Raw genomic sequence first — 72,089 nt, 5'->3', positions numbered from 1 at the left:
TGGAAAGGACAGTGGGACTTTCAAGACTAGGTCATAAAAGGCACTGTGGCCATGCTGTCTCTCAGCTCACTCACTGCAGGGGCAAACCACATGCCTCATCCCCAGGACACTCAAGTGGTCAGATGAAGACATGGTAAGAAATTGAGGCCTCCAGCCAAAAGCCAGCATTGAGTGGCCTGCCATGGGAGTGAGCCATCTTAAGAGTAGATCTTTCAGCTTGGTCTTCAGATAACGAAAGCCCTGCCAATTCTTAACTGTAACCTTATGAGGAACCCTAAGCTATTCCAAAATTCCTGACCCTTACAAGCAATATGAGATAATAAATATTGTATTAAGCCACAAAGTTTGGGGATGATTTATTGCACATCAATGTATAAATAAACTCATCCACGTGGCAGGCTGGAAATGTTGGCGGATTACCTCTTGGAAGCATCCCCTAACCAATGACATGCAGTAGCTTGTATAAATACCACAGCTTCCTCACTCCTCGGGTAGGATAGCTGAACTCCTAGAGTTTCCCCAGGGGGGTTAGGTTCCAGTTTCCCAGGATAGTAACTGGATTGATAACACCCCTTGCCCTCCACTTTCCCCTCCCTGTCTAATTTCTTCATATCCCGCTTGGTGCTCCCTTTACCTCCGAGAGTAATCGCTCTCAACTCCTTGTCTCAGGATCCCCTTTTTAAGGGGAATGGACAGTGAGGAAAAAATCAATTCCATGGAATCGTTTGCCAAGCCTTGTGCATTATTTATATAAAATCTTCTTTCCATGGCTTCAATAGCACCAACCTGAGCTGATGAAAAAACAACAACAAAACAACAAAAAACACACATACAAAACAAATAACACTTCCACTCCACATTTATGTAAATGCTGGTGAAAATATACCCTCCTCCCCAATTTTTAAGAGCTTCAAACTCAAAACCAAGAAAAGAAAATTCTCCAGTGCCAGAAACAAAGAGAATACTCAAAATTATGGCAATAACAGAGAGGTGAAATGAAAATGCTCACATGTGAGTCAGGGGGAGAGAAAGGCTGAAGCAGGTGAAGTTTTGAAGTTCTGTGGGCAGAACTATGTAGGCCTGAGCCCCACAAGTGCCAGGAGCAAGGACCAGGCTATCCACATAAAGCCAGGGATCTTGAAGACCTTATCTAGTATCCTCTGAATCGGGGACTACAGAAACCGCCCGCTAGCCTAGGGCAATAGCAAGAACGCTGTAATTTTCCTGAGCTATGATAGGAAAAGAAATCATCAATCAATCAATTGATTAATAAATAAACTCTGTGCCACAAATGGTATAAGGCCTGAATTCCTATTACTCGTGCTACAGGAACCCAAAACTAAGAAGTTATCCTAAAGTCTTGCCCAGAATTGGTAAATGTAAAAATACTCCCACAGGGATGCTCTAGGGAACGTGCAGTGTCTGTGGACTCCCCTTTCTCGCTCATCTCCATAAAGAAGAGTTAAAGAAAAAGAAGGGGAAGAAAAGATAAAAGGAAAAAAAAACAAAAACAAACACAGAGGGAGCTATTAGATGAAACTAATGAGAGAATTTTCATCTCAAGAACTGGAAATAATAGAACCATCTAAAAAAAGACTTTAAAATAAGTGTTCTAAAGCATTTCTGGAGATTGAGAAAGGAGCAGTAATCACAAAGTAAGAATACAGCTATTTGAAAACAGGCAAAGTTGGGGAAGATTCTGAGAATAAAAAACAGAGTAATTGAAATGAAAAACAAATAGACCAGTTGGGCTATATAGTAGATATAGCCAGTGAGACAGTAAGAGAATTGGAAGACAGATCTGAGGAAATCAACTAGAATGTAACAACAAAGAGAAAGAGATAGAAAATATGAAATTGATCAAATGATAAGGTCCTACCTATGTTTACTAAGAGTTCCAAATGGAAAAAATAGAGTAAGGGGCAAAAAGATAATAGTCAAGCATTTTTATTATCTAAGACATGAGCCTTCAAATTAAAGCAGCACACCAAGGTCCCATGTTGCATAATTACAAACAAACCCACTTTTAATCACAGTATTTCAACTTCAGAGTATCAACGTTAAAAACTGCCAGAGAGAGAGAAAAAACAAATTACCTACAAATGGATGACAATTGGACTGAGAAACATACTTCCCAAAAGCAACAAACTGGAAGACTATAGCTTTTAAGTTATAAATGTAGTTACAAATGCCCAGGAATAATGCATTTAAATTTCTGAGATAAAAACCACCACTCCAGAGTAAAAATAAAATAAAGTCAATTTCAGGTATCAAAAAGATATCAAAAGGTTATTTTGACAAGTAGTACATGAAGATTCACCTCATGTAAGAAAGGGAAAATAAATGTTTCATGTGAAGCACCCAATGCAGTACAGGGCACATAGTGAAAGCACTCAGTAAATGTCAGCTGGGGTCCTTCTTAGCTAAAATATATGAACTCAAAATCTTGCATGACATAACCCAGTTCTCTTCCATCCCCATTGCCAGCTCATGATAGAATTGCATTTGTCTGCCCTCTGGAAGATATGTAGCCATGTTATTTGTATTCACCAATAAAATGCAAGCATAATGACCCGTGTTTTTCTACAGAATTTGTAAGACCTGCTGAGCGATTCACTACTTCCCTGTCTCCTACATGGGGCTGTAGAAGCCTGAGTGGAGATGCGGCCCCTGTCAGCCTGGGTTTCTAGATGGCCATGCTGGGTAGGGCTCTCCTGCATCCCAAGTGGATACATAAAATGAACAGGAAACAAACTTTTGTTGTGTTAAGGCCCCTGAGATTTCACAGTTGTTTCTGCAGCAAAACCTATCCCATCCTGACTAATGTAATGCACTAAAAGTAAAAAAAAAAAAAAAAATTTCTTACAGAAAAAAAAAAAACTACCTAAAGCCATGCATTAGAACTCACTTGCTCATACTTAAAATACACCATTTCAACTTGCTTACGTAGATTTTCCATCTCACAGAATGTTAGAAGCAAACTACTTGAGATGCCACCAAGGGTAGTCACTGAACCCAGTGAGAAGGGAAAGGTAGGCCCTGACCCCAGTGGACTGACTGTACAAAGAAAAGTTAGGAAACCCATGAAAAGAAGTTAAGGAACTTGAAAAGCATGATGATCGATGTCTGTTGGCGAGAGGTAGGGTTAGTGATGCTCACGAACAAACCTTTGGAGACATCTCTGTCTCACAGCCGTGCTCTTCCAGTGTATTCTAGTTTTATTACATTTTAATTTTGCTTATCAGTTCTATTGTATTATACATTTAATTTTTGACTGCACTTTTTTTAAATGCTTCGTATCTCCTAAGCATCACACTGAACATTTTAAATATGTAACAAGGCCTTAACCCCTCCCAACATGTCTCAGAGGCAGCGAGTTTTATCCCATCGCTCTGGATGGGAACCTGGCATCTCAGGGATTAGTAACCACCCAGGACTTCAGGGCCAGCCCAGCCGCAGCAGGGCTTTGTGGGAGCCCAGTCTGCGTGATTCTAGTCCTTTCGCCATCCTGCCTCTCACACGTGAGCAGAACGCCGTAGGAAGACCCTCAAGAAAGGCTAAATTATGTTTCAGGAAAGTCTGTTCAGAAAGGCTGGGAAACATGTGTGACATTTTGGAAGTTTTTCTATCAAAAGAAAAAAAAAAAAAAGATTCAATTTTAACAAGTGCTGGTGCTTCAAAGGGTATAAAGTGTGGGTTATCGGGAGAAGCACATGTGGGAAGCAGCTCTCTCTCCCATCGCTAGATAAATGAGACAGTCTTGAATTTCAATGATCTTATAAATGCAACATGAGTGATAAATTATAACTCCATTAAAGCTCTTTCATTTGGAATAAGGAATCTGTATTCTTTGACCATGTAACTTTTTTTTTTTTAACTGCATCTTTCAAACAGAAATATTTGCTTGCCGTGGTTGAGTCACTTCCTCGGTTCTTTACAAGGTGCGGAGGAAGGGCCCAAGGTGGGGGGCGGCGGGAAGGTGAAGCAGCCGCGGCCGCCAAATGGTTGCCAGAGCGGCCGGCCGCCGTTTCAGCCCCTAGTTGCTTCCTTATGCGAAGGGCGGCCGCTGACACCGGGGTCTTCACGGGGAACAAAAGAGCAAGGACGGCGACGCTGGGCACTCAGGACAAGCTTCCTGCCTCGACGGGCCTGGGCAGGGCCCTTTCTTCCAGGATGACCGCATTTGGCTCCTCGCTGCCAGGGCGACACCTCTGGGGCTCGACTCCCCCGCTGTGGACCCCAACATTTCCCCCGCAAACCACAGCCACGCTTTCGCTGGAAACTCGACGTTTGTCTTTATTTCAGGGTGACCGCGCCACAGGTAAACGGAGATGTTTGTCGTGGAGCTGGAGCGCTGTTGCTGAAAAGTGGCGATGGCAATTTGGGCCGTCCGGAGGGGACTGTCGAGAAGCCAGGGTCCCGGTCCCCGAGCTGTGCTTTTGTCCCCACCACGGCGGATGCAGTGCTCTCGCGAACCCCGGAGCGTCCGGCTATGCCGGGGGGGAGACTGCAAACGCTCACTATCAGGCGACTTCTGACAATTCCTAATGTAATCCATACACTACGCATACATTCTAGTTACACAATTTATGAGGTATAACAAGGGGAGAGAAGTGGAGCTGGGATATAATTGTGACTGATGTGAAACAGACATGTAGAATGAATGGCCTTACAACATTTTCTTTGAAGTCTGTTAAAAGCAGTAAAGTGATATTCGCCGTAAGTGAAACCTGCTGTTACAGATATCCACTGGCTTGGGGAACGTTTTCTTTTTACTCTTTTTCTTGAATTTTAATGCGCCACTCGAAGTTTTGGGAAACTTTCCTTTCGCTGCGGGGTGGGAGAGAGAGAATCAAAATTGTGGAGCACCTACTATGCGCTCGTCCTGTGTCAGGCGCTTGGCATCAGGGAGCCGCAGTAGGCCTAGCACCTGGAGCCCACGGAAATGCTTTCATTTTAATTTCTTTTAAAACCAGAAGAGAACAATGAATATAATGATACTCTAACATATTAATCAAGTCATATAATAAAATTAAAAATTAATATAATAGTAATGACTGTCACAGGGAATCCAATCTGGATTATATTTGTCCTGTAATATTTTTTATGGAAAAAGGGCCCACACAGATAGAGAACCGAGGGCCCTGGCTGCTAGAAATGACCTCACTGAGTTCTCCTGAGGACTTGTAGGACAGGAAGGCTTGGGGACGTGATGCTTCAGAGGCCAGAAATTTTCCTGAGGTCCCACAACTAGGAAGTGGTAGGGCCAGGTGGCCGGGTCTTAAGGCCACTGTCTCGCTCCTTCCACTAAAGAAGAGCTTAATGTACAGGCAATTCACATCGGAGCACCTGCCTGAGGGGTGAAAAATGCAATCTGTACATTTGTCACCAAAGAAATGAACGGAAAAGCCATTCTGAGGTTGCCATGTGTTTTTCCAAACGATATAGGAAGATGTCTAGAAATACACGTAACCCAGATGTTCCCAAGTTTACCTGTTTCAAGGTCAGGATTGTCTTTAATTATTCAAATAACCCAGGCTTCATCCTGTCCCTGTTGCCTTCCCTATCTTTCTCCCAGGCTCTCCGAAGGCCATTTACGGTGTCCCCTAACCCGTCCTGGCTAATACTAATAGCGTCAGTTAATTGCCTCTCACCAGATTAGGAAAGTCACTTTTTGGGCAGGTTGCCACAGCTCTCTCCTCGCATACGGATCCATGCCCCTCCCTCTGCTCCCCAAAGCACAGCTGAGGCAGGGCTGGGACTCCCCACCAGGCTTTATTGACGTCTCGGGAGGTATCAGTAGCATTACATGAAGGGTAACATGTGACTGATACCGAGGTTGACCAAGTGTGCCAATGGGCCAAGACTAAGGGAATTCCCAGGAACTTTCGGTGTAAAAGCTGGGATAGTCTGGGGGAAACCTGGGCAGGTTGTTCACCCTACTAATACCACAGGTGTCTCCTTTTGGACCCACAACCCTGACATGACCTCACTTAGGATCCCATCTTTGTATTGGCCTATTTCAGCTTGGCTCAGCAGGTCTGTCCCCATCCCGGTCACCTGCAAGCGTGCTCTTTGCTCTGATTCCCAGCCCAACTTCCCTTGGCCTCGGAGAGAGGGAGAAACCTCTCCTCCAGTTTAAGACCAGCCTCCCTCCTTTCCTGCCTCAGCCTGATCAATACCAGGAACATCTCTCCCCTGGCTGGGAAACACCTGTGCTGCTCCATCAATGCCATCAAATCCTCGTGGCCTGGCCGAGACAAGCCTGGGGGTCCACAGGACCTTTCCCAAACTGAAAGTCATTTGTTCTTAAATGACACCATGTGTGGGACTCTGATGGGGAGTGACTGCTAACGGGTATGCAGATTTTTGGGGGGGGTGATGAAAATATTTTGGAATTAGACAGTGGTGATGAGTGCAAAACTCTGTGAATACAGTAAGTCCTCAGTTAATGTCGTCAATAGGTTCTTAGAAACTTTAAGCAAAACAACTAACTCATAGCAAAACCAATTTTACTAGGCTAATCGATATAAACAAAAGTTAAATTCCTAAGGCATATTTCTGGTCACGAAAACATCACCGAATATCTAGAGAAAGTCCCCAAAACGCTTCTAATATTAAACATTGAAATAAATGTGAGCTATCCATACATTTAAGAAAGATTAATGAAAGTGAGGTCATTTTTTCTTACCTGCTTGTTCCAGTGCAGGGCCTTGAGTGCAGAGCCCCGCAGGAGCTCAGGGCGCGGGGCGGGGCCCCCGCTGGACAGGGCGCCCTCGGGTCGCAGGGCCCCTCACACCCACGCGCACCCGGGGGGACAACATGGACACGACAGTTCCCTCACGTGCCCGTCTGTGGGAGGCGGGAGGAAACCAGTCCCCGGGGGAGACCCACAGACACGGGGAGCAGGCCAGCTGCACAGGGGCCCCGGCTGGGAGACGGCGGTTTCTCATCAATATTATAACAAAATGACATTGAATGATACGATGTTATTTGAGGACTTGCTGTATAATAAATACCATTGAACTGTACACTTTAAAAGAGCAAATTTTATCATATGTGAATTATATCTCAATAAAGAACTAATCTATAATGACAAGCTGAGAAATGGTTGCCTTAGAGTCGGGGTGTGGGTGGAGATGGATGGAAAAAATAAGGAAGAATTTTCTGGCATGATGGAAATGTTTCATATTTTGTTAGGGTTGTGACTTATATGGCTGTATGGATTTTTCAAAACTCATCAAACTATAACAAGATCTGTGTACTTCACAAATAAATATTGCCTCAACAACAACAAAATAAAAGGCAAAAAACAGCAAAATTGGGATTGATTACTTAATTTAGGCATCACAATTTTATCACGCATATAACAGTCAAACCAACAGCCAATATCTTGCTCGCTACATAACCCACCAGAATTGCATCATTACAGTTGGAAACGAGACCAACGTGCCCTGTTGTGGGTGACAAGTTTCAACAAGATTCTGCAGGTACTCACCAGTGTGATCAGTGAAAATAAGAAACGAGCTTTCTGTACTAGGAAAGAGATGGCAAAAATATTGTTATTTACAGTGATTGAAATTGTCCACCTGAACAACTGAAGAAACCCGGGAAATTGTTAGAACCAAGGGAGTTTACCATCCTAATTGTAAAACTGATAGTTTTCCCATGTAATAGTAAACAAATAAACACTATTTAGAAAACACAGTGGTCAAAGCAATCCCATTTTAAAAAATTAATAAAACACAAAATGTCCAGGACCAATATAATGAATGTTATTAAACTCTCCAGAGGGACACAGAAGTAACTCTAGTAATTTAAGGGTACATCTCATCTTTGCACAGGTACACTCAGTATTATAAAGGCTTTTGTATTGGAACTCGGGAAAAAAAAAGATTCTAAAATGAACATGGAAGTATATATATACACACATATATATGTATATATGTATATATGTGTGTGTGTATATATATATATATATATATGTGTGTGTGTGTATATGTATAAAATGTTCAGGAAAAGTCAGAGAAAGAAAGGTGAGGGTGAACTTTCCTCTCCCCATTAAAGTTGATACAGAGCTGGTCCAGGAGGAGCGACACCTCGCCGGAGCAAGACAAAAACCCAAGCATCAGTGGGGATTGGGACAAGGTAAAGGTAGCATTGAAATAATTCATAAAAGTCTGGATTGCCCACCAAATGATGTTGGAAGCTCGCTTCGGGAGGAGGCACGGTGGCTGCCTGCGGCCCAGTCCCTCCGGCCGCCTGGTCACAGCGCCCAGGACGAAGCTGCTGCTCTGATGGCACCGGGACGTTAGCCCAGCTGGGTCGCAGGCCTGTCCTTGAGCAATCCCTGTCCTGGAGGGTTCCTTTCTCTTGGGTTCCCGTTTCCCTTTCGTTCATAGATTCTAGTGGATTCTGCCCACTGGTGTTCCCGGTCAGGCGTGGATCACAGGCTGCCCTTGTGGCAGGGAAAGCGGTAGGTCCGAGCCACTCAGAATACTGGGGTGCATTTCTTCTCACACAGAATGATTCTGTTAGCAGCAGAAGGGAAGGAACAGGAACACAGGCCGAGAGTTCTCACAAACCAGCAAAAGCTGGTATTCTCAACAGAAGTGAAAAGCAGTGGAGATTCATCCTTAATGATAATTCACTTTTCCCAGGTCCTATTCTTTAATACTGATGAAAACTTTCCAAGGTTGTAGTTGGCTAATCTGACAAATTAAGCTGTAATAATTTATCACAAGACGCTAATATATTATAAAGAGCTTACTCTCTTCTTAAGCAGCGTGTAGAATACGGAGACCTTCTGACGACAAGGTGTTCTTTCAAAGTAGTGTCTCTAGTTGTGAGAATCTGGGGCGCGATGACTGAGACCAGCCCCCGGCGGAGGGAAGGCTCGAGGCTTCATTTCACTGCGGCTCAATAAGTCTTTCTTCTTTCATCTTTGAAAAGTAAGGGAGGGTCTTGTTCTCATGATTTTTCTTAAATAGCCTATAATTTTGCAGCGATTTTATGTTCATATTTCTTAAATGTATTTAGGGACCTGAACTTCACTGATTTTTGCTTTAATTTGGTTTGTCTCATTGAAAGAAAAAAGCAGATTATTGCTTTTACATATTTTACATACATTTTCATAATTATGAATTTTTACCTATTAGATTTCATGTTACTGCTTTTAAAAAGATATAAGCTGTATGGGTTAGATAGACCTGTGTGAGAGGATTCATAGAAGATAAAAGTTTAATTCTAGAGAAAAAAGAAACATTCCTATCAACTCAGAATCCGAAAACCCACGAAGCACAATTATTTTGCTTTTATAAATATTCTACATTATTTTTATGTGCGGTAAGGGGAAGAGTGGGGGCGGGGAGGGAATGAGGGGGAGAGAGAGATTGAGAGAAAGAGAGAGAAAATACCCATTGCAGGGAGTTAGCTTGAGAGCCCCCCAGGTTGTATCCCATTGAGCATATAAAAGCATGAGCTCTAGCCCGGCTGGCGTGGCTCAGCGGTTGAGCGTCGACCTAGGATCCAGGCGATCGGGGTTCGATTCCGGGTCAGGGCACATGCCTGGGTTGCAGGCTCCATCCCCAGCAGAGGGCGTGCAGGAGGCAGCCTATCAATGACTCTCATCATTGATGTTTCTCTCTCTCTCCCTCTCCCTTCCTCTCTCTGAAATCAATAAAGATATATTTTTTTAAAAATTTTAAAAAAAGTATGAGCTCTGTCATTTACAAACTCTGTGCCCGGGGAGTTATTCATCTTCTCTGTGCTTCAGGTTCGCCTTTATGAATGGGAATTACAGGAGTCCCTACCTCACGGGCGGCTTTGAGGGTGCAATGAATTAAGTGCCTTGAACAGTGCCTGGCCCAAAGGAAGGGCACAGTCACTTCGCCACGACCACAATGTTGTGTCCTTTCAGGCCACAGCCCAGCCCGTGCCCTGCTGGGGCGCTGAGGCTGTGCAGCGGGCTTTGCGGGGGGAAGGGGCCCCTGCAGGACAGGATGCGGTGAAGTAGGACTGGATAAGCTTGTTTCCTTGCCCTCGAATTTTTTTGGAAATGGGTATTTCACCATACATGGTCACTACCACTAATCGGAAGCCTGAAGGGGTCTCAGAGCTCCTTGTCAGGTCTCTGTAGCTTTTATTTATCCACTGATAGTCCCCTTTCCTCTCCTAACCTGTGAGTCCAAGGACGGCTATGGTTTATTTACTATTAATTCCCCCGGATCCACCTTTCACAAAGGGGACATTGAGTATTTGTCAAGTGAATAAATGAATGAATCAGCAGATGAAGCAACATCTCAGAGGGCATATGACTCCCCGGCGTCTTATTTAAACACGACCCTGCTGTCTGGTTTGAGCCGCGTGCAAGTCAGAACCAGAAGCCCCACAGGCTAACTACCTGGCCGGCAAGGAGACGTGTTTCATCTACTTGAAATCTATTAAAAGCTCATCCTTCAAAAATTCTTTCAAGCTTCTTAAGAAGAGGAAATTCCATCATCATACGCGTTTCAGCCAATGAATTTCAAATTTTCTCCTTTGAGAAAACATGAAATATTATACCAACGTAGATAAAATCTTTTGCTCACTTTTGTTGGCCATTCATGCATATATACCATTAAAGATGAAACAGCACTGAGAGGTGGTGACCAAAAGGGAATGCGATTTAATTTAGGGGAATTAAAAGGATGAGACAGAAGCAATAAATATAGTTAAACTGGCTGAATATTTCTCTAGCCTGGAAAAAAAAAAATCACCCGATATATATATTTGATACTTGAACAGAATATATTATCAGAAAATATTTTGAAGATTCGATGTGTTTTGATGTAGTAGGTGAGGTCTTTTTTTATTTTATTTTATTTTTAAGAAAATATCTAGGTTCGATTTGGCTTGAATGACCCCTTAGTTCTATTTCTCTTTAGTAAAACTTTGCTTACTGCAGGTTGACTACAAGGCACTGCTGGGTGCACTTGGCTCATAGTGAGCCTTACGCTGGTGGTGGTGGTGTGACTGCCGTGCACACTCTGGTTCAGTTATACCTCCAGCACTGAGCTGGGACTCAGGGTTCTCTTCTGGATCAATAAATAGAGACCCCGAATGGGATCAAATGGAGTGGACTCCGTAAGTAAAATAATGTCTGCCGAAGAAAGAGTTCTTTCCACGGGTTCCTGCAGTGGTCCAGGGGCCCCGTTTTTCAATGCAGAGCTAAGAGGAAGCGTCACCTTGTTGGACTTTCAGAAGTGGCTCCTTGAAGCCCTTTGCAGGCTCTGGGTGCTGGGTAGTTTTGGAAGCCCCCTGGAGCTAACAGGTATTCCTGGCACCTGGGCCTGAGGAGGCACCTCTGGCCGGGGTGGGAGGGGCACCTGGGGCACTAGCCTGCTGCCTGGAGCAGCTGTCCGCAGGGCAACCAAGTGGGTGTGGTGATGCCCTGTTCTTCCCCTTGCTTCCTTTTTTGGGGACGGGAGGCTCAGGCACTGTCGCTGGGACCATGCCTCAGTGATCCTGCAGGTAGGCCAAAATGCCAGGAGAGCTCCCGCCCGCCCTGTGGAGGTGGAAGGGACCTAAACCACCTCCTCCAACCTGACCCGGGAAAGTTCCTGCAGCTCCTCAAGGGCTCCTCGGCTTCCCAGGCTTCCCTAGTCTGAGTGTTTCTCTTGTTCATTGTCAGAAGCTGTCCATTCAGCGCTCAGTGGTCTCCCAGGAGGAATTGCTACCTGTATACTTGCATTTCTGATTTTGCTCATGGGAGGGGGAGGGGTCAGCGTCCTCCTGAGCCACTGCTATGTGGGACCTCTGCAGGCTGGCCCCTTTGTGAAACAGATGCTGCAGATGGGATCACTGTCTCCCATCTGAAAAACCTCATTAGTTCCGACCAGTAGCAATGGCTTCACAACCTGCCTCCAGAAAGGAGATGCCAGGCCCAAGGCAGGCGTGCTTTTCCTATGGATGCAGGAGCCAGCGGGGATGCTCTCTACAGGTAGACAGGCCTGGGCCAGGGCCAGGAATGGCCAAGCCTCTCCTCACCTAGGCCCACCCTGAGCTCCGCTACCCAGCAGGTCTTCTTCTCCTTTGGGGTCAGTGAGTGAAGGGGAGAGAGGGACCAGCAGTGTTGGGACCAGGAGTGGAAGGTGCCTTCCAGAACCACGAGGGCAAGGGCTAGCTGTCCACTGTCAACGCACTTGATCCTTGCAGTTTCTGTCTCAGGGTCCAAAACACCACTTTGCTCAGGAATTACGTGAGTCCCCCAGTGAAAGCCCCTCATTCCTGCAGAGAGGCCGCTCTCATCCCTGCTGAGCTGCTTCTGAGTCAGGAAAGCCGTATTCCACCTGTTCTAGAAGTTCCCGGCTCCATCACGCCCACTCCTTCCCAGAGGTCCTAGTCTCTCTCCTCTTTCATCCCTAAGACCAGAAAGTCTGGCCTTTTCTTTCCAGAACGGCCTCCTTAATATTGTCATACATACCCGGGTGACTGTCACCCATTTCGAGACATTTTTCTTTGTCCTCCAAGCCCCTGCCCTCTACCCAGCACACACATCTCAGACGCCCTGGTCTCAACCAAAGCCTTGGACCACTTGGATTGTTTCTTGGTCACCTACAGTAGTCACGGCCTGTGCTCGAAGCCCCTCGGGGAATGTTCACTGCCTGTGTGCACTCAGTGTTTACCGCACATACTGGACGTGAGAGCGAAAGGCTGGCGTGCTGGAGCTCCTTGCCTGTTCTCTTGACCAGGGTGCGTGCGAGCTCTTGACCCGGTAGACTCGCTAATTCACTCACTCATGTCTTCACTCATTCACTCATCTTTAGGGGGTGCGCTTGGCACTGTGCTGCCCCTGGGGTTGCAAATAAGAATAATTCTCCATTCCTACCTTTGTGAACTCAGTCCAGGGGGCGGATGGACATATAGATATTTTACAATAAGGCCAGGGAAGCGGGGTTAAAGGCGGGCAGCTTTGTCAGTGCCTGGTCTTCTCTGGCGGGAAGAAAGCAGGGGTGCGGCGGGAACTGTGAAAGGCAGGCAGGCCCAGCTGGGGAAGGCCTGTGAGACAGAGGAAGGCCTTTGGACTCTCTTCTGTAAGCAGCAGGAAGCCAGAGGAGGTTTCAAGCCGAGGGGTAACTCCATCAGTTTTTTAACATTTTTATCAGGAAGATAATTCTGCGTCGAAGGGATGGGATTCATTCTTAGAAAAGTTAATCCTTAAAGGGCATAGGCATTTGGCTGCCGAGAAGCCCGGCTTTTAGCTTAGTGTTTGGAGGGTCTCGAGTGATATTGATGTAATTGAGCTTTTAGCAAAGAAGATGAAATCCTAATAGCCAATATGTCTAAAATGAAAAGAACGTGATTTGCCTTATAATAATGCAACCCCCCCCAAATAAATCTTTAATTCAACCTATGAATCTTTAATGCCAAGCACGCAGCGTAAGACTTTGAAATTGAAACTTGAGAGGCGGGCATTGCAGAAGCAGCCCTCCGGTGGGTTTGGGGCAGACAAATTGAGCAGCATGAACTATTGACACCTCCTGGTGGCAGCAGATGTGTGCTGGTTACCTGGTCAGAACAAGAGGGAAATGAATCAAAGGCATTAAAGATAAATAACACTGGCAGCCCAGAAGGAAGGGACGGGCGTTTGAGATGGTCCCAGTCAGGGGGCCCGCCTGGTGGACACCTCTGCCCATCAGAGGGAGAGGGGCAGAGGGAGGTGCGGGGTAATCAGGGCCAGTGCCCCGCTTTCTGGTGAGGGGACCCCAGCAAGAACGCTTCTGACCAATTTAAAACCAAAAGGTATAGAGGTAGGTCTGCAGAATGTCTGCTGGCGGTTTTTAAAAGAAGTTGTTTTCACTTTTCAGTTCTGAACACCCGGCCTAGTAAATTCTTTCTCATAATAATCTCTTTTGCTCTATAGGTAGTTTTAACCCTCTGAGAAACCCTGTCACGAGCAGGGTTGGATTTAAAAGGAAAGTGGCAACTCAAGGGAAGAACCAACTCGAGCTGTCTTTCTCACTTGGGATTTTTCTATTTACAATATTTCAAAAGTCATGACAATGGTCATTTGTGAGATGTTGATGAGCTAAATGCAAAAGCTGATTAAATGATGTCTGAGGTGGACACCCTACCTACATGTGCTGCAAAACTCAAGAGGAAACAGAAAGCAGCAGCTTTGGGTTTCTGACTCGTGGGTTTGGATGTGGAAATGGCCCAAGAACTAAGGGTCCGGGTCTAGCCATTCACCTGCTGGATGACTCACCCTCTCCAGGCCTCAGTTTCCCTCTAGGTAAAGTGAGCAGATAGACTCCAAAAGATCTCTAGGATCAAGGGGGTGCAGGGCTGTTTTAGGAATGCCATGACTCTTAAGCACCCCCTTCTCCGTTAAAAAATTAAAATTATATTTTATTACTGCTCTGGTAGCACAGACATGTAATCAAGTCCGGATTATATTAGTTTTTATACCAACAGCTGCCACATGCATCCTGTTTATTGCAACGAGCAAAGTATTCACGTGCTGTGCCACTGGGCCTCGTGGGAAGTCTTCCCTGCGTGGGGGGTGAGCAGCCAGGAGAAGCAAAATATCACCGCGGTTAAGAGTGTGAGCTTAGCTTTAAAAGAACCTCGAATCACACTTGTGCTCAGCCACTTGCAAGCTGTTTGGCTCCAGGCAAGTTATTTAACCTTTCTGAGCCTGGAGTTTCTCTAGTGTAGAAGGGGGGTAATAAATCATTGCAAGTCCACGGGAGCTCTGTGGGGGTGAAACGAGACAGCGCCTCCACATCGGGCCTCCCCTACCTAACTCAGCACCCGCTTCTCTTCCTGCTAGGTCCTTGTCATCACTGTCTTCTGTAAGGGACTGTGGGCCCTCAGCTCAGAGCAGGGCAGCCCCCTGCCTGCCTACCCCGAGGGACTGTCAGGCTGGGGAGCCAGCTGGTGGCCGTCGGAGCCCCGGGCAGGCGCTAATGGCCTCGCTCAGGCTCACAGGTTGGGAGGGCAGCGGCCGTTGTCCTGCGTGTGACTGCAGAGGGCATCGTCACATTCCATAGTGCTAAAAGCTGGAATAATTACTTAGCACAATTGGTTTAGTTTTCAAGCCTTTTTTTTTTTTTTAACTATGTACACAGATTGTTATCATTTAAATAACAGTACAAGATTTGAATACCTGCACCTGTCACCTCACATGATTACTAGAGAGTAAAAATGTTCTATGGAATTTGTGTGTGCATGTGTGTGTGTGTGCTGGGGAGGGGCGTCTTTTGCTCTCCTCAAGTTTCCATAACTACATCTCTTTAGGATTCTGTGGCTATGGGAAGCTCACACCGTTGATGGAGGAGGGTTATTTTGCTTTACCAAAAGCCAATCACACAGGTCAGTGGCACCCCCTTGCTCACCCGCTATTCTTTAGGCATTCATTTTAATGTTTAAATAGCAAGTGCATTTTCCAAAGGCTGCATAAAGCACTAGATAAGTAGAAGACCATTGGCTTGGGAAGAGCGAATGCTCAGCGAAGCCTTTCGCATAGAGAATACTGAATATCTCCACCATTATTTAGCATCAGAATCAGTTATGGTTGTCTGACTGATGGACAATTTTTCCCCCGACCTGCTCTCTTTGCAAGTGACCTATACCGTCTAGACAGATGCATATTATTTATACATTCATTTCTGATTTTATGGGTGTTTTTCCCCCCACTAAAGTTGTGCAGATTTCATGCAGCCAAGTAACTGTTGGAAACGCACTTCATGCAAAGCCATAGAGGCACGCCAGGTGAATGCCGGCTTTCTTAGTTGTGTCACCATAAAAACGTGTTTTATTTTTAAAAGATGATCATAGGTGCTCCAAAAAAACAAGAAAAAGAAATGAAACTTCTAAACCTTTGTCCCAATCACACGTGCACGCACACACACACACACACACACACACACACCCCTCCTATCCTCAGAGTACCAGCGGCGGGCCACAGAGAGAATTAAAGACAGCTAATTTCAAAGGTTCATAATCAATTCAAGTTGATCCCATTTGTTGATTAGGGAGTCAAAATGCAGTATTTGCATTCTGTTTCAAATTCCGAATTTTCTTATGGAGCTTGGAGGCTGGAGAAACCTTTTTCAGAGCTATCCCCTTGGGCAGAAAGGGAGTTAATTTGAAAACTCTGGTGAGTCTGACGGGTTGTGAAAGTTCCACATGAAACATTTATAACGGCTCCTTTCAGGGTGGCGGAATGTGGGGCGTGTGTGTGTGTGTGTGCACGTGTGTGTGCATGTGTGGCCTTCAGTAGTCATGAACCCATAGCTGAAGCTTTGAGGACTTACCTGGGTAGCGAGCAGATGCCTCATTTCCATCCGGACACTTGGTGTGTGTAGACATGACAGCCAGAGGCAGGGGATCAGGGCAAAGTTTAGCGACCGAACAGAGTGGGGCCCCTTCCCCAAGTGCCTCTGAAGCTGGGGGACTAGCGCTGTGAGGTCACAGGCCCAAGCCTGACTCGTCTCACTGCTCTGGGTGCCCAGTTTGGGACGCTGACTTTTCCTGGCTTCATTGCGGGGTCACTTTCAACAGGAGACTGAAGTTTGAAATGGGGTCCTTCAAGCCTGTGGCCTGGTGGGCCCTGGGCCCCGGCCTGAGCCAGAGGGAGAGGACCCGGGGCCAGTCCTCTTGGGCGAACACGCCCCGTGCAGCCAGAAGCAGGGGGCACACACCTGGACTCCCCTCCCGTCGGGCTTCCCTGGAAACCCGGGCCCTGCTTAGGGGTGTGCCGACGTGTGGCCCACATACGGGGCTCACCTGCTTCTTTGGGGCAAGATTAGGCGGGAAGCTGTTGGCACTGCATTCACTCAGCTGGGGATGGCGGGGGGGGGGGCCCCCCCCAGGAACTGTATGAAGGAAAAAACTGCCACTGGGTCAAATCGGTTCTGCATGTTGGAACCTCACCCCCAACCCCCAAACACGAGCCTGCTTACGCTGCTTCTATGTCCCATTGGGAGTCACAGTTGACACCTTAAAACTTAACCCTGGCCACCAAATGGTCAACTGTGTCCTGTTTATCAGCCTCCAGCAACACTACATCGTAAAACTTGCTTGTCCTGTGGCTAAAGTGACCCGGGGTGTAAAAGAAGCAGCGGCCAGGAGAGTCCACAGCCCCTTGAATTTTGGGAGGGGGGAGAGTTTTACTTGTCTAAATACCAGTCCCCAAACATGCCATTTCCCTGGAAAACGGCGCCCAGCCGCCCCTTGCGGAGGCCGCTTCTTTCTGAGCCCCGATTTGCTCTCCCCAGAGGATGAGATGAAGCCCCGCACCCACACCCGCACCCGCACCCGCACATCGCTCCGAGTTCGCTGCACATGTTTACTGAGGTGTACAGCTCTCAAATAACTTTGCTGCTTTTTTCACCCACGGTTAGGAAGTATATTTAAAAGAAATTGCCTTTTATAGATTTAAATTACAAAAGTACTGATATCATGCAAAAGGCGGTTTAACTCATGCAAGCATACAAATAGGTAAATCTTAGGGCAAAGATACCAAGGCTAATATGAATGTAAATAGGATTAGCCGTCCGCATTAGCGGCGCCTGTGAAATTTCAAGCACTTTCTGTTAGGTGATTCTTTAAAATACACCTATATTTCATGTGTGCATTTGTAGGTATTTGCAAATATATTTTACTTTGTCTTGGGCTTGAATTTCGAACAAGAACAGACAATGGCGCTGACATCTGCTTATGGGCAGCCAACGTAGAAGTGGAATTCAGCCTTCCTGGTGGTAAAGTATTTATTGATATTAAATTTCAAACCTTTAGGAAAATAAGAGAAAGTTTGACCAAGAAAATATAGATTCATATTGCAAATAAATGAGAAAACTGAGTATCTAGTGTTTTTATTTTTCTCTTGAGAAAAGCCTTGTGCCCTGGCCGGTGTGGCTCAGTTGGCTGGAGTGTCATCCTGTGCACAGGAAGGTCTCGGGTTTGATCCCTGGTCCAGGCACATACCTAGGTAGTGGGTCCCATCCCTGATTGTCACCTGCAGGAGGCGACCAATCAATGCATCTCTCTCACATCGATGTTTCTCTCTCTCTATCTCTCTCTCTCTCCCCCTTCCTTCTCTTAAAAGAAAATATTTTCCAATCTTTAAAAAAAATAAATAAAAGCCTTGTTTGCCCCCAAACACTGGCTCACCTGTGAGTGAGCAGCTCAGAGCGGGGATTGGCAGACAGTGCTCGGTGGGCCTGACCCAGCCCGCTGCCTGATTTTGTTCATCCCCCAAGATAACAGTGATTTTTACATTTTTAGGATGGTTGTAAAAAAAAAAAAATCAAAAGAAAAATAAATTTTATGACATGTACGAGTTACACAAAATCCAAATTTTAGTGCCCATAAATAAAGTTTCATTGGAATAGAGAGGTATTCATTTGTTTAACTGCTGGCTCCTTTCTCACTTCCATAGCAGATTTGAGCAGTCGTGACAGTGACCTTATGGCCTCCGAGGTCTAAAATATTTACCATCTGCCTCTCACAGAAAAGTGTGCCAGTCCCAGGTTTAAAAGTATCTTCATGCACCTTACTGTTGAGAATCAAAATTAGGTTGCTGGAGTTGGAAATCTGTTCTAACAAGAATCTCATGTATCTGTTTGGACTTAGATTATTTTCTCAGCTGGGAGCATCAGAAAGAGATGACAGGTAATAAGGCATATCGCGGTGTTTTTGTTTTGTTTTTTAATTTAAATTAAGCCACAACCTAACAGAACACCCAGGGAACCACAGGTATGACACGTTGAGAGGAGGTGTGGTAGAGTGAGGGGGAAGGGCCCCCTCTGGGGTCCCCCTTCCTGGGATCACATCTCCAGTCTTCCATGTTGGACTTTTGCTTAACTTCTCTGCACCATACTTTCCTTGCTGATAAAATAGGGGCTTTCCTTATAGGGTCGTTGCCAGAATTAAATGAGATGACCTTTAACTTGACTCAGCTGGGCACATTATTTCACAGCCCTTGAGTTAGATGAGCCTTTTGTTTCTGTCCTTATGAGGGATCTGGGAATACAAGGTCACCTTGCTCCTGGAGCAAGTCTGATGCATGAAAATCCAGATTCCCAACACAGATCAGAGGGATGTGTCTCGCCACTCATTCATTTGTTGAGCCCCGTAGTAAATGATAGGTATCCCAAGCATTGTTCCTGTCCTCGTGGGGCTTATAGTCTAGAGAAATAACTGGCATTTAGCAGATCACAAACTATTACAATAGAGTTACACTTCACAAAAGACTGCACCCCAGGGCATAGGATGGGAAGATTTATTTAGCAAAATTTTGGTGAGAAAGAGCTGATGGGAAAGGGCAGATTTAATAATACATGAGTCAGAATACACTCTCCTGGGGTTCAATGGTGTGTGAAGTGCTTCCCGCAAATGGGATGCATGATCCCACTCTGACCACCAGCTCTTTGGGGGGGTTCTGTTCTCAGTGGAGAGCTTCTAAGAGCCAGGGAGACCCATCAGATCCAGAGGTACCTCGGTCCACACAGGCTGTACGCACAAAGCCAAGCTCATTTAGAGGAAGTGGGAAAGAGCCCAACTTTTGAGTATATATCAAGTCATTAAACAGCCCTGTTGGTTGACCGAGTGACTCATCAATTGGCTACTGTCACAATGTGATTATTACTATTCATCACACATGAATAAATAATTTATATTTTTATAAGCATCATAAATAACTTACACATTTGATAAGAATTTGGTGGATGCATTTGATGAGTGCTTACATTGTACAAGACATGAATCTGCATGCTGCGGAGGTGGTGGCCTTGACCTCACATCTCCCTTCAAGAAAGAGCCTGCTATTCAGCTGCCAGGAAGGCAGTTACCTGACAGTCTTCAGCTCTTGGCCCTCAGATCCCACCCCAGCTTTCCTCAGCCAAGATCATGCTCTTCCTCACGTCCCCAGGTCTTGGTCACTTTTGCCCAATGCAGAGCTCCATTCATGATGCTGAAGCATCCTGTTGAGTTGGTTAAGACTTTTATCAGATGAACATCACGTTCTGAGGCTCTTCCTTCCTAGTCCCACTTTTCCTTTGATTAGGGTCAGATCTGCACTGTGGCCCCAAGGCTCTCCCTACCCAACCCCACTTCTCAGATGGTAGTTTGCTCAGATGGGAAGACAAACCAAGGAAAGAGCAGTAGCTGAGTTTGCAGACACAGAGCCGGAGGGTTTCAGTTCCAATAAATGGCCTTGTCCCACTCGGCCAACCTGATAGAAGAAAGCCCCAGCTTAAGGTAGAGCGTGAGTCTTTGCTTCACAGATCCATCATAATGGTGAAAAATAAAAAAGTGTTTTTGAGGAAACATTGTTAATATTAGAAATGTCAGATGTATTTTTGGATCTTTCATCAGTTGTTGAAGGAATGTACCGCCCCTGCCGTTTAACATTTTTATCTGGAGGCTTTGAAATATATTATATTTGATGGGCAAGACCTACACGTGTGTACAGATTTCTTCTTTTAGAGATTTTTGTTTCCTTGTTCTGGTCCACCCTCTGTGAAGTATATTTCTTTTCATTTTTAAAATATGTTTTTATTCATTTTGTAGAAAGAGAGGAAGGGAGAGGGAGAGAGAGAGAAACATCAATGATGAGAGTCATTGATCGGCTGCCTCCTGCACGCCCCCTGCTGGGGATCGAGCCCGCAACCCGGGCATGTGCCCTGACCGGGAATCGAACCAGTGACCTCCTGGTGTATGGGATGACACTCAATCACTGAGCCACACTGGCCGCAGTGAAGTATACTTCTTTATTAGAGATGTGTAGAGTTTCCGAGTCCTCCCTCTAACCCCTGTAATTCTAAATTTCAGCCTGGCCTCACTGTGCTTGACATTTTCATAGTTTTAGGTAAACAGAACATTTAAAAGATACCATTGCAACCAGGATTAGATGCCTCTCTCTCTCTTTTTTTTTTTTTTTGCAAAAGCAAAAACAAGTACGAGCATCCTATAAATAACAATATTTTCTGATGTTAATGTCGAATTAATCCAAGAAATGAATATGTATTGATGGTATTCTTTTGGGTTTTGAAAATCCTTACAACCACGTAATTAAATGAGTGCCTTTAGAAATACTGATAAAAGCCCATTGCCATTCAAATATCCACACAAGACAATGGCCGTAAGCTGTGGGCTTGGGAGATTAGTTTGGCCACAAGCCAGTGTTTATCACAATATTTCCATCTCAGTTGATAAAATTTAATCATTCTTATTTAAATAGAAATCAGAATTAATGCAGGTTTTAAAGAGAAGGAATAATAAACGATTCGCACTATCTTTATTTCAGAGCTCCTGGCATATATTTTCTATTCAGAATGGAAATGCTAGCGGTTGTTGTGTTGTTTTCCTACTTTGGACTTTCATTCCCGAGTCCTCAAAAATAATGAGCTATTGCTTCTCAAATATTTATTTCTTCTGCTCTGTTTTAACTATCGTGGTTTCCAGCCCCCTCTCTGGTGGGGTCAGCAGGGCCTTGTGTGTGAGGGGGACGTGACTTGAACTGGAGTCTGTCTGCACTGAGCTGTTTCTCCCGGGGCCGTGGGTTTGGGCCGATCCACTCATGTCCTCACGCCTGGGTCCCTGGGGACCAGCAGCGGGACGTGGGACGGCAGCGGGTGTGGGCTGGGTGTGGCCAGCTTAGGATCAGAACCATGTGCTGCTCGTGATCAAGTCCAGAGCCAAGGGTCTCGCTGGAACCGTTGGGTCCCCCAGCTTCCTATAAGCAGTTGCGGTCTGAAGAAATCTCGTTGGCCACTTAGTTTCACCCACTCATTCTGTGGGGGAGGAAGCTGAGGCCCAGACGTCGGAAGTGCCCTGTCCACTCTGTGTCACTGTGCAACTGGGTGCAGTTAGCGGACAGCCCGACCGAGTCAGGCCGCAGGCCCCAGCCTGGCACTCTGACTTCGCAGGATCCTTTTAACCACACCTGGGGCTGGCGTGGACACAAATCAGGACCATTTTGTTAGGCTCTGTCTATACATTTTTGGTTAATGTCTCAAGTGGTTTATACCAAACCAAACCCATTCCAATTCACACACTTCCCCCTCCACAATATTAACAAACAAACTGAAGGAATCACATTCCCCCTCCCCCAAAGGATTTCCTCCTTTAAATAACATTTTAAAATTTAAATGTCTTACATTTAAATATAAAAAGGGAAAAAAACACCCAAATTTGTCTGTAGTTTCACTGACTAGATGATATAGATGATATAGCTAACATAAAAATAATAATTCTTATAAATAAAATTTATTGATTATTTACTACGTTCTAGGCGTTTTACTGTACTATCTCTTTTAATTCATTACAAGCTCCCAATGAGGTGCGTACCATTTTTATCCTCATTTTGCAGATGAGGAAACTGAGGGGCCAGGGGGGTCCAGGAACTTTCCCAAGGTCACCCAGCTAGCAAGTGGCAGAGCTAGGATTCTCACAGCAATCTGGCTTTAGGGCCAGACTCTGAACCATTTTTTTGCATAGATTTAGAAATGTGGATTCTTCATTTAGCCAAGACTAAGATCTTACCTGAATTTTAACTTTTATTTCACCTTCAGACTTTATTATGTATCCCATTGTTCCCATGGCCACACAATCTCTCCCAAGTAGGAATCAGCTCCCCCAGCCCCCAGTTAAAGTCAGCTGTTATAAATAGTCCGATTTGCTAGAAAGGGCATTTGGGAATGAACTTCACCCTACTGTGTTCGACTTTGTTATGGATTGCACTTCGGGTTAGGGGGTATCAGGCTTCAGAACATCTGGTGAGGTCACTTAAGAACCTTCCTGAGGCTTCACAGCCCCGGAAGGCTTCCTTTCACAGCCGCACGTTTCCTCTGTGCCGCGCTTGCAGGCGCTTTGAGAAGCGGTGCCTCACGCATTCGAGAGGATGTATGGAAGGCCTCCCGCCCTGCTATCAGTGGGAGAGATGTTTCATATAGTGACATTTCAAGACGAAACCTTAGAGGTTTAAGAGCTGGATTTTTCCCTAATAGTCTTTGATAGTTACATATCCCTTAATTTTGTTTTGTTTGTTTTACCCATTTCTGGATAACCCAGAGCTTTGATTATAATCACTAATAAGATATTAGGAGCACTAGTGAGAGTCCCTGGGAAAACGCTCTTTGGGATCTGGGACCTCTAACTGAATGCCCCTTTGTAATAATGATGTCCCCTAAATTACTTAACACCCTTCGATCTTAAGATGGAAGCAGGATGATACCGCTTGATGACACAGTTTGATAGTTTGATGTCACATCTGCTGTCAGAAATATGAGAACGAGTTGAGGGCTGACGAACTGTTATGGGAGGTCGGGCCGGGCCCACGTTCTCTGTAAGAGGCATGTATTTCGGTTGATATTCCCTAAAGGGATAAGAGGTGTCAGTTGGCCTACCCCATTGCCATTGTCTCTGCTGTGACCACTATCCCCACCCTGACCAGGGGAAGCTGACCTGGACCCTCTGGGGCTCCCTGGGAGCCAGGACACCGTCTCCCTACTCGGAGACATTCAAATACTCCCTGCTTTTTCACTGTTAGAATCAGGGCTGCAATGGAGCTTGTGGGGATAATGTCTCTTTGCACACGTAGGCAGGGGTTTCCCTGGGACAGGCACCTAGACCTAAACTGTTAGACGTTACCAACTTTGCTAGGTGCTGCTGAATTGCTCTCTAAGGTGGTCACACCGATTTACATTCTCATCGGCGATGCATAAGAAAGGGTTCCCATTTCCTATTATTCTCACCAGCACTCGGTCTTATCAATTCTTTCTTTAAAGTTATTACAAGACCTATGGAAACATTTACTTTTTAAAATAACATTTTATTGAAGTGTGATTGACATACAGAAAGCTGAACGTATTTAATGTATACAACTTGACGAGTTTGGAGATAAATATATGGCCACAAATCCATCCTTGCAATCTATACCATAAGCCAAAAGTTTTCTCCTGCCCTCTTTAGTGTCATTAATTGTTATTATTATAATTTATAGAAACACTTAACATAAGGTCCTCCCTCGCCAAATTTGTAGATCTCTGATACAGTAATTGCTAACTATGAGCAGTATGCTTGCAGTAGCTCTCTGGAGCTCATTCATCGTGGATAACCGAAACTATGTGCCCTTTGACTAACACTTCCCCATTTCTCCTTCCCTCCAGCCTCTGGCCACTACCATTCCATTCTCTGCTTCTCTAAGTCTGACCATTTTAAGTTCCTCATATAAGTGGCATCATATAGTATTTGTCCTTCTGTGCCTGGCTTATTTCACTTAACATAGTGTCTTTCAGATGGCAGGATTTTCTTCTTTATATATATATATATATATATATATATATATGTATATATATATTATATTATAATATTTATCTCACATTTTCTTTATTGGTCTATGGATGGATACTTAGGTTGCTTCCATATTTTGGTTATTGTGAATAATTCTACAATAAACGTGGGGATGCAGATACCTCTTCAAGATCCTGACTTCAGCTTATTAGTCCTGCTGCTTGTCGCCCTTAGCCTGTGTTTCAGTCTCCTATCAACTGGAGCTTTAAATGTAACGCCTCAGCTGGAAAACTTACGAATGACAGGTCCGTTCATCTGTTTCCATCGGGCAATTACTCATGATCATCTCTCCACTTAAAAATCCAACAGGTGGGAAGGAAAGTTACATTTAGCACGACATCGGCAGCTATTCCAACCATTCAGCTGCTTCAAAAGGAGCATTGATGTTTAGATTTCTTAAGAATCCCTTTAGAAGTCTGCTTGACCGAGACATAAGAAAGAGGAATCTTAATTGAGGTCAAGTCCCAGGGTGAAGAGAGCTGACCCCCAAAGAGGAAAAGGCAAAGGGTCTGGGCTTCCCATGCCGGGCCCGTTAGGCCTGGGCTCTGCCGAGTGTTCTCGGCATCTCTGTTTACTTCTCCTGCTCTACTTTGGTAAATACCATCGGGGCAGGTTTCCCTTGTTTCTTATCATGACTTTTGCAGCAGGATCTTAGCTGGGCCTCTTGGATCTCTCATTGGCCCCTCTCCATGGCTATTGTCTTACTTTGGTTTCAGGGCCTTTGAGAAATCTCCTCTCCCTCTCTCCTTCCCAGCTTTTTTCAAGGAAAAAAAAAAATTTTTTTTTAAATCCTCACACGAGGATATGTTGTTTTGTATTTTAGAGAGGGAGGAAGGGAGAGAGAGAGAGGGAAACACTGATGTGAGACAGAAACATCAATCGGTTGCCTCCCATACGAGTGCCAATCGGGAATGGAACCCGCAACCTGGGGATGTGCCCTGACCAGGCATCAAACCTGCGACCCTCCGGTGTGTGGGGCGATGTTCCAACCAACTGAGCCACACCAGCCAGAGCTCTCCTTTTCAGCTTTTACTACCCCTCTGCTCGACTCCCCTTTCTGCTTGGTGCCCCTTCTTTCATTTCCATCTCTCAGTCATTTACCTTTTCCCCATTCTCTCCCATTTGCTGATATGTACCCTCCACCTACCTGGCTTCTAATGCTGTGTGATCTTTGGCAGGTTGCTTCCCCTCTCTGAGCACAACGTGAGCATCTATACAATGAGGGAGTTGAATTTGATCAGCAGCCCCAAACCCAAATGTAGGGTTCAGAAACAAACAAAAAAGACTGATATTTGTTGTTTGCATATTAAATAATACTTCAAAATACTATTCACTTTCCCGTAGAAACCTGCTTGCTTTTATTTTTTGCTGAAATACATTGCCCTTGCTGCCTAGCTTTCATTTTCCCACTAAAGATGGCGATGAGGGAATGAGAAATAGGCCACATTCCTCTTTGCTCTAAGAACAACAGCACAGTGTGATGACATGCAGCAAATGACACCAGTCTCCATGTAGGGAGGCAATAGAGAGCAGTGGGGAGTGTGGTAAACTGGAAGGCAGAGCACACTCTGAGCTAAGGGAAGATACTACTGTATAGTTCTTGGCTCTCCCCACCCCAAAAGGACTTGGAAATTCAAATTTTTAATATAAAATCTCCCAATATTTTAATTTTATTTTTTTAAATTAGCATTTAATTCAACTCTAAAATTTAAAAAATCACTATATTACTGAGCACAGTGCAGGCCTAACAAAAGTGGCCTATGTGTCGTATTTGGCTATGGGACTTCAGCTTGCTTCCTGGGAATTATGGGACCTCTTATAGGAGTTCCTGTCTCCAGGTAATAATTCAGCACCTCTTAATCATGTCTTCTCCATAGATTTTAAGCACTCACACATTCGATGCACACCAACCTAGCAATCGTTTCATTCATTGAGTTGCAGTTTCTCCAACAGTTTCATTTCTGTGTTTTATCTCATCTGGATGGGAGCTCCTTAAGGCCAAACCAGACACTGGACTAGAGTCTAGGGAGCACTATTAGATCAAAAGGCCCCAGCCTCTGCCCTCACAGGGAAAAGACGGGAAGGTCAGAGGGTCCCAGGGCAGGTCCAGCCCAGTGACAAGCCACCAGCAAAAGCACCCCCACCCTGCCCCTCCCTGGTGCCAGTTATCATCTCAAATGCAGCTCCATTGTCCCTTGTCTGCATCACAGCAGAAGCCCCCGACTGACCACCTGGAGCTACTCTGGCCCCCTCCAGGCCTTTGAAATCACTGCAGCCAGAGTGGCCCGATAGTGTTCTGGCTACTCTACACCTGTTTTGGGCTCCTCCCTGCTCTTTGGATGGAGCTCCCTGTCCTAAGGGCGCCTGAGAGGCCCTGCCATCTCCAGCCCCGTCTCCATACCCCCTTGTCCTCTCCAGTTCTTGTCCTCCAGCTTCTCCAACACACTACGCTTCTGGCCACCGAAGCCTAAAGGAGAAACTGCATTTTCTTGTGAGGGCCGTTCCCTGTAGAAACAGGGTGCGAAATGCTAAAGCCTGAGTGTGGAACGTGGACAGTAGCTCATCGCTGGGCAAATGATCATCAGGATGCAGTAACACTCGTTACTGCTTACCTGGCACCAACTCTTCACTGGGCACCGTCCCAGGAAACCTACTTGTGATTCATTTTATCTTCATAACAATCCGGTGAAGAACTATCACCCTCCCATTTTACAGGCGAGGAACTGAGGCACCGAGACATGAAGTAATTTCACCCGAGGTCCCACAGCCATTGACCACGTAGCAGAGCTGGGATTCAAACCCTGCTGCCAGGCTCCCCCGAGCACATGAGGGCACGTCCTGTGCCCGCAGCCCCTTCTAAAGCCTGAAGGCTGTTACCTGGAGGGGTGCGCTCCCTCATTCTGCAGACCTGGGAGCATCTGTTGTGAACGGGGCCTCTGTGGAGGGATCCAAAGGCAAAAACAGCTGCTCTCCCCCCTCGCTCGTGATGGTCCAGTGGTCCTATTTACAGACGCAGACACCTGAAGGCCAGAGAACTAAATGCCTTTTTCAAGGTGCCAAGATTAGAAACAGAAAGAGTTGGAACCTAAACCTGGATGTTCTGACCACAGGCCCCGTGTTATTTTTACCCCAACACGCTTGTTTAAAATACCAGAGGAAACCACACGAGGTAGATGGCAATTACCTACCCGACTAAATGCCACCATCCCGACGGAGGCGCTCGCCTCCTTCAAGAGCTTGCCCGCAGAGCAGTGGAATATGTTGTTTAAAAAGAGTAAATATAAAACAGCTTGTGACGCGCGCCACCAAACCGGCCACAGTTTCCACTCAGAAGAAAGTAAGGCCTGAACCTCATAGAGGTGACCCGGGAAGCCCTGTTCGCCAGCTCACGGAAATAATTTTGGGTCCGCATTTCTCCCCCTTATGGATTGGCTTGCCCCCCACGAAGGTCCCCCTTTTGCAATGAACTCCCATTAAAATGCTCGGTTAGTGACATGGATGAGTTTATCCCTTGGAGAGGTGGGTGTGCCAGGCCCATGATGACACGGCCTTTGGTGTTCTTGCGGCATTGATTAACCCTCGCCTGCCAGAAATCATTAGCAGACGGGTTGCTGGTTTCTGATGGCTCTGAGGGGAGGCTGCGTTTCAGTAAATAATCATTGGCCTTTTCTCGGGGGGAGCCAGGTTGGCGCAGCCCTGGAAGGCCGCGTTGGTTTATGTTCTAGTGGGTGCATTTAGGAAGGAATGGAAATTGCATTCCAAGCAGCTAATTATAGGATAAGTGTGTCTACTTAACCAGGCAGCGAGCACGTCAGCCCTGCACAGCGCGATCACATTATATACATTTTCTATTCTCCCGATAATTAACAGGATCAAAATATTACTGTCAGATTTGAAGGGAAAATTAACACATTATCTTAATTGTCTTTTCCACTCAGGTACCAGGCATTACCATTTCAAAAAGGACTTGCCCGAGACACTGGAATTTTAAACTGTGATTCCTGAAGATGCCCTAATCCCTTCTCAAACTTTGATCTGCCTCTGCGATATCGTTGGATCCTGGTTCGTGTGTTTCACTTCTGCACGATTTCCTGGCCACAGGGGCTTCAATGGGGCCTTGGAACCTGCTCGTTCGCTCCCACAGAGCCACCTGTTAAATTTTCAGAAAAATTTAAAACTGGGCTAACAGTTATTATTACAAAGTAAACTTCATAAGTTTACAATGAAAGAAATGATATGAAGACAAAGGAGGCAAATCCTTTAACTCCCCACTTTCTAATTATTGCACTGTGTTTCCCATTTCCCAGATGGCTGAGGTTATCTCGACAGTGTCTCTCTGGTGGAAGTCCTATACAGTGGTGACTGGTGCTTATATTTTTCCAGCTCTGCACTCGGTGACATTATGTTGGTAGCTTGACCTGGGCCATGGTGGGGGTCTCTGCACTATAGGAATTGGCAAACACTACAGATCAGGGCCTTGTTGATTTCTAGACCAAGGTTGGCAAACTGTAGCCCGTGGGCTGGATGCCTGCTTTAGTGAAGAACATTTGTGGGAACACGGCCATGCCCGCTTGTTTACATATCATCTCTGCTTTGTGCTACAATAGCAGAGCTGAGTAGTTCCCACAGAGGCTGTATGTCCTGCAAGCCTAAAATATTTATTATCCGGCTCTTTACAGAGAAGTGGCTGACTTCTGGTCTATAGTTTAAAAGTGATAAAGAAAATATTGATGGTGCAGCCTCAGTGTATACCCTTATCAAGTTTGTAGCCGTTACATTTGTGACTGGCTTGTGTTCCTAAAGAAGCCAGGGAGATCTGTCTTCAGGCAGGGCTGTATCTAGGACGTCCCTGGATCTTTCAGCTTTGCTTTCTTCTCCATTAACTTTATTTTCAGGCAGGGTTTAGCATGATATGATAAATGACTTCTCAAAGACCCTGACTGAAATCCTAGCTATAGTTTAGTAACCCCAGCTAAGAGAGCATCGCTGTCACAGTAGTTGCATTAGCAAGAGCCCTGTGTGTTGTATTAACCTGACGGGGGTCATGTGTCCATGTATGAACCAGTCGCAGAGGTGGAGCTCCCTGATTGTTTAGGCCTAAGACACGGGCCCATTCTTGGAGCTTGGGGGTGGGATTAGCATCAGCCCCACCTGAATGTTCTAAGTGAGAGGAAGAAAGTCTGACTCTCCAGAAGAAAACCAGGTGACTTATTAGAGAACAGAGATGCCCTAATCCTAGGATGCTGGGCAGGAGGAAGCAGCCGATGTTCACTGTAAACATCATTTCATCTCTTGCTGCTCAAAGAGTGTTCCTGGGGCTAGTATCACCCAGGAGCTAGTGAGAAATGCAGAATCACAGGTCCCCACCCAGACCTCCCAACCAGAATCTGCATTTTGACAAGACCCCCAGGTGATCTGTATGCATATTATAGTATGAGAAGTGCTGCCTGAAGCCAAACTTTTCATTCTGCAGGAAACCGGGACTCAGAGCTTCAATGTCTTTTCCAGTGTCACCAGGCTAAGTGCTCACACAGCTCCAAGCAGAACTCCGCTCTGTGCACCAGCCCACTGTCCTCCCTGGCGCTCCCAGGACACCTGCTCACACCCGATCCCCTAAACATAACTGCTGTGGGCGCTCTCGCTGACTTCTTAGGCTGAAGCTGTCTTGAATTCTGTACCCTGGCAGGAAAGAGGTTTTAAGGTAAGACCAGGAAAAAAAAGAATTCCCCATGTTTCCACAAAAGAGCTTGTTTTCAGCCCTCCATCAGCAAGACATACAAAGTCAAACACCCAAACTGATACTTACACACGTGTTGCTGGGGTGACGTTAGTCTGCGAGCGCCAGCTGGTCTTGTATTTACGTAGGACTAACACTAAGTCCTGTGTATTTCCCTCCCCCTCCTCCTCATCAGAACAATAACAACAGTAATCATAAATAGAGATTTTCAAAACCAACAGTGCTCTTTTCTCTCCGTGGAGCTGGAGTGGAAAGGCCCAAATGCGAGGCCGCTCCCCTATTTCCTTACATGTTGACACCAGGACCGACACACATGGTTAACAGATTTTCCGCATGTTTTTCTCCTTGGCTGACATCTCCCCACTCAATCAGAGAGAGGTCTGTGATCAGAGAGAGTGTTGATTGACTGCTTAGAGGCCATGAGCCTTCATGAAAACACGGGAATGACAGTTTATATAAATATCCTGACACTTCTTTCTCATTCCCTCCCTCCCTTAAATTCCCGTTTTTATTTTTTCTTTGAGCTTAAAATTAATATTTTCTTTGTGGACATGTAGTATCCCGGCATGCCTCAGAGCTCACTCAGGCAGCTTGTTAGCATTGCCTACTTAATTGGATCTTTTCCCCCCTTACCCGTGTGGAATTCTCCTGCCACGGGTTTCCAATCGATCTGATGTCAAAAAATAAGAATAAAGAATCTCCCCAAATTACATAGTGAAATATAATGTTTCCTTTGGTGGGATAACCACAAAGATTCAGACTTAGGCTGATGTTATTTGGAGGGGAGCATGTCTACAAAGTTCTAATTATTTGGGTAATTTGGGCAAACAGGCCCTCTCTCATTTGTCCCAGTTAGTTGGCTAATTGTAGCCGTTTGGTTCTGACCTGGAGGGATTTTGGCTGCTTCCAAAGTACAGGGAAATAAATGATGTCGTTTCCTTTGGAACAACATTAAAGTTGGAAAGATTCTAATATGTGCAATTTTCCCACCGATAACATTTTACTTTCTGGACATCCTGGAGTGGAAAGAAGATTATACAATATTGACAGAGGTGAAATTATGTTTTTTAGTTCATGGTCTCAGAAACCTGTCATAATTACACAGTATATATTTCCAAAAATGACTTCAGCAACCAGAGGAGACTGGTGAAATACTCTCTTCCAGATAATTCCAGCTGGCAGCGGGCTGACCCCAGGCTCTGTGAGCATCTGCCTAAGAGCTCATGGAACTCAGAATGCTCCCCAGGTCGGCCTGGGGGGCCCAATGGGCCCTGACACCCCTTCTTTCCCAGCACAAGGCTTGTACCCAGGGTAGAGTTGCTTTGTCTCTGTCTTCATTCTAGCACCTGCTGCATGGCTACGCTCAGTCTGCCTCTCAGTGGTGCCATGGTCCCTGAGCCAGGGGACTCGGTTACTATAAGGCGGACCTTGGATCCCTTCTGAACCTGTTTCTTAGGCTTACTCAGTCCCTGGAGCCCAGTGAGGCTCCCCCTTTGCATTCTCCGGTTCCATGTCTCAAGAGCAGCCCTTACTAGCAAAATTCTTAAGTGCTTCCCCACCCCTAAGCCCAGTCTTGGGATACTTGACAAATATCTCTTAGTTCACTTTTGCTTAGAGGCTATAGAAACAGGTCAAGTGAAGAAGGCCGCATTCATCCTGATTCCATCTTTCTGTTTGACCTTGGGAGAGTGTGTTCATTTCCCTAGGCCTCAGTTTTCCCCATCTATAAAATGGAAGGCATTGGCCAAGGTCTAGGTTAAATCCAAACCCAAAAGATTAAGACACTTTAACAGAAGATAACCATACACCTGGATTCAGAATATGGATTTTCCTACCTCTGAAAAAATCCCAATTATCATGTATCTGTAAGATCTAGCAAAACTGTGACCCGTCTTAAAAATAACAGCAGAGTAGTCATGGCCCATAGCCTATACGAAGCTGCTGCGTCTTCCCTCGGCAATGAATGTGTTTGTCTCTGCTCCTGTGAATGTCTAAACACTTCTAAAGAGAAATTTTCAATTCCAGTTTTCCCCTTTGTGGGCCAATCTTCTGAACTGCAAATATATGAGCAGAGACTATTTATGCATTCAGCTTCTCCGGTACATGTTTGTTTGATTGGCGAGATGGAAGGTAAGGGACTATTTACAGATATCTTTGAGAATAATATAAGTACACAAGGGGGCCGGGAATAATAGGTTAGCATCACAGAAAATGTAGGTTGGGTATACACTTCCCAGCAGTTTGCATGATTCAATTATGAAGTGTGTCCCATAGGAAGGGCTTTCATCATCTGCACTGGAGACGCTTTCAATTCCGTCGGATTTTTGAAAAATCTCTCACAGTGATTTTGGCAAAAACAGGAGCGTAGGCTGCTGGATTTGGGGTCTTTTTCTACATTAATTTCTTTCTCTTTTTTCCTCCGCTTGCTAATTTCTCTGAATAATTACTGCAAGGAAGTGAGACAAAGGGGCCATTCAGAGTTTCAGAAGAGCTGAGGCATGTGTGCGTTTGGTGGGGTGCTGGGTAGGCCTGGCCCAACACTGGTGGCTCCCATGCGAAGCGAAAATGTTTAACTTACTACTCACGGCTCCCAAGTGTATGTAGCTTGCTTATCACGGACTCGAGCTTTCTTGGAGACTGGGCTACTCCGTTTTCTTTCTTCTTCCTCTAGGCTTGGTTGACTGGTTTAAAGTAAAATAAGACATAGGTAGGAAAAAAGCACACATCAAACACCTGCAGCTGAGAGAGTTATTGTAGGACAAACGGCCCTGCAGTCACCACCCAGAGCAAGAAATGCGACTGTGCCAGTCACCCCGGAAGACCCTCGACGGGGTCCATTCCATTCGCAGCATCCTTCCTGCCCACGGGCCTGACTTTGTGTCCTTTATTGCATTTCTTTATCATTTTATTAGCTAAGTGGGCATCCCTAGATGCTCTAGTTTAGTCTTGCCCATTTTAAAGGCAGTTTATGATTTTTAAAAATTTGGCTTTCTTCCCATCTTTTTCTATCCCTTAACTATTGCTGTTGAAGAGCTCAGGATGTTTGACCTTAGAGTTTCCCACAGTCTGGGCCGGGCTGACTGTAAATTCCCTGAGCCTTTCAGCAGGTCGCTCTCCGGGCCTTTTTTCCTGCAATGGGGCCCAGAGGCTGGCTTGGACTCGTGTTTGATTTGTGCGAGAAGAATATAGTTGGTGCTGTGTTCTTTCCTCGGGAAGCATGTGAGCGTGTGCGTCTCTTTTGTGGTTGTAGCAGCTGTAGGCATTCAATGCGTAGATCCTTTCATTCGTTTGAGTTGATGAAATGGTAATATTTTAACTGCCACTTTTGTATTTGGTAGAAATATGAGTATAAAGAGATGCTTGCTTGCTCTCATCTATATTTCATTGTCCAGTGGCACAGTTTACATATGAAAGGTTGGACAAAAGCATAATTCTTTCCCTCTGGTTACTCATTTTTGGCTCTCAATTGTCCCAAAGGTGACCAATCAGTGTGTTTTAAAATATCATCATTAATTGTCAGAGAGAGAGAGAAACAAATTGAGTACCAGTAAAAGGAAGGAAAGGAAGGAGGGAAGGAAAGGAAGGAGGGAAGGAAGGAGGGAAGGAAGGAAGGAGGGAAGGAAGGAAGGAAGGAAGGAAGGAAGGAAGGAAGGAAGGAAGGAAGGAAGGAAGGAAGGGAGGGAGGGAGGGAGGGAGGGAGGAAGTGGAAGGGGAAGGAGGGAAGGGAGGGAGGAAGGAAGGGGGGAAGGAAGGGGGAGGGGAAGGAAAGAAGAAAGAAAAATGCATTATACTAAAATGTAAGATGTTAACAGCAGGGGAAGTGGGTGTGTGGCATGTGGAAACTCTCTGGATTATCTCCACAATTTTTCTGTAAACTGAAATGAAATGTTTATTTACAAAATGTCATTATGAGCTCAAAAATTTAAACATATTTGATGGGATTCAACCAATTGCAATTTTTTTGTTTTGAAGCTTAAATCGTCCCATCGTGGGCCTCCCCCAAGGTGGCTCTTGGGTCCTTTCCACATGGCCAAAGTCTTTGAAAGTTTCTGGATCTCTGGAAGGATGGGGTATCCCCGACTTCTCTTGGACACCCCGCTGCAGACATAAAATCAGCCCTTTTGACAAGAAGAGTCTCTTCTGCTCATGGAAAATGGTATTTCAAGATCACACTCCTGGTGCTAGAGTTATTTTTAGAACACTTCTGTGTACCTCATGAGTTTATATAGATGTTTCCAGTTCAAATTCAAGACTACAGTTTTTGGTTTATTTGTTTTTAAATTAGCTTAGCCTCTTCTGTATACATCTGTATCTCCTGGGTTTTACAGCCACAACGCCCAAGCATAATAACCCTTACATTTATACCCTTTTATTTTTAACCCTCTTTAGTCTTAGCTCTCCACATGCAGAAAAACCACACAGTCTGTGCACTCTCCAAACTAGGTCCTAGTGGTTATGTTGACAATTAGTCCTTCTTTGCTTGGTGACTAGTTGGGTGCTTTGGTTAGTGAGCAAATACGGTATCAGCGGGTGTTGAAGTTTCATTGTCTGTGTCATTTACCCAAGAGACATGTTTATTGGCCGACTCTAGGTGCTCAACATCTAAGGCACGGTGTCTACCATCAAGACGGTGACAAATATGGACATTAAAATTGCCACTGCCCTATCGATGGCAGCTCATATAGAGAAATCCACCAGCTCTCTAACTAAGACCAAGTCCTGCCCTGCAGGGCTGGCTGTCCCTGGCATGGAAGGATGATCTGTATGGGTCATCTCTTCTGACCGTGAGAGTCACCTCTCCTCGGTGCCATCGTCTGGCCGACCATGTGATCACTACAACACTGGCACTACCGGGCTGCCCCTCCCTAAGGCCTGGACTGCGCGTGAACTTCGCACTCTTCCCGTGATTCCAGCGGCCGGGACCAGGCGGAGATGTTTAGATGGAACCTTATCAGATATTTGACCAAAGGGAAAGAAATCCAGAGCCGGGTCCAACTAGACCATCTGGCTCCTCAGCACTCTCTCATCTTTTGCTCTGGTTCCCAAAGAGAGGTGATTCCTCAACTGTCGCCTCTGGGCTCGGGAGCACCTAAAAACATCAGTGTTCCATATCTGGTTTTATAACAAACATGGGTGGCTCTAAAAATGTTCATATGTCATGAGCTCTCCCACAAAAATACACTGAAAATAAATTTCACATTATTTTGGAGTTAAAAGGGTCTTTAGAGGCTCCCTCCTGAAGAAGTCCAACCTCTCTTCACAGGTGATGAAAATTTAAGCTCACATGTTTTCAAGGATTTGTCCAAGATCACAAAGGAAGTAAGGGACAGAGTCAAGGTCAGGCTCAAGGGTCTGGATTTTCCAATGCTGTGACACTTCCATTTGCAGCACGTAGAACCCTATCCTTTCAAGAAAAGGCCTCTGACCATCCATTTCAGCCCCGGTAGCAAACCTATTTTAACTTAACTTCTGATGCTCGCCGACCAGCATTTCTCAAGCTGGATCCCAGGCTCTTGGGATTTTGTGGGACTACGAGAGTTTGACTTTTCTTCTCAAAGGCTGTTGACTGAAGCTGACTGTAAAAGCCAAATGGACTTACGCCATCACAGAGGACGGCAGTGTCCTCCAACAGCAATCAAATTTCGCTTAGTTCCTGTATAATAGTGTTTTTTTTTCTTTAGTCATTGTGTATTTGTTTTTTCGCCCCCTTACAAATGTTTTATTCTGGGTTTTTTTGTGTTTTTTTGGTACAACTAATTAGGATGGTAAAAATAATAAATTCCTTTAACTCTTCCCTTTCCACCTCCTCTGCCCTTAAAAAACACTATCACCCATCATTATATTATGTTGGTCTGAGGCCTTCTGTCTTATTTCTGGCACAGGAATGGAATGTCATGAGTTCATCAAACCTCCATGAGGAATGGAAATCAGAGACTAAGTTTGTTTTCATCCAATAAGTGCCTGATGTCATTAGCATGCACTGGAAGGCTGTTGCTTCAACCTAATAGTTGGCTCATCTATACTCCAAAGCAATGGGTGTTTCTTGTGGAATAGTCAAGAGGTTAATTTCTGACCTTGGCCCTTTTGAATGACAAGTTGTCTTAATGAGTCCCAAATATGATGCAGAAACCAATGGTAAGCCTATGGACACACCCTGGGCACCCCTTTCCTCTCTGGGGCTCTGTGTGTGTGTGTGTGTGTGTGTGTGCTGTGAGCAAATGGGCCTTGAGGTGAGAGACCCCTGCTCCGATGAGGATGGTCCCTGTCTTTGGGGACAGCTGCAGCATCCAGTGGAGACCCCAAGGTTGTCTCCGCATGAAGGGTTAGGCCGGCTCACCCACGCCGCCCAGCGTCCTCCCCAACGGGCCATGCCAGGGAGGATGAGTGCGCTGTAATCTGTCCCGATGGGAGAGTCGCTGTTTCCTGGGTGCATTAGGATCCCTCCCAGCCGAGACTGGTTCCAAGTAGAAGGGCCTCTAGGTTTTTGGCTCCTGCCTGGCTTGCCTCAGGACGGAGGAAGATGAAGCCTGGCTCCCGGGCGCTGTCAGGCCATTAGCATCTCCGACAGACCTTAGGGGTGGTTTCAAGGCCTTGAGCTGGGACCTCTCCAGAGCCTGGCACCTAGGAAGCGCTACTTCTGTGAACTAAAAGACATACAGCACTTCATTCACTCGGTCATTCTACTGCTTATAAACGTGCTTCCACCTGCGGCCTTAATGCCATTTGCAACACTGCTATAGGGTGAGTTTTTAAATAGTTCTTTCCAAACACAGAAGATCTCCGAGAAATATTTGGTGGAGGGGTGGGTGGGTGATTAAATGAAGGAGCAGGGGAAGGGCAGGGTCCCACGGTGGGACGTCACCCAGATCGAGGTCTGACTCTCGGCTATACCCAACTGTTAACTCAGACAGGGGCACTAATCTCTCGGGCCCGATTCTTCATCTGCACGGTGCGCTCACGGGGTTGGAAGGCCTAGCGACATATCTTCAGTTCCCAGGGACCCCGCTACGACACGTGCAGGGCCGGGCTGAGAGCGAGCGTGACCTCCAGCACGTCAGAAGTGCGCGCTGAGGTTAACGCTTGTTTCCCGCCTGTGTTAGGTGAGGAGGTTGTGAGCCAAGGAGTTTTGAAAGACTGGCCCAGCCCTGGCCGGTTTGGCTCAGTGGTTGGAGCATTGGCCTGGGGACTGAAGGGTCCCGGGTTTGATTCCAGCCAAGGGCACGTACCTCGGTTGCAGGGTCGATCCCTGGCCCTGGTCGGGGCACGCGAGGGAGGCAGCCAATCGGGGTGTCTCTCTCACATCGATGTTTCTCTCTCTCCCTCCTTCCCTTCCACTCTCTTTGAAAAGCAATGGAAAAAATATCCTTGGTTGAAGGTTAAAAAAAAAAAGCTAAAAAAACCACAAAAAACTGGTCCAAGGACCCGCAGTTGTAATGAGTGGGGCAGGGATTTGAACTCGGGCCTCCTGGCTCTTAACTTTAGCTTGAGGGGGCGCTAAGGAAGTAGGGTAAGCTTCTGAGAAGAAGGGGCGCTCAGAAGAAGCTTCTGAGCCGGGCTCCCTGCGAAATGCTTTGCGGGGGCTTGTGCGTGAACCCCGGCAGCTCAGCCCCTTCAGCAGGGGTGTTGCAATCAGCCACAGGGCCGGTCTGGACACCGCCCACCCCCGCCCTGCTCAGTTCTTGTCTCCCCTACTTCTCTGTGATGGGCTCTAGCAGAGAAAGCACATGAGCCTCCTTCCCGAGCCCTTCCTGCGACAACGGCAACTGTCGGGGCAAACAGGCCGTTGGGAGGATGGAGGGAGAGCGGGGGGCCTGGTGCACCCTCCGGGTCCGCGCCGACCTGGGCCTGGGGCGCTTCACTTGGCTGAACCCCTTCGGCCGAGCATGCGCGGGCTCGCAACTCTGCCCTTCTTCCAGTCACTAGGGCCTTCCCCTAAGGATGGGAAGACTAAGGCTAAAAGGCGGGAAGTTAATGCTCATCCAGCTGGTCCCAGGTCTGCCTCTCTCCCCCTCCCCTCCCCCTCCCTCTCCCCCTCCCCCCCTCCCCGTCCGATCGCTCTGATTTTAAAGGTGGTTCCCCAGCCCTGGAACTGTGCCTTTCCCATTCACCCCCACGCTTCCCCTGGAACCTCCCTGAGATGTCCACTCTACCGCTCACTTCCAGGAGTGTCATGGATGACAGCCCTTGTTGTCCCACTGTCCTGGTACCAACAGGAACTGGGCAGTCCCAATAAAGGGGGCCCCAGGAGCCAGAGACCACACCAAGCAAGCCTCCCTTTGGGTTCCTCGCTCCTGGCTGCGTTCTGGGCATCAGTGTGCAAAGTGGACACTGGAGCACCTTCGGCTCTCAGGCTTGGCTCTTGGGCACTGCTTTTGTGTCTCTTTGGCTCATGGTCACATTGGCCTTGGTCCCACCTGTTTTTGACGACCTTTGATGTTTCATGTGCCTGATACTAATACCAACAACAATAATGAATAGTGTTGCCGTGCAGCGAGCAGCTGACCACGTGCCAGGGACTCCCCCATCCTGCTGCGGATATCATGTCCAAGTTCAGGCCAACCCGCCACCAGCCGCTTGCATCATCTTTATTTTGCTGGTGAGACATTGTGATAGGCTCACCCACTCAACAGCAGACCTGGGGTTCAAGTTCAAGTCTCACTTATTCTGTAGCAAGCATCCCTTTCACCACCCGCACACCCACCTCGGGATGTTAGACACGCACTCCCAGAAAAGGACAGGACAATTTGGGAGCCTCCCAGGGCACTGAACTAAGTAACCTTGAGTGAGTGGGCACTGAGGTATTTCTTTCGCTTGCTCCTTCAATGTCACGGATCCGTGAAGCAGGAGCTTTCAGTTTGCTGATGTTGGGCCTTTCACACCTAACACTTGTTAATCTCCTCTTTTAATAAAGAGACAGTGGCCTCAAGCACTGAGCTTTGGGCAAGCAATTATGTCCAACTAGAATTTAATAGTGTTGTTGTTTTTATACGTGGATTTATTTTGTATGGCAACTTTCTTTTTATCCCAAGTGATATTAATTTCCCATTTATGGCAGTGATGAAAAGTGTCCTTTTAAAATACATCATTCTAGATTTTTAAAAGTGAGTCAATTTATAAAAATTGTTGAATAAATAACTGTATGGTCATATGCAGATGGAGAAATGAAATTAAACTGGTACTCAAATGGCAGAAATGTTGGAAACATTGCCTTGCTCAAAGCATCACTCATTTATGGCCCCCAGCAAGCCAAGCTCATGTTAGGCACAGGGGGGCATGAGGACATGTTAGCGCTCCCACTTTTGTTGCACAGGCACTGTTTTATGATATTATAGTCCTTTCTCAGAATTGATTTATACAACTCTTCAAATTATTCAATAGACATTTTTCCAAGTCTCCATCTATCTTTCCTGAGCTCCAGGCTGGAGACAGATCGGATGGTGCACCAGTAAATATAACAGGAGGTGAGTGTGATAAGGGCTGGAGATGAGTCATGGGCAGAGTGTGGTAGAGTCTCCAAGCTTGTGGATTCACTTCTGGAAGTGGAAATCAGGAAGGCTTCCTGGAGGAGGAGGCATTTGGGTTAGGCTTCAGGGAATGGGTAGTGACTGACTATGTGGATATGGGAGTAGGGAGGGGGGAGCAGAGAGAAAGGTATCCCCAACAGAGAATGGAGAAGTACAATCTGAGTTTGGGAACAGCTTGTATCTAGTTTACCTGGAACACTGGGATGGATATGTGGCTGGAAGGGTTGATGGGAGCAAAATCATCAAGGCCCTTATGAATAGGCCAAGGAGATGGAGCTTATTTTCGAATGGAGTGGGGTTTCACAGAAGACTTCTCAATGGGGAGTAGAAATTATTCAGAACAGTCACTCACAGGACTCAGTTACCCAGGAACCTGCATGTCCCCAAATTTGTCTTTTCCTTGGACAATAAGGTGAGCTACTTCTGAGGCCTCATTTCCATGCCTAAATTCTATCCAAAATGCCTGTTCCTGCCACTAAAAATTCCATCCATATAGATCTGATGTTTCAGGTTGGGCACTCTAAACGGGTCAACTCTGTCAGTTCTGGAACACTGCACTTGGTAAAGAGAGCATGGCTTCCAAGTGGGCAGTTACCCAGATTGAAAGGTTTGGGGATTTGAGATTCATGGTTGTCTTTCTATCCACAGAAACATGAGAGTTTTCTCTTCTCTCTGTTTTTGCCTGACTCATCACATGGAGATTACAGAGCATCTCCCACCAAACACCACATTCCTAGGGGGAGAAAAACCGTCAGCAGGGTTGGTATAGCCAGGTAGTGAGGAGGTAAATCTCTTTTCAGGCCACCAGCCTATTTATCTCTGGATGCCGGAAGAGAAACCTGGAGGCCCAGCTCTTTTTGTGCCCAGGAGGCTGATTTTTCTTTCTTGTGCTTTGTAATTTTGCATTGTGACCTCATCGTTAGTGGGGCTGTGGGGAGGGAAACTTCTAGGGGCTAGTGTGGGAGTCTATTCTTTTAGGGGGGTTATTTATATCTACCAAGTACCTCTGATGTTATTCCCAGCTAAGACTACTCATTGTGGGTTCCAGAGGAACCCAAAACCAGAGTAAGAGCAGTCTTGCCCTTGTAAATTCTCATGGGAGATACAGATATCTTTCCCCACTCAGACCCAGGTCTACACAGTAAAGCTTATTTATCTATATTTTCTGGAGAGAAGATTGCCTAGTCCATCCTGTCGCTGAGGGTAGCAGCTCCTTGAGGTTTCTGGCTTCGTGTCCACACAAAGCCTTAAGGCCTATCCCTGTGTGATGGTAAAAGCCTCAGCTCCTATTTTGCCCAGACTGGCTACCAGGAGCCCCAGGGGCAGCTGCAGTGCCATTTCCCATGAAGCTCTCAAGACTTAACTGCTTCTGTTTTAAACCTTTGCCCAGAGGTTTCCTTATTTTTTTTTTCTTTTTGCAAGCTCAGCTTTGCTGCATTTAAAAAGATGTTCATTATGTGTCATCCAGTAGCTCTAGAGGTCTTGAAATCAGAGATTCTCCAGGTTCTCTAGTCCGAAATATTCCCAGAAATAAAGGTCTCCCAACAAAATCGATACCCCTTTCTTCACTAGCTACACCTACCGTGCATGGGCGGTGCCTGAGTTTTCTCAGAAAATAAACATTTCAGGGAGGTTTTGCAAGAGCGAGAAAGAAGGGAAACACGGATATCTCTGTTTTAGATCAAGAGAGAAGTTAGAGGTGTTCCAGGGACAATGGCGTCATTGAAGGTAGTCCTCATTGTGCCATGTTAGGGTTTCTTCTTCTTAAATTATGGAAGACTAGAGAGAAAGATATTTCATTTTAATCTCTTATATCTGTTCACGAGGTAGGAGAGAATAAAATAAGATAAAGCAGTGCTCTTTTGAGAAGTCTGTTTTCGAAGGCTTTTGGCATTAATGTGCTTAATTGTCACAGACCATCACTGCCATCCAAATAATATTGTGTAATTTAGTGGCCTTTATGGGGCTAAGAGAGTGAGTTTCAAGTTTCTCTCCTAACCTGAGCCACTCACAATGCAAAACAAAGGCCGTTAAGTCCGGTTCGTCTGAAGTGGCTCCTAAATGTAGTTTATTGGGGTTCTTAATTCACCCTGAAAAATGCTGTAATTATTAAAAGTGTCCAAGCTGTTAACTTGAAAACAACATATGCCACATTTACATAATGATTTGCATATAATTTCCATGTAATTCATTTAATGTCAAAATGTATAATTACGTTTGCAGCCCCTCTGCCTTTTGCCCCCATGCCCTCCCCGGCCCTGCTGTGTTGAATCGGAATCCTCACTTTGTCGGGAGCTATTGATGGCTGCATTTCCAAGAGGGGGCTAGCTGGATATAGTCTATCATTTTGGTTGAAAAAGTTTGGATATACATACTTATTTCTTGGATTGCTTGTTGGCTGTACTGACTATCTGCATTGAGACACAATGCGTATACCAGTTACTCGTTTGTGCCTGACACAAAAGGGCTCATTTTACAGATGAAGAAACTGAGGCTCGTGGGGGCTCTGGCTGGCATTCTGTGGTCCCTGCTTGCTCTCTCTGCCCCAGCAATCCAAGGGCCTCCACCTGCCACACAAAAGGATTGGTCAGACACCTTTTACAACATACAAATATGCTTCACTGAAAAAAATCATTTCCTGTAGCCCATGAGATTATTTGGGTTTGTGATCAAGGACAGGAAAGAACTCTTCCCTTTGATTCCATAACCACATTCATCTAATGTGAGTGGGCTAATTTCTGTCTAAACTAATTGCAGTCCCAAGCGTGCCACGCCTGTGCCAGCTCCCGCCGATGTTTCCTGCACCGGCTACTTTTCTGCCCCGTCTGGTGTGTTCCCTATTGGCCACTCAGCGGCCAGCGGTCAGCTTACACACGCCAGGGCGCCTGGTCCCACTCCTCTGTGACCAGGTGTCACGCCCCAGAGTGAACTCCTACATCACCCTCAGCGACTTGGGTTCCCCAGAAAACAACCCTTGAGCAAGGACCTGGCTGTAGGTGGCTTATTTGGGAAGGGTCCCAGGGTGCAGCAGTGAGGGGGGGGGAGAGTAAAAGCCCAAAGGGAGAAAAGTAAGGCAAGAGGCCTGATCGAGGTCCCTGCTGCTGGCCACGGGAGCCCGGCTGCACAGGGCCCTCCTGGGAAGCACAGGGCGTGGAGCCAGCATGTCCCCCCGGAAGACGGGGACTGAGGCGTCTGTCCACTGCATCAGTCCCCAGGGGCCGGAGGTTGCCCCCGGCGTTGTTACCTTCCCTGCGCTTCCCAGCAGGGCAGGAGCGTGGGGCTTCTGCGGTGTGGGGGTCACTCGCCGAACGGAGCTGTATGACGCTCGGGGTGTTATCTTGAAATGAGTTACACCCTGCCTGGCACTGTCCCCAGCCTGGCTGAGATCCGAGGCAAGGCCAAACAGATAGAAGTTGGCCACCAGATGTGTGTGGTACTGCACCAGCCACTCTATATTGCATTTCTTTTCTCCTCTAGGTTCTAGGAATATCCCCATTGTACAGATCAAGGACTGAGTCTCAGAGAGGTTCAGTGACTTGCTCAAGGTCATACTGAGGAAGTGGAGTCGCTGGGCCTCCTGCCCGGGTAGATGTGTGCCTGTATGTAGTACATCCGTGTGTGTGTGTGTGTCCTCTTATGCGCATATGTATAGAGTAGTGGTTAAGAATACAGACTGGAGTGAGAGGGCATGGGTTCAAGCTTCAGCAGTTATATCTTGTCTGTGTTATCCTAGGGAGGTAACTTAAACCTCTCTGTGCCTCAGTTTCATCATCTGTAAATGAGGCCTAATGGTACCTACTCATAGGAATGTGAACACTTACAAGGTAACGTGTGTGACCCCTTCAGACAGCACATAGCACCGTATGTGTTACTAGTAATAGTGACAGTGCCTCTGCGTTCAGCAATACCGAAGGTTTATTGGTAGTAATAGTAACAGCCCCACTCACTAAATCTCCCCTTTGAGGCAGTGCTGTGAGTACATCCCCTGATTTAGTCCAACTCTGCTGTGAGGTCGTAGGTACCATGATTTCCATTTTAATGAGGGACCGAGTCTCAGAGATTTTAAATAATTGGCCCACAGACAAATATCTAGTAGAGGTCAGAACAAAGAAGCAAACCTTGGTCTCCACACTCCCCTGTCTCACACCCTTTGTGTGGATTTGTTTGCTCATTTGAAGAACAAATACCTTTCAAACAGACTTAGGTCCCCCCCTCCTCCAAACTGGGGATGGCGCCCATCTGCCTGCCTGGGAGAAGTGTGCACCGGGCTGCTCCGCAATGTGACCCCTGCAGCTTTTTAATTGCCTCTATCTCTTTGAACATTTGGAATTTGTCATGAACTCACTTTCCAACCCTGATTCATCCCAAATTCAATATTCCGTTTCCTTACGGCCTTTTTGTTTTGTCCGGCAATGAAAAGATTGGTAACTTTATAAAACATCTAAAAGCGCCGTGGAAGCTTCCCGGGGCTCCAAGTGTTGTGTTATGTTATCTTTGGAATAACTTTGAAGTCCCACCGGTGTAATAGAAGCCGCTATTATGTCATGGAGCTGATTAGCATGCCCGTGGGAAACATTAATTCATGCTGACATCATAGCTGGGTTTGCAATCAGTCAGTGTGTTTGGCTTCTTTTTGGCCCCCCCCCCATGAAGCCCCCCCCGTGAAACTCCCCCCCTGCTCTTAATATAAAGGTGACGGCCGGCTTGCTGAGGGTAATGGGACATGGACGGGGACCCCTAGGCGAGGCCGAGCTTGACCACAGCAGCCGCCTCCCGATGGGACCGGGAGGAAACGGGGAAACAGAGCTCTTGGCAGGAGCAGGGAGAAGGCCACTGGCCCTTTGATTTGCCCCGAAAGGTTCTGATTTAGTTGGCATTCAGATGCTTGATATCTAAAACTTTCAAAACTCAGTAGCAGTCAGAGTGGCTGCCTGAATCCATTTGGTTCTGGTCATTTATGATTAAGCTGATTGCCGGTGGCCCTGGGTTGCGGGGGAGCAGGGCTGGCCTTCACGGGGGAGCACCAGCATGTCCCAACTGTCCCTTTGCTGCTGCACACACGTCCATTTCACTGACAAAGGGAGCGCAGAGGAGACGTGCAGGCTCCTGTTATCTCCAACTGTTAATATTTAACAAGCATTAAAGAGCTGGCTTTCTGTTCGCCACGTGCAATTAGTTTAATCACCAATGCACTGTTAAGTATCTATCAGAAATGTGAATTTTTCCACGATGTATTAATCTGGTAATGATGTCTTTCCTTTTACCTTTAGATTTAGCATTATTATTTTATGGTATGTGGCGTGTTCTCCTGGGAACAGGGGAGACGTTGTAAGAAGTGTTTGGAGGAAGCTAACGACACCTGATTTGGGGTGGAGAAATGCCGGAGCATTCCTGGTGTGAGCTCGTCTCGGGGATCCCAGCCTCACATCAGGGCAGGTGTGGCCTGCTGTCCCCCCGCCCTCTCACCTCTAGACCTTCGTGGCTCGGAAAGTTGGGATGGTCATTTTCCTGTGTCAGTTTTTGACATGGAAGATGGAAACTCTATTGTCTATGGTGATCTAAGGCAGGAGAAATAGGGGAAGAGAGGTTTTATTTTAGCTGCATAAGTAGATAGCTGCATTTTCCTAGCCGGGGACCAGTTTGCCACAGTCATAAGCCCACAAAGCTCCCTATACTCCCCATAACTGCCTGCTCAGGGTGTGTCTTTCCCCGTTAGACTTAGGCTGCCTGAAGGAAAGAACATGTCTGCCTTGTTCACCAATTATCCCCAGTATTGGGCACATAGTAGGTGCTCAACAAATGCTTCTGGAATGAATGAGCAATTCCGTTGAGACTAGAAGAAAACAATCCACTCAGACCATTCAAGAGTCTTTAATGAAGGGACAGCTCCAGGGGTGTGGGGAGCATTAAAAGAATGAACAAGGAATGATTAAAAAACCCAGCGACCAACAAGGGGAAGGAGGGGCGTTGCCAGAGCCAGTGAGACCTGGAGCCTTGCCACCCACCAGGAGCCATGGTCATGGAGGACGGCAGCTCCTGCACGGAACATAGCCCAGAAAAGAGAAGAATTGGAGATTATAATTTTAATTTTTCTCTCCTCCTATCCTCCAGTCTCCTCCTGACCAAACTCAACTGAAATCCAGCTGAGAGATGGTGGATGGGGCGGGGGCGCGTGGGAACACACCCGAGGGACCTTAGGGCCTAGTTTTCCAAGATGCGAACGAGGCAAAGGGAGGTGCGCGTAGATCTGGGGTGTGAAACCAGCACGCCGCAGTGTCATGCGCACCCTCTATCCGGGCCACTCCAGCTAGAAGGAAATAGGACCTAAATCACCAAACAGACAGACCGAAGTCCCTCCTGCTCACAGAGGGTCCTCACCGAGAGCGAGCCTGGTTACCCTTCCTCTGCAAACGTGACTAACAGTCTTGGGGGGGGGGGGGGAGGGTGATTCCTAAGCAAAGCAGAGGCAAAGCATTTAGGGGCAGAGCTTATTAGAAACTGACGCAAGTGTCGCAGCCACCAGAGGAACCTTGCAGCTTTGTACCGAAAGAGAAAGAATCGGAAAACACAACACGCCTGGAAGACAGAGCTGATCCTTTAGTCCAGGATCAGCTTCCTCCACATGCCTCAACAGCCCCGAGAACATGACTGTTTTAAAGATCAATGGAGTTATTAATATCTGCCGCTTGGTTCAAAGATGATCCACACCCCTTGTAAAATTAAGCAGGGAAACTTATTACATACTTTTAAATGTTTCTGATTAGAATTACACACATGAAATAAAGGCCTGCGATTTAAGGGTGAAAGCATCTAACTGTTTTGTAGATCGGCTTAGCCCCCCAAGGGCTAGATGAACGGAACAAGGCCCTGGCTGTTAGGAAGGAGCTGGGACCTATCTCCCTTCAGGATTGATGAGAACCGGGCACAGGGACACGCTGGGATGAGCTGCCCTTCATTCTCACCACACTTGTGCGTGTGTGTGGCCTAAACGTTTAGGATAGTGTTTCAATCAGAAATAAAATAGGACCACTCCCAGTTACTAAGTGGTAGAGCAGGAATTCAAACCCAGGTCGGCCCGACCCTCTGAGTTTTTATTATTACACCCTCGACTTTGGTATCACTAATCTGCCTTTCTCCCGTCCTTGTGAATGTATAGCCTTGCTTATTAATTTATGACCAACCAAACCGCTTAACCTGCTTTCCTTTTGCTATGGAAATCACCCAAGGGCAGCAGTCGCCAAGGCAGCCTGAGTTAGCCTGTAAATGTTTTCTTCTTTTACCTTAACCCCCCAGGGATCTCCTCGCTGGCTGCCACAGGAACCAAGCCTAATAGCTTTGGAGATTCTGTCTGCCCCCAAATCAGACCAGAGTCCCGGAGAAGTGACCTATTTTACAAATAAAACAAGAAAGAATAGACCCCAAAAGTAATTTCCATTTTAATACTTCTGATGAATGAAAGAATGCCCGATGACTAAACTTAAAGAAATTTGAAGTTTATAGAGAATCTCTATTTTGGTCTAGAAAAAAATTATAAAATTTTAAGGTGTAAAAATACCTAGAAAGTAATAAGAGTAATAATAGATTACATAGTTATAATTCACTGTCAAAGCGTATTAATGCTCTTCATTTCTTCTGATCCTTCCAACGATCTTTGAAAGCGGGTCAGGTGAGCCTTCACCTCTCCTGTGTCCATTCCCCTTGTCATCTATCTTGGAAGGTCTCCCCCTTGAGGGGTAGAGTGTATTTCCCTGCCCCTCGAGTCTGTGTTTGACCATGTAATTTTCTCTGGCCAATGGGACGTCCGCAGACATGACTAGAACGGAGGCTTGAGACTGCGTGTTGCATGTGCCTGAGTGTTGTGCTTACCTGCTTGCCCTTCAGACATGGCCGTAAATGAGAAGGACAATCCAGGCTGGCCAGCTATTTCAAGGTGGACAAGGAGAGCAAAGCTTCCTCAGATGAGATGCCCCAGCCAAGCCAACCTAAAGCAGAGCCTCCCACCGACTTGCAGAATCGTGAGCTTTAATGATATCGGATTGTTAGCTGAAGCCACAGAGTCTGGGAGATAGTTTGTTACACAGCACTAGCTAACTGATACATCGAGATAAACCAGCTAGTAAGTTATAGAGCTGGAAACAGAATCCAGATCTTGAAATGTATAGTTCTACACACTTTCCCACTATGCTATGTTGCTTTTCATGCAGAGAGACATTTGTCTGGGCATGAAAATACCTCAAGACAGAGCCTTTGATTCCTCAGCCCAGTCCAGTATCTTGTACATGGTAGGTACTCAAGATATGTTCATTAAATAAATAAGAGATAAAAATATAAGGGACGTACCTTTACCTCTTTGCTCTTATTCTACAGTTTCTGATTAATAAAAATAAAGTAAAAAACATAAGTATATTACACATGGTCAGTGAAAGTCAGCTTCCAAAATAAGACCCAGCAATGTCACAGAAAGGGCACAATCATCATTTTGTTTCCCAGACATCTGTCTGTATGCGGCAGATTTCCTCTCTGAAGAAAGATCAGACCCCATAAAATGCATCATTTATATGCCACCCCCCATTATGAAACAGCATGGAGACCGTTAATGGGAAGCAAAGACGAAAAGAAGAGTTCCCCAGGTTGTTGCAGGCAGACTGTGTCGAAAATGCACCGTCCCTCGGGAATGACACACATAGGAAGGAACAGACTTCGGGCCTGATTCTCAGCCGGCCCCCCGCCCTCACCCGCCCCCACGGCCCCAGGGGCCACAGCAGCTTGAGGTACAGAAGCTGTGGAGCCCACACGGAGAGCTTTCCCCTCTGATTTTTTCATCTCTGAAGTCCAACAGTGTCGATGAAGGTAGCTGTGACATTTGCAATTTTCCATGCACCAGCCCATCCCATTTCTCTCCCGGTGCCGCTTCCATGCTACAGTAAACCTCCGGCTCCGACGGTAATTACGGCAGAAATAAAACAAAGAGAGTAATAGGGACAAAGCGTCGCCGTAATTGCCTTTTCATTATTTGCTAACAGTTAGTTATTCAGTCACAGGGAGAAATTACACAGTAATTGGGTGACAATGGGGAAGCAATCGCCGAATCCCACAACTAGGATATTCTGGCTTGTTGGGCGTTCGGCCTTTGTTCATGTTTTGATTAAACAGCTGGAGCATTAAGCTGGCAGAGGACTGTGTCCTCGGTCAAGACCCGGTGCGTCCGCTTCTCCCCCATTCAAAATGCTGAATTGAAAGCAGCCCGTACAGTAGACGTGTGGATACTGAGCCTATTGACTTTCAAATAAATCCCTCTTCTGTGCCCCAGTTCATGAAGAAGGCACGGTGGGTGGAATAGCATAGGTATTTTTTTAACAAATCAGTTTTCAGTGGGATGTTTTAAAAAGGAAAATCATGAAACCACATGGTGCGTTCTTGCTGCATTTAGATTCTTTTCCCATTTAGCTTTCTAAATCCAAGATCTTTATATTTATACATGGATCCTTAGCAAACATTCACTCTCACTTCCTCCTACAGGCAGAGAAACTGAGGCCGGGGGAGCTGACTGTGAGGTTCAGGACTCTGACCCTGTCTACTCTCTCAAACTGCTTTCTGTCCCCGTGTCTGCTTGAAGGGAGAGAATCAGAACAGTGGGACCGGTAAGACCTGTGCCTGCATAAGCACACACCTCCACATGCGTGAACATACCACATGCGTGCACACACCTCCACACACATGCACGCACCTCCACATGTGCACACACTCCTCCACATGCATGCACCCCCACATGTGTGCACACACCCCACATGTGCGCACACACCTCCACATGCGTGCGCACACAGGCTGCACGGGCTCTGCGCTGCTCGGCTGCCGAGCCTCATTTAGGTGGTGTCTGCTCCGTGCTCATGATCTCAGAGGGTTATTCCAGGTACCCAAGGGCCCTGTGTGCCATGCCACCTCCGGGAATGCTTGTGATGACAACTGAGTGAGAGGATCTCATTCTTACCACCCAGGCTCAGCAATCCTTTCACTCGAGGGGACGTCATGCCGTCTTGGGGAGACAAGCAGAGCGCTTCGTTGGCGTGCAGGTGACAGTCGCGGAAAGAGAGAGAAACGGAGCTGGAATGCAGTCACACATACACGTGTGGCCTTGAGCCCATTTCAGGAAGTAGGTAAGAAGTTCGAGACCGGGGCTCCCAGGAACTGGTCAGAGACAGGCAAGGAGTGAGGACGGGAGATGCTGGGGCACAGGACGGGTGTACAGCCGTGACTAACGTGGGGAGCCAGGCAACACCCTTGGATCTCACTGCAGCCTCACGGCAGCTCCACAGGGTGGATTCTATTATCCCCATTTCATAGACATAGGGACCAAACCTTATAGAAATCAAGTGACTTGCTCTAAATCATCAGACTCATCGGCGAGAGAGCCCATGATTAAAAGCCAGAAGTCACTGAAGCTTTAACCCCTGAAGTCGCTGGAGAGCTTTAGCTACTTGCAAGTAACTGGAACTTACCCAATTTTCCAAGTCGATCCACAGAATATTTATCTGATGTCTACCCTCTCTGATGCACCATGGGGATTCAAAGGTGAAAGAAAAATTCCTGCCCTCAAGGAGTTCAGCATTTCCTGGGAGAAACCACGAGCCAAGGCACAGATGGGTCAGTCCAGGGAAGAGGCCACTCCTATGACCATGGAGGCTCAGCTGGGATCCCCCAGAAGCAGACCCCGAGACAAAGATTTCAGTACAGCTAGTTTACTTGGAAGGTGACCCCCAGAAACATGGATACAGTGTGAGGAAGCCAACGCGGGGTGAGTTGAAGGTTTCTGGGGAGGGCGTCTGGGGCCCATTCCCCTTGGGGAGCCCTGGGAGGTGGTGGAGTACATGTCTCAGTGTTATCCCTACAATAGAGCGAAGGAACTGAGGTATTTCTCTCCAGCGTCCGGCCCATCCCTGGCTGAGGGCGGCTTCTGAAGGCAGGAAGCCTTTGCACCTTCCGTGTACTGTGTGCAAGGGCCCAGAAAAGGCCCCCGGCGAGACTGGCAGGTGTACTCAGTGAGCACCCTTCCCTGCCTACAGGTGAAGGCCAGGGCGAGGTGGGCGGAGCTGACTGTGTCTGCCCCAGAGGCGAGAGGAAAGTACGTGCCAGGGCGGGCGCATTGCTGAGCGAGGCCCCAGAGGCGAAGGAAAGGGTCTTCTAGAGCTAGCGCCCACCTGCAGTGCAGGTAAAACTCCAGGCCGCCCTTCTCAGGTTCACCTGCCAGGCCCTACTGCAGGGGCAGAGAGTGCCTGAGACACCAAGTTCAATCCCGATGAGCTCAGTCTCCTGCTTGTTATATAGAGTTTATGTTCTTGTCCTGGCATTCAAGGCTCTTCACAACCCAGCCTTCATTTGCCTCTTGACAAGTTCTTAGCAATCCGTCTTGGGCACAGAATCCTGCCAATCTCTGAGGGCCTCGGCTCCAAGCCCACCTCCTACACCATCTTTCTTGACCTGTTCAGGTGGAGGAGACCTTTCTCTGCCCCTTGCTCCTGGCTGGACTCACCAATGCACCTCTACTCACTTCCAGCCATACAAGCCTTCCATGCATTTCCCAAATCCCCAAAGCTCCAGAAACTCAAGGGGTTTTGCTTTTGTTTTTATTTGTTTGTTTTGCTTTTTAAAAAATTGTGTATGGTAGCAAAACCTGGCCTGAATTGACATCAAGCTAATTATAGTTTTTATTTGATCTAAATATGCATACATTTCACTACATAAATATTCATGTCTTTGGTTGCAGACTGCAGCCCAGGCTTGCTGGGATTTTACATGTGCACCATATTTCTCCTCTCACATAGGAACTACCTGAATTATAAAACACAGGTTTCTGGCTCAAGGGATTCACATATGGGGCTGTGAGCCTGTAATAATAATGATAATAATAATAGATACTGCTATAGTCCATTCTAAGTGCTTTATATATTTAATTATTTGAATCCTTACAAGGACCTGACAAGATAGGTTCTATTAATATCCCTGTTTTCATAATATCCCTCAGGGATCTAAGGTTCCAAGATGTTCTGTAACTGCCAAGGTCCCACAGCTAGTAAACGGCAGATTCAGGGTTTGAACCTAAGGCTCACAGCAGGGTCCAAGCTCTTACACGCCACGTTGTGCTTCTTCTGAGTCTGAGTGTCCAGACTCGGTGCTGGTCACAGAACTCAGCCAGGCTCGCCCTCTGGCTTGTCCTGAAAGCTCTCTTACAGACCTTCTCTCCTGATGACTCTGAATTCTTAACTCTGAGCTCTAAGTCAGAGTTCAAGCTCTGGGCCATCAGCTGATGCTGGATTTTCATCTCCCTGCAATGAAACTTTCAGAAGCTTCTTGCAAACATGAGTGGTCCTCAACGCCTCTCACACCACAACCTCAGGGAGTGCAGCTTGCCCCTTACAGCCCAGCCCTGGAACTGGCCGCAGAGTGAGCCCCAGATTCGTAGGCCCTGCCCCCTTCAGGCACCTCCTCTCAGTCCCCAGAGCCTCACCTCTGTCTCTCCTAAGTCCTACAACCCGTCTAAGATTAGGAGCCGTGTAAATCTGCATCCTGAGTGTTCTACCAGGACCTTGTGTGTGGCCTTTGTCACACGTGGGAGCAAGAATATGCAACTGAATGAGGAGGTTCAGATCTGGGTTTCTTTGCTAATGGAGACAAGGTCTTGAATTTGAAGTGTCTCCCACACTTGTCTCTCTTCCCCTCCCCCCAATCTGTAACAGACCCTTACATAGTGTCAGAGCTAGAATTTGACTGAAAATATGGATCCAGTTAAGAGTTCATGCTTTTAGCAGCGCAATTTACAACAGCTAAGATCTGGAAACAGCCCAAGTGCCCATCAGCAGATGAGTGGATAAAGAAGCTGTGGGACATTCACACCATGGAATACTACGCAGCTGTAAAAAAGAAAGATCTCTTACCCTTTTTTGACAGCATGGAGGGACCTGGAGAGTATCATGCTAAGTGAAATAAGCCAGGCAGAGGAAGACAAACATCATACTATCTCACTCATATGTGGAATCTAAAGGACAAAGTAAACTGATGAACAAAATAGGTCCAGTGACATAAAAGCATGGAACAGATTGATGAGTTTCAGAGAGAAGGCGGCGGGGGGTGGGGGGTGGAGTGGTGGTGGTGAGATTAACCAAAGAATTTATATACATAAATGCATAACCCCTGGACACAGGCAATAGCGTAGTGATGGCCTGGGGTGCAGGGTGGGGGTAGAAGGGGTCAATGGGGAAAAAGGGGACATCTGTAATTCTTTCAACAATAAAGGTAAATTTTTTTTAAAAAGAGTCCACGTCCTTAACTATGAGGGTGACTATTAACTGCTTATTCTGCCTGGGTCACTATGCTAAGCAGCTTGGATGCTTCTTTCTGCAGACACTCACAAGCTTAAGAGGCGGTGCCACTGTTGTGCCCTTTACTACATGAAGAAGCTGAAGGACAGAGACAGTGACTGGCCCACTGGTACCTACTACACCCATCGGTTGTCGCCACAGTAGCTGTAAGGAACCGCTCCAAAACTCAGGGGCCTCAGGCAACAGTCACTTCTCCTTGCCCACTCATCTGTGGGTTGGGGCGGCTTCCTTGATCTCATCTGGGCTCCGACAGGCTTGACCCCAAGCTGCGGGCGGGTGGGCTCAGGCCTGCTCCATACGCCTCTCATCCTCTCCGGACCAGGCGCTAGTCTGGGCATGTTTTTCTCAGGGTGATGGCAGAGGCGCAAGAGGGCAAACCGATCATTCAAACACAGCTACACCTCTGGCCGCAGCAGAACCGTTACTGCATCTCATTGGCCAACGCGAGGACCAAGCCCAACACCGATGCAGTGGGAAGGACGCCTCACACACCAGGGTGCGTCGGCAAGTGGCATGGCCAAGTCCAACATCGGTGGGGGAGGGAAATGCACTTTTTCCCGGGACAGGGGAAACCTCTCCTGAAAGGTAATCCAACTCACCACACCCACTAAAAGGGAGAACCAGAAGTCACCAGGACTGCCAAGCTTGGAAGTCATATTTTCTCACAGACTCTTGAGTAGCAACAGGCACCCAGCGCAGATCTCCTGGCCACAGAGGAAACAAGGCCTCTGCAGTCTGTTGAGACTTTTGCCCTCACGTTGGAAGACGTAGGCTGCTCCTAAGGCATGTGAGAGGTGGCGGGGTGGCCTGGGCAGTGGGGAGTGCAGGTGAGTGTGGGCTCTGCCATGCTGACATCATCCCCCCACAGACACACATGACCCTGTGTTTGTGCTTCTCTCTGGGACCAGACCTATCATTAAAGGATTAACTTTCTCCTTGCTCTCCTCCCACGCGTTTCCATGCTGCCTTGGAATGCATCATCAAAGCCCAAAGCAAGGACATTTAAATTCTTTGCCTGGAGGACCTGTTTTCTTGTGTTTAAAGGGATTGTTAGAAGTTCCTAAACTTTGGAGCTGTGTTTTCACTAAGAGAGAGGAACGAATAGAAAAAGCTCCCAGTGGATTAATTTATTTGTATTTTGCTCTAGCTCCTGACATTTGGAAAGGGTTTGAGGATCTTATTAATGTTTGCTATTTCTGATTTGCTTTGTAGGATGCTGGATTAAACCATAGACTCTTGGAAAACAGACTTGCTATTTTCCTTTTGAGAGGTTCAAGGTCTGAAACTGCTTTCTCAAGGGCCAGTGGGCAGCCCTCAGCTCTGGAGCTGCCTCTGGTCACCACCCTCACCCCAGCAGACTTTGTGAATAGATCCCATTATTGCTGCTCTCTAAGCCCCCAAAGGACCCCAAACCCTCTCAACGCAGCCACTACTGCTTGGCCAAAGTTGCCATCCTTGCTGTAAAACCCTTTAATTTCTCACTTGCCAGTAAAATAACTTTATCAAAATCTTTACAGAGTTCTGATGAAGATACCACCGTCTTCTGTTCTAGTTCTTGTTATGCTACTACTGGACTCAGAAACTGTCAGCGTCCAAACTCCTTAGCTGGCAATCAAGGTCGTCCACCATCTGACATTTTCACTGCCCAGGACTAATGTTCTTCTGATCCCTTTATCACCCCTTGTGGTAGTCAGAATTCTAATTTTCCCCCAATATTCTTGCCCTCACTCACCCTAAAATAGGGGAGACACACAAGTCAAAAGGCAAGTACTACAGAGAGTGGTAGCTGCTTAGAGAACACAAGGAGGGGGCCTTATGAGCTGAGTCCTGAAGAGTATCTAGGAATCATCCTGAGAAACTGGGCTAATTGAGAGTGTGGCAGAAGCTGGAAACAGAATGAGCAAAGTCTTGGCAGTGAGAGAGAGATGGAGGTGCCATTTTCTGAGATGGGAACATGGGAAAGGAGCACAGAAGGAAAAAACTAAGAGTTTCCATTTTGGACATGTTAAGTTTTAGATGGCTATTAGACATGAGCACTAGTTAGGGTGATACTACCGACTATAACATAAATCCTCATATTTCCATGGCTTAAAACAAGTTTATTTCTCACTGATATAATAGACCAATGCAGGTGTTCTTATTGGATGAGGACCTTCCACATGATGTCTCAAGGACCCAGGCTCCTTCCACATTGTGGCTCAACCCTTCTTAGGGCTGCATTTCATTGACAGGTGGCAAATAGAATGTGGGGAAGATGCACTGGAGTAGACTAGTAACATGCTCCCACTTCATGGGGTGGAAGGCAGGAAAGGTAGTTCTTGGTCAGGTGGCTGCATCCTAGAGACAACCATACTACGGAGGGAAGCACATGAAACTTGGATGTTTAGTCATCTACCCCAACACCCAAGTGAAAATGTCGGTTGCCTTGTAGAATGCAAGTATCATAGGAGGGGGCAAGATTGAAATTGGAGATGTAAACTTGGGAGTCACAGCATGTAGAGGATATAAAGAGCCATGGAGACTGGATTAAATCAGTAGGGCAGGCATCCACAATTGTGAGCTATGGGCTGGCCGCCTTTTTCCATTAAAGTTGTATTGGAACACAGCCTTCACATGTTGTCTACAGCTGCTTTCGCAACGATGACACCACTCTCCCAAAGAAAGTGCTGCTAATTGTTCTGTGTCCTTCTAGAAAGTTTACCTATGACTATCTATCATATATCATCTACCTACTCAACCTCACACATATGTGCACAAACATACATAGTAATGGAAAATACTTGCATATACATTTATCGAGGCTGTGTATGAATATTTTGTTAAGTAACAAAAATGGGATCACACCATACATATTGTCTTAGAACTTACCTCTTTTTACCTTTACTATATCTTGAAAATTTTTCTATAACAGTGCATGTACTAGGTGTCTATCTGTCTGCCTGTCTTTCTCTCTGTCCTTAGTAGCTGCCAGTATCCTGTTGTATGGATTTATCATAAAACAGTCCTCTATTAATTGGCAATTAGATTATTTATTATTTTTTAACTCTTTCAATACCATAATGCACATCCTTATAGATTATTTTTGAGCAGTAATACAAGTCTGTCTGCAAGATGAAAGTCCTAGGAGTTAAGTCGCAAGGTCAGAAGAGTGTACATTTTTATTCTGATAGTTATTGGCCAATTGCCCTCTGAAGAAGTTGTGCCAATATGCATTCCCACCAACAGTGTATGAATGTTTATTAGTTTCGTAACCATTTAAAAACTAAGAAGGGTTTGAGTAAGCTGCTATGGAAATATATTAACGAATGAGAAGAGTGGTCACTGTGTTATGGAAACGACTCTGACTTCGGTTCCTTTAGTATATGATCCATAACATAATCTTTAATATGCTATGTCTATCTAATGTGAATCTCAGTTGATTCAAAACAGCATTTTACAATATACATTGAACATTTTGAATTGGGATTTGAGCAGTACTGCGTGGCTCGTATGAAACCCTATCAGTATAATAGCTTGCTTTGCCTTTCAATGTGACAGCCATGAAAAGGTATATTAAATATATCTATCATGTGATAAATGAAAGAGTTTTCTATTAAAAAATGTCTCCCACACTTCTCCCAGGTTCTGTTGCAATGCAAATTTTGCATTATGGTTCTTAGTACATTTTTTCTTGTAGCTAGATCTTTATTAAAGTCAGTCAAAGGCTGTGCTTTTCATGTTGTGAGTAGGTGTCATAATTATCTAATGCAACTGCTCCAAAAATCAGATTGGTAATTAGCTGGACCAACTGATTGGTATGACTTCCTGGATGCAGATCTTTAATGTTGAACCATTTACTCTGTGCTTGCAGGATTTGTCTGTGTGTTTCCTACGTGTGATGAGAGCTTTTCGATAATTAGCTCCTAGGGGATGTTGGATTCCAATAGTTAAAGAGTAATTACAGCCTCACGAAAAGTGAAATGACTTCAGCTTCCTTTTGTTGTGGTTTAATTGTATGCAACAAGTCCAGGAGGCGTCTCATTTCAAATTGGGATAGTGAAGATGTAGCTTTCATTTAAAAAAAAAAAAAAGAAAGTGTGAATTTGGTAAAATGGCAAATTGGTCTAATTTTGAAAACAAACAAGCAAACCACTCCATTAAAAAAAAAAAGCCTTGTGTTATTTCATTAGTTCATAATTTTGATTACAAATTAAACTGTGGCAGGGCAAGAAGTTGTAAGGTTATAATACAATGAGATAGGACTTGAAAAATTTCACATCAAAAGGCATCAGCTGGGGGAATGCCATTGCAATAGACTGTTAATTAGTGCCAACCGCCAAAACAAAGAAAAAGAGAATGACAGGCCAGTTCTTACAGGTCCTATAGTTTGGGGTTGAAGTGGGAAGAAAACATGCTAAAAAGAATATACTTTCTTCAGTACCTGTCCTGTTATTTTTGAAAAATTGGCTTCTTTGGGGAAAAAGTTTTAAATCCAACTGTACCAAGATATTTTTCAGTCCAAGCAACTGTGAAGTGATAAAGGATGCTACTTTATGCAATAATGTGTTAGTCAGCTATAGCGGCAGTAATGCTGCCTAACAAACCACCCCAAAACTCAGTGTCTTAAAATAATGAGCATTTGTTTGCCTGCCATGGGTTGGCTGCAACATGACTGGATGAGGCTGGAGTTCAGGCTCATGGCTCCAGGATCCAAGCTGTAGGTTGGGCTCAGGTTGGCTTCACTGTCGTCCTTGGGCCAACAGCTACTCACAGGATGTTCTCATGGGGAACAGTGGAAGCACAAGAGCTAAACCAAAATAAGTAAGGACACAGAGGTTTCTTCTCAGGGCATGTCAATGGTGCTTCCATTCACCAAAGCAAGTCACATGGCCCAGCCCAAGATCAGCGGGGCGGAGAGGTGTGCTCTGCCTAGAATTCAAGGAGGGGAGGAAATAGGTACTAAACAGTCATTCAAGTTATCACAGCAACCTGTTGATTATGATGGTCGAGAATATTTCCCCCATACATAGGAGTTAAGATCCTCCAACATTTTAATATATATCTGCCTTGATTGTATGAACTTAAATAGGAAAATATTAAAGCAAAGAAAATATGATGAGACCTTTCCACTTGTAGCACTGGGTGAGCTAGAACATAATAAGAAGCTATACGTCTTGGGCAGTAAGATTCTGGCCAATGGAAACATGAAGCCAACAGACTAAAAAGAGTATTATCCATCTGTCCGTCTTGAAAATCCTCTAGGAAAGCGATGTTATGTGAAAAGTAGACTTGTTTTGAAAATGCTGAATCTAAAATGACATTATATCCATGCCTTGTTTGAAACCACCCTCTAAGATCGCCTACCCCAGCACCCATGAAATAACCCACCTCGCCGTGGCAGCCTCACCGAAGCCGCGTGCCTTGGAAAGGCTGAGCTAGGGTATGGTTTCAAGGAGGAATAAAACTGCAGCAGAGCCTTGGTCAAGTGACATCGCCCAGCCCAGAACCACTGGTCTGTTTTTCACTGTTCCGAAGCAGATCGTGGAGGAATTCCAGCCACTCTGTGTCCCTTTGTCAAACAACTGGAGGAGACTGGAGATGTCTCCACACACCCCTGTCCTTGTCCATTCCATGAAGGGTGATGGCAATAAAATCCAAAGCAAAGACTCGTTGCTTATGAACTTGGTTTTGGAAATTGCAGTGGCCCCTTGGAAATGGTGAAAATGTTGCCCGAAAGGAAGCTCACGGCATCCGCGTGTAGCCGGCCCTGCCTGCGCCTGGCCCTGTCCCCTTGTCATTCTCCATGCCCGTCCGCGACATTTTGATGACTTTTTACTCTAAACACCTGTCCCTCTCTGCCCAAGAATATTTTCTGGCTGCTGGAGTGGGCTTGGCCCATACACCAGGCAGGCTCGAAATGCTGGAGAAGTTCATACCCCCAGCGGGCAGCTCTGAACCGTGGTGGGTGGGTGTGGGTGCCTCAGCCCCCAAGCTTCGTCACTCCCTGTTCGGGGCAATTCTGAAGCATGTTCTCTCCCCTCTCCTAGAACTTGGGGGCAAGAGGGAGCCCGAGTGGCCCACAGAGTAACCTGCTTGATAATGTAGCCTTTATTGCCTGCCTTTCATTCCCTGCCTCACCTCCCCACCCCCCTGCAGGTGCTTCCTGGGATCCCCTCCAAAATAAACTGCTTGCACTCAAATCCCCGTGTCAGGGGCTGTTTCGTGGGAAACCCGACCTGAGACGCTGTGCACCTGCAGAGCTTGACATCTCATCTGGTTTTGCTACTTGGAGAATAAAGAAGCTCTTTACATATCCCGGCTCACCGGCGTTGCCAGAGGATTCCACGAGTGTCAAAACAGTCTGCCATCAATACTGACGGGCGCCTGGTGGACCGCAGGGCCTGGTCTCCAAGGTGTCAGAGCCAGGCCCACGTCCACCGCCCTTCCAGGGGCTTGGTAGGAGACGGGAGCAGGCTTCGGAGGCTTGGTCCCGTATCCTGAGGTGCCCTAGTTTCCCGGGGGGTCCCAGCACACTCCACTGACCTTGGGGCAGCAGGTGAGTGCCCATTCTCAAAACCAGGAGGAAAATCTTCCTTGCATCTTGGCATTCTTGGCAGATGTGTTTTAACCCAATGAACAGGATAAACCTTTTAATTCATAACAGTTACGGAAACTGTTGCAACGAAACTCTGAGCCCCTTAGCTCATGATGAAGGGACTGGTGGGGGAGAGTTGACATATTTCCTTGATGTGAAGATACAATCTATTGTAAGATATGCAGTTACTTTAATAACAGCGCCAGTGGAGGAGGGGGCATTGCCCACATCAAAAGTGCTCATGGGCTGGAAGAGGGCAAACTGTGTTCTGAAATGCTAACGCTGCCTGTGGGGATGGAGCAATTATGGGGTGGAACCTGGTCAGTGGAAGGACCTTGCAGAGACACTTGAGGTTTGGGGGCAGATAGAAGTTGATGGACGCCTGGAAAGGCTCCAGTGGCTTTTTGAGGTTCTCTTTTTGCTCAGGGGGCCTTAGAATTGAAACGCATCATTTTCTGATGTCAACGAGGCAGATCCTGGCGAAGATGAGCTCTCTAACCCGACGAAGGAACTGAAGTCGTGGGGAATCCTGGTTCCTTTCTCACTAGCATCACCCCTGCCTGGCCGCAGGAGCAAGGGGAGTCCTGTCACCATTTGCCGCCATCAGGCTTGTGCATCTGCTTTGTTAGCACTTGTCGCTCTCAGAGTGAACGAGAAATGAAATGGGTCAGATGTCAACGCTGACCATGTTGAAGATCAATCCACAGGTTCACTTTTTTAGTCCATCCACGCAAAAGAAACTTCCAGTGGAAATTTACTCTTGAGTGGAATTAAAGTTTACTTATTTTTTTAAAAATTATATAATCTGTATCTATTTCCTTTTGAGGGAGAGAGAAGTAGCCATTTATTTTTGTCCGAAAGAAAAATAAAAGAGGGGAAGAGACTAAATTTTTATGAAGATCGATCTTATTGATATGAGAAGGATATGCTTCCAATGCAATAAATGAGTGATGCGCCCAGTTTTGCATGTGAGTGCATTTTCCTGAGGTCCATGGGTTCTTTTAGATTTTCAATGGGATCTCAGTCTCCAAATTATTTTTTTAAATTAGTGCTTCCGTAGAGCATTTTTGGAAACTGAGGCTTCAAGGGGTGTATTGCGTTATGAGTATATATAACGAGGTATTTTTGAAGTTATTAAAATAAGTGTATTTTTTTTTTCCTTGAAAATGGCCAAGTTCTTCTTGCAGTGTTGACTTAACTATTAATTAACCTAATAATCCTCACCAACCTTCTTATACAGTAGAAAAAAACAGAACATTTGCTGTTTGGGCCAATCGCAAATGCTCTCTTAGTAAATTCAGCTTAAGAAGGCTTTGCAGCCCATGTCTTCTTTGTTACCTTTGAGTAAATCTCAATTTCAGCCTATTTCTTTGTAAACACTGAGTAATCTTGTAGGAATGCTCTCTCCCTTGCTTAAGGACAATTTGTCATTTCTGTCCACAGTGTCTCTCCTCACCTCCACCCTCACTCCAAAAGTCTTAACGAATTTCCTCTCCTTCAGAACCTATATAAATATATGTTTCTTTGTGATGCTAAAGACTAATCTTTGTTTTTTCAGGCTTTTAGGAGGGATACTTACCTTAATCCTCTTAGGTCTGTGTGACTTGACACGAGAGCACTTGGAAGGTTTCCTGTTTCAAGGAGCGGGCTGTCCTGGACCTGCGGGGTGGCCGTCCCCGGAATTCCTGCCCTATGGCCCTATAGGGAGCATTTGAAGAGATGTGTGGCTCCCGTTACTGCCGGTGCTCGGCTGTCCACCAGTGGGGCATTTAACAAAGAGAAAGGAAAAGAGAAAAAATGAAAGAAAAGGGAGGAGACAAGAGGGGAGGGGGAGAGAAAGGGCGAGGAGAGGGGAGGGGAGGGGAGGGGAGGGGAGGGGAGGGGAGGGGAGGGGAGGACTCACATTACAATACATTGTTTCTACTTTTCTACTCTTGAAATACAACCAGTTTCCCAATTGTGGAAGTGTTTCTTCTCTTTTTCCTCTCTCTCTCTTTTTCTTAAGGTGTTAAAAATCCCGCTTATTTCATTAAAATACTGGATTCCCGTGATCCGACATGTGTGTTTGAGAATAAGGCACAGCGATTCTGAGTCGGCGTTCAAGGCTGTCCGTAAGTCACTCACGCCATCATGTTGTTGGTCAACCCCCCAGCCCCCAGCCGCTCGCCTTGAGGAAGGCCCCCCTCTCCCAGAGCATTTACAAAGCCCCCTGGCACTGCCCAAGAGGCAAAGGGGTGCGGCCCCCGGGAGGGGTGCTCCCATTGAGCCATGGGCAAGACTTGGTTTGTTCTTCTCAAGGGCTCCCTCTGGCTATTTTCTGGGACTTAGGGAAACTCAGTTAATACTCAAGAACTGGCCTGCCTTCTTAAGATGGAAACCCATGTCTCTTGAAATAGAGTTCCCAGGCCTCCATCCGCATCATGAGCATTTAGGGGAGCTGTTAAAAATGTGAATTCCCATGTCCCAGACCTGCCGAATTCGAATTTCCGGGCATGGAGACCGGGAATCTGCTTTCCCAGCAAGCTGCCCTGGTGATTGTGTCCTAACTGAAGTTTGAGAACCGCTTGCCTAGCTTCCCACCCCACCCCTGACTGCTTCAGCTCCTGCTAGGCGACCCCTGCTAGGGGCCCTCTCTCGTCCCCGCTTCCTCCCCTTAATGGCAATGCCGGAGGTGGGGCTGGTCTGGGAATCTGTTGGTTTTTCCTGTTTGGCTTTGATTTGTCCCCACTCCACGAGATCAGTCTCAGATTTTCCTCTGGGGGAACCACACTTTTCCTACTTCTAACTCTTATAATCAGCCAGGGACCCACATCGTCACACATGTAGGAGCGGGCATGGGACCCAGGCCTGGCCAACCAGCACATTCCACCCCTCTGCACCCCCTCCCTCACCCCATGATTGGGTCTGTGTTGGACACATGACTAAGCTAATTCTATGACATGCAACCTGGGGATTTTGTTAGGAAAACACAGAGAGACCCTCTTTTTTGCTGGGGTTGCTGGCAACAAGAATAATGTAATCCTGGAACCGCCGGGGAGGAGGCAGAGTCAGCTGTGTGTCGCCAGCAAAAGAGGCAAAAGGGGCTGAGAAATGACAAGGGGGCAACTGAGATCCTGCCCACCTTATCCGAGTCTCTGGATTCAGACCCATCTGCAGATACACCCCCTCAGGGGTTTTCAGTTCCCTGAGACAGCATATCCCCTTTCCTGTTTCTGCCAGTTAGACTTGGGATTCTGACACTGCACAAAAAGAGCCTTATAATGGAGGGAAAGTGGAAATAACGGGTCTCCTCCAGGTTCAGTATTGATCTGGGTTAGACCAAACACTGAGTGTTTGGTGCAGGTCAAGCCTTAGATCTACTGGTATTCAATAAGATAGGTTGGGGAAATGGTCTGGAAGCCCAGGGGAATGGATAACTCTTGGGTTGACTCTAACAGTCTCTCAAACTAAGTCAAGGTCTAGAACATTCTATAAAATAGTCCTGAACACCCACTATGTCAAGAATGAGCACCCTTATGGGGACAAATATTTGGATTGCAGTCTCATGGAAAATTTCAGGCCTAACCCTGATAATACACTCTCTCCAGACTCCATAATTTGTGTGTGGCCTGTGGCTGGACCACACCACCCAGTTCATTATTATGGTAGACGTCTCAGGTTTTAACGATAACTACTTGAATTCATGGGAAGGAATAAGCTCTGTAGTCATGACCATTGGGAGGAAGTTCAATATGCCATTAAGAACAAGGATTTTGAAGTTGGACAGAACTGACTCCAAGTCTTGACTCTAGTTATTGCTATCTGCCTAATCTGGGCAAGCTGCTGAGGAATTTTGTGCGTATAAGGTGATAGTGGCGCCCTGTGTGCAGGTAACTGCAAGAATCAAGTGAGATAATGTATGTAAGGTGCTTAGTGCAATGCCTGGCCCATAGCAGTTACCCAGTTAACCTTAACCCCTCTTACTATTGGCCTCACTATACCTCTTTGACATTTTTGTTTAAATGTCTCTCCCACCGCCTACCCTTGGGCTCAAATGTATAAGCTCTTCGCAGGCGGTGTTTCTGTTTACCAACTATGGTTGGCTATAGGACTTTGGGCCTCAATTTACCTGTCTGTGAGTCTGAGAACACTATGTACTTGGTAACCAACTAACTGAAAATTCCCAGGAAAACATCTCCATTTTGTATTCCTTAATCACTAATTTTATCAAGGTATTTAAAAATATTGTATTTTTCATCTGCCGGAGGAACTGTAGATGTAACTTTATGTGCATGGCCGAATCAGTTGACTTCCGTGCTTTACATTTTTACCGCAAATGCTATCAATTGGTAGGAATCATCTTTTGAAGCTTCCAAATTAGAAGATAAATTGCATTTTTTAAATACCCGAAGATTTCCTCCATTTTTTTTTCCGTTTCTTTGATGCATGTAATTCTTTTGACTTCAGCCCAATTCTCATCTTTTGGCAAATGACCAATTCCCAGATTCCAAGCAATATTCAGAATGTATTCAGCTAAAACAAATCAAGTCCGACAGTTGTCACAGAAGCATTTAACTAAAATTACTTCAACATTTTAACAATGCTTGACGTTTTCAGGGATGTCTTTGAAGTACAGAGCTCCCCAAATATTTAGTGTTAACAGTTTTAGACAGGTGTTTCGCCAGAGACATGCAAAGATGTGTTGAGTGAAGATTATTATTTTACAGCGAGCTTAGCCTCTGGAAAAATATTTATGTCTTAATTGGATGGAATTCCACCTGTCATTTTATCAAACACTTTGCTTATGGTCCGTTTTGCTTAGAGTCCAAGAAAAATGAAAGTATTTTAGTTGCGAGAATTAATGTGACACATGTTTGGGCTTTGTGGAATCACAGCATTTGTTTGGCGATAATTATAAGAGAGTGTTTTTGGAACCTGAACGGAGTTTGCAATTAGAATATACAAAATTGGGTCCGAAAAGAAAGCTTAAGAAAGAAGAAGCGTGACAAAAAATATCGCCAAGGCCCTTGGAGAGCAAACCAAAGTGACAGCACTGAAAAGTCACTTAATTAAAACTCAGATGGATAAAGGCAAACAACACATTTTCTGGGAGCTTCTGCCCATTCTAGGGATCAGTTGTGTTAGTACCTGGCGCATAGTAGGTCCTCAAAAGGAGGGAGCATCTTGCCTTTCTCTCCCTTGCTTTTCTCTTATTTTATGTCATCTTTCTACTGGCTTTTTTGGTCATCTACAAGATGATTTCAACAAGGAATCTTGAAGATAGAAGCCGGAACTTGGCTGGGTTTTGAAAATCAGCCTTTAGATCAGAGGGAAGAAATCTCCCTCCTTTGCTCAGAAAGTTCTCGATGTGAGTGTAGTTGGTGCAGCGTCAGGGTGCCCACTCCATGGCCGAGAGGAGCGCATTTGGTTACCATGTTGATGCTGAGAGGGGCTGCGTCCGTCCCTGATACATTCTGTTTAAGCCCCAACCTTGTATTGGATGAGTGTCAGCTCTGGGTGGGTCTCGGTGAGCCCCGTTGTCACCTTCGAGATGGGACCCTAAAGGGACAAGTGGGTCAGAGGAGAGGTGTTTGCAGTTGGGGCGCAAGCGATTGTGTGTTGGAGGCACTTTCAGAGCCTCCCATTTTGGGTGGTAGGATCCAAAAGCCTAAGCAGTAGAAGGTCCAGCTCAAATCAAAACGCAAGACCTCACTTCTGTGAGGTGGGCTCTAGGGAAACAGAATGAAGGAAAAACGCAAGTGGAGGAATGGATTCGGGGGTTCCTGAGGCCTCGCGATGGCACCCCCACCCCCCCATCCCACCCCCCCAATATGTCGCGAAGGTTGGACACTGTGATTTGCTTTCGACAATGTTGAGTCATATCCGAGTATAGTTTCATTCTTGCCCTTGTCACCAGCTGTGACAAGTTGCAGCTGTGACAGTTGGGGTTCCTGGTCATTGGTAGCGGTTCCTCCTTGATCTTGCGGCAACCGAGCAGCCAGCACTCTGAGAATGTTAAATAACACAGACGCGGGGAGGGCAAGCCCGGGGCCGGCTCCTGGTACTAAGACTTTGGGGCTTCGTTCAATAGACAGACTGTTCCTCTGGACAAGCCGTGCTGTGCAGAACATTTTCTAAGAGAGAATATTTGGAGGGGAGATGGGCTAAGAGGCTCAGTTCTTTTTAAATGATGATTTACAGTGTTAGTCAATTATTGTTTAAATGTTAGTGGGGAAAACTGGAGTGGGGTGTTGAGATTGGAGAAGCGTAGAGATGGACTGGACTCTTCCAACCGCTGCATTTTACCCCAACCCAGAGGCCAGCGCAGCTCACGAGAAGCAAGAGGAATCGGTGACCCCACTCCAAGCATGGGAAGCGCTCTAGGACATGCCTAGTCTTTCAGGGGATTCTGGAAGGTAGGGGGTGACTGATGGTTGTTTGGGTTTGGGGGAGACTTTTTTCCGTTCCATGTAACTCTGGTTTCTGTCCAGTTAGCTCCGTTCCACGGATTCCTACACACACTTCCATGCTACCCACGCCCCAAAGTGCCTCAGCTAAGCCCTGAGACTTAGACTTGGTTTTTGCTTTAAAGCCCACTCCCATCTGCCCTCCTACGCACAGCAGACTTGGCTGAAGTTTGGGAACAGAGACGGAGGGTGTTTACATCTCCGCAGAGAACTCACCTGAAAGTGGAGCGTGAGGTATTCCTGTGCTCAGTGGTGTTTGCCAGAGGACTCGGTGACTTTCTCTGTCCTTGCTCAGGAGTCACCTCCTCTCCCAGCTTCTTCATGGTTTTTATGCAGAGAAATAGGAAACTAGGCCGGGTCACCTGGAAATACCACTTGAGCTCCGAGGAAGCACTGTTACCCTTGGGAAGGAGTGGGCATTGTTCCCCCAGGTGAGCTTCAAATAGGCAAACAGGGCCTGGGGAAGCGAAATCATCTGCGCAGCTAAACGCCAGCGCCAGGGCCCCAGCACACAGGTCTGCGATGCGTGGCCTTACTTCTGAGGCCCATTATTTTTTAATTTTTTATTTATCGATTTGAGAGAGAGAGACATCGATTTGTTGTTCCGCTTCTTTATGCATCATTGGTTGATTCTTGTATGTGCCCTGACCGGGAACTGAACTGGCCACCGTGGCGCATCGGGAAGATGCTCTAACCAACTGAGCTACGGGCCAGGGCTGAGGCCCGTCGTCACCACACGCGTCTCCAATTATTCAGTGTTCACACCCTCAGCACTAAAACTTGAGTGAACAAAGCAAAGTCCTTCTCAATAAATGGAAGGCTCTCGAGAACCTGGCTCAGCTTCCAGGATGCTATTTATTGCAAACTCCAAAAGACACACTGAGGAGCCATGCGGGGCCCTGTGGGGAGACAGAAACGGATGAAGCAGAGCCGCCGCTCCCCCTTCCCAGGCGCAACACAGGCAGGTGCTCTGCTCCTCAAATAGGCCTTGAGCTGCTGCAGGCTCCAGGGGGACGAGGGAGCCCAGGCAGGCATGGTGTCTGCCCTCAGGTGACAGCAGGAGTTTACTTATGGAGGCCATGATGTCAGAAACAAAAACTGGCTTAGATTTCCTGACAAGCTCAAAGATATTTATGGCTGTGTGCGGAGACACGTGTGTGAGTTAGGCACCGTCCCAGCAAAGGGGGTAACCGTTGCTCTCTGGGGGGAGCAGGGATATTCCAAGTCCTAACACAGCCCCTGCCAACTGTCAGCTCTCGCCAAGCCCTCTTTGACTCTCTCTGCTGCTCCCGAGTCCTTAGTCTTGCCACCCTTCTGATGACCGCAGGCCTTCTTAAACTTGAAGCCCTGTGCCTGGACACTGTGCCACCTGCTTCCGCCAACCCCACCCTCTGCTCCCCTCCACTCCTCCTGGCTGGTTCCACTCACCCCGTAACCGTCTCCTTCAATTGTAATTATTACTTAATAGTATAATTTTAAAAATCTCATCACCTTTCACTTACAGAAAAATATCATGTGTGTTTTTTATCTGATTCCTGGCATCAAAAATAGGGCTTAGTACATGGTAGATGCCCAGAAAATAGCTGTCCAAATGAAAGGGAAAAGTTTAGGTCAGCTGAGGGCAGGAGTGATGCTTTCTAAATAGATACTCCTCAGAAAACTTTATGGATATGGCAAGAGTGCTGCTGTGTCTTAAACGAGGGTGTATCAACTGGTATTCTGGGTTGCAAGCAACAGAAGTGGGCAGAGGCTGACTTTAGGAAAGGAATTTATTGGAACCAATGTATTGGCTTAAGAGCCCATGGAGAACCAGAACTTGAGACTGAACCAAGGGAGGTCCAGCAGTGAGGGACATGGCCAAGTTCACTCCAGTGAACAACTTGGGGGCCACGGTGCTAGTCACATGACTCTGCTGGATCTCACCCCTGCTGCTTGACTCAGTATGGTTCCCATGAAGATGTTCCCCACTGCCCTGCATCTTTGATTCCCTCCTGCAAGAATCTAGGTCCGGATGAGGGCATTCGATTGGCAGTCGGGTTGTTTGCCTGCATATCTGCTGCCAGGAATTGGGAAGGGGATTATCTTGCCCTGTAGCTTTCATAGTGGAATGAGTGCCTTCATCCCACCAACACTCATAGGATGAGAGATTCTCCAGTTATGGACTGAGTTGTATCCCCCAAAACCCACATGTTGAAGTCCTAACCTCCAGTACCTCAGAATGTCACTGCATTTGGAGATAGGGTCTTTAAAGAGATAACTACATTTAAAACGAGATCATTAGGGTTGCCCTTAATCCTATACGACTGGTGTCTTTCTAAGAAGAGATTAGGACACAGACACACGCAGAGGGAAGACCATGTGAATATGCAGGGAGAAGACGGCCATCTAGGAGCCAAGGAGAGAGGCCTCAGAAGAAACCAACCCTGCTGACGTTTTGATCTCTGTAAGAAAATATATTTCTGTTACTTGAGCCCCACAGTGTGTGATTCTTTGTCATGGCAGCTCCAGCAAACTAATCCACTTTCCAAACACTTAGGCTCTGCAAATAAAGATGTGGTGGTGTAGATAGCTGGAGCTGGAAGGAAAGATACAGTGAGTAAAGAAATTCCCGCAGCATTAACCTTTCAAGCCAAGACATGGAGGCGGAAAATGCGTTCAAGACTGGAATGTGGGAGGAAAGAAAGCACAAAAAGCTGGAAAGGTGAGTGGTCAAATCTGATCTAGGGCACTGGGTTCTAGATAGAGATGCCTGGTCTATCCACTAGTCTTTGGAACCTCAGCAGCAAACAGGGCCAGGGAATAGACGTGGGATGTAAAGTTAGACCGTGTGGGAAGCCCAGCATTTTTTCTTGCCTCTTTTTTTGTCTTGTACAAACTTTGAAAGTTGAAAGACATTGCGGAGCATCAAAGATGTCTATAAAATGAAGACAGAAATTGAAAGAAGGTTTCTTTTCTTCAGGGGTGGAAATGTTTGCTGGCTTGAAACCTTTATGGGCACAAAGGCACTTCAAGGCCCATTGATTTGAGTGAATTTTGGAGAAATTTTTCATGAAGTGATAGGTTTATTGGCCGGGAAGGTATGACGCTTCTTGACCTGGCCCCTTCAGCGCCGCCTGTGAAATGACTTTGAGTCTCTTGACCCAGTGAGTGAAATTGGAGCGGGTGCCTCTCCCGGCTGTGACCTGCGGTGGGGGGCGCTGCCGATGGTATCAGCGAGGGCCCTGCTCATCCGCTCCCTACATGCCGGCCTTTGTGTGCTCGCGGGAGAGGGGGCCGGGAGCACAGGGCCAGGTGTGGCTGATGGGGCCTGATAAACCCACACAAAAAGCCGCTGTAGTGCTCAAAGGGTCTCCAGTGTAGCTCTTTAATTTCCTCGCTGAGAAATGTTTCTCCCCTTTTCATCCCCAGCCTTTATCTTAACTTCTAATCGCAGCAAAGCGGCAGCCTTTCAAATTGAACAAATAGGTTCCTCTGCCCGTGACAAGATGTGCCTCATTTTCTCGGCAAGCCTTCAGCAAGGTCACACCTTTTTAATTTATTTTCTGTAAGAAAAATCTAGTTGCTGGATAGAACAAGGGCCAGATCTCGCTAGAGGTCATTTCTCGGGCTAGTCATAAAGGGGACGGGATTAGAGCCACTTAATATCCTGGCCCTCGCTGCTCTGCCCACCGACCACCAGCACATGGGTAGCTCTGCCCTCTTACTGTGCTGGGGGGGGGGGGTGTCCCGTGGATTTATCTGTATTTTAAACATTACTTTACTCTCCAACACGTACTTATTTAAAAATGTGAATGAAAGATCATGAATTGGTGTGTGTTTAACAGTTTCTAATACAAAATAAAGGGACAGACATAGTTGGCCCATAATTGACTTGATTTATTTATTAATGTATCTTGCCCACCACTCCATGTGTTCCCCCGCCCTGCGCCGTCATTTGAAAATCGAGGGGAACAATTTTAATCTGAAATAAAGGCAAAGCCATCATTCTTTAAATTTCAGTTACTGGGTAATTTACTAAAACATTTGGCCAACTCTCTACGTGGGCCCCCAATTCTTTTGTTTTACATTAAATAACTATTTTTCTGATTGTGAAAATAGTCCCCAGATATATTCATGTATGTAAATAGGTGGAAAAGTGTCTGGGAGAATACACAGGGTGGGCAATAGTAGGTCTGCAGTTGTTCGCATGGAAAATAACGCAGGAATTAATAAGTAACATTCGAGAATAAACCCTGCGCTTTGCATCGTCAGGACTGTAAACCTGCTTCTGCAAACCCAGCCCGTCTATTAAGCTCCACTGGCTATTAGTCCTGGGGGTGAACAGGGGAGGTAGGAAGGAGGGGCTCCACATATTAACCCATTCCTTGAATACTTTACTGTGCATTTACATTCAAAACATTTTAAAGGAAAAGTAAACAAAAGCACCTTTCTTTTGGGAGAAAATTAAGAACATGATAGAAAGTATAGCAAATAAATAAAAGCCACCTATTAGCTTACCTTCCAGGAAAAATTATTGATGACATTTTGTTGCATGTTTCCCATTGTGAGCATTTCTGAACTTTCTTGAAGGTTCTTTTAAATAGAGGCTTCAATGCGTGTGCGCTGTTCCATCACATATGCATACCTAATGCGCTTGGACATTTTAAAACCTGCTTCTTGTTTTCAATTTGTGGGCATATTCAGGGAAATATTATAATAAACATCCTCACATATACATATTTGTGGACATTTCAGATCCTTTCCTTAAGCTGGAGAAATTCCTAGAAGTTGAGTTACTAGTTCAAAGTCGAGGACAGCGTCAGGACTGTTGATATATTTTGCCAAATTGAACTCTAGGAAGAGTATATCTGTGTAAATTACTACCAGCAGTATTTCAAAATATCTAGTATAATTTTTTTCTTCTTTTTTGATAACTCTCCAAGTTTGATGATGGAAATAGTAATGGATTGTTTTAATTTGTATTTTTAAATTATTAGTGATGCTAAACATGTATTATTCTTTTATTGTTTGTTGGTATTTCTAATGAATCAGTTGTTTGCCATCTTTAACCACTTTTTTTAAATTAGGGTTTTCATTTTTGCTTTACACTTATTAGAGTTTAAAGATACTAATCCTTTGTATACAAAATGATTTTCATTCTACCTAATTTGTTATCTAACTTTTGATTTTAATTATTTTTTAAAAAATCATTGTTTTTTTCCATTTTTTGCACTTAAACCTACTACTTGTGTCCTTCATGGTATTTCTGTTTGCATTTAGGCTTAGAAAAATTTTTTCCACCTTAAATACAATTAACTAATATTCTACTCAGATACTTACACTTTCACTTTTTACTGGTAACTCTGTATTTATTTAGAGTTTATTTTTATATGGAATAAGATAGGAATTAAATTTTATTTTTAAATAGTTAATTGATTGTTCTAAAACTACTTATTGTAATTCATTTCCTCAAGAATTTGAAATTCTAAAATCGATATCCTGTTCCATTTATTTCTTTGTCTACGCTTGTGTCAATAACACTCTGGTTTAATAATTGTAGTTTTATAATATGTTTTACATACTTGTCAATTTATTATTCATTATTTTTCTCTTTCACAACATCTTCAATAGTCTTGCCCATTTAATTTTCAGATAAATTTAAAATTCCCCTGTCATTCAGTACTTACTTATAAACATTTAGTTCAGGCATATCTCAGAGATATTGCAGGTTTGGTTCCAGACCAGCACAATAAACTGAGTTGTAATCTTGCTGATGGAGGTTCTTGCTTTTAATTTGTAAAAAAATCAAAAAACAAAAAAGCAACATCTGTGAAGGGCAATAAAGTGAAGTGCAATAAATTGAGGTGTGCCTGCTTTTAATCAATAAACATTTTTGACTGTGCAAATGGATAAGTGATTTTATCGGAATTGAATTAAACCTATCATTGAGAAGTATTGACATCTTTGCAATATTAACTTTCCTATCCATGGGCATGGTTTGCCATTTTTTACTTTTTAAAAATTGTTATTTTTCAATAATGTTTTTCCTTCACATAGGCCTTAAGTATTTCTATTAAGTTTATTCTTATGTATTTCAAATTTTTACTGCTATAGTAA

This window comes from Miniopterus natalensis, chromosome 18, assembly GCF_054644295.1.
Source record: "Miniopterus natalensis isolate mMinNat1 chromosome 18, mMinNat1.hap1, whole genome shotgun sequence".
Lineage (NCBI taxonomy): Eukaryota > Metazoa > Chordata > Mammalia > Chiroptera > Miniopteridae > Miniopterus > Miniopterus natalensis.
This window is presented reverse-complemented; position numbering follows the sequence as displayed.